Source organism: Muntiacus reevesi, chromosome X (genome assembly GCF_963930625.1).
Source record: "Muntiacus reevesi chromosome X, mMunRee1.1, whole genome shotgun sequence".
Lineage (NCBI taxonomy): Eukaryota > Metazoa > Chordata > Mammalia > Artiodactyla > Cervidae > Muntiacus > Muntiacus reevesi.
The window spans coordinates 62,743,044-62,814,161 of NC_089271.1; the positions used below are offsets into that span (position 1 = coordinate 62,743,044).

Genomic DNA, 71,118 nt, shown 5'->3' on the forward strand with positions numbered 1-71,118 from the left:
AAATAAAAGGCATCCACATCAGAAAGAAGTAAAGTTATCTCTGTTGAAGATAGCATCACTTTTTACATGCAAAACGCAAAAGATTACACACACCCATACACACACACACACACACACACACACACACACGCACGCACAAAACTGGTAGAACTGATAAACAAATTCAACAAAGTTGTAGGACAGAAAATCCAAAAACAATTCAGTTGTGTTACTATACACTAACAAAGAACAATTTGAAAAGGACATTAAGAATACAATTCAAGGGAGGCGGTCCTAAGAAGGCGGAGGAATAGGACGGGGAGACCACTTTCTCCCCCACAAATTCATCCAAAGAACATTTGAACGCCGAGCAAATTCCACAGAACAACTTCTGATTGCTGGCAGAGGACATCTGGCACCCAGAAAGGCAGCCCATTGTCTTCGAAAGGAGGAAGGACAAAATAGAAAAGATAAAAAGAGAGACAAAAGAGGTAGGGACGGAGATCCGTCCTGGGAAGGGAGTCTTAAAAAAGAGAGAAGTTTCCAAACACCAGGAAACACGCTCTCAGGCGGGTCTGTGGTGAGCCTTGGAATCTCAGAGGACAAAATAAGGGGGAGGAAAAATAAATAAATAATTAAAACCCACAGATTACGTGCCTAACAGCCACTTCCAGTGGAGCAGCAGCCCAGACACTCGCATCCCCCACTAGCAAGCAGGGGAGGGACAGGGAGGAGCGGGCTGCATTGCTTAGGGTAAGATCCAGGCCTGAGTGCCCTGAGGGCAATCTGAGGGGATTAGCTTGAGATAGCAACCCAGACTGTGGGGTAGCTATCCTGTGATCACCCGAAAAGCCCTAACCTAAGACATCGCCAGGCACGCTCACAGAACAAAGCACTGAGCAGAGCTAGCCGGCTGCAGACCGGCCCATCCCCCGCCGGAGACAGGCAGGCGAGGGCAGCCAGAGTCGGAAGCGGGCATTCGACCCCAGAGAGGCACCCTATACCAAATGCAAGCAGATTTCTCTGCTAACCAAGACTTCTTGGGACTCTGGAAGATCGACATCTGCTAGGAGGGTCGCAGCCAGAGACCAGCTCCCCAGAATAGACACACGGCACACCTAAGAAGGCGCACTTGTTGCACACCCAGAAAACCAAGCGGCTGGAACGGGAGAGGGGGTAAGCCGCAGCCTCCAACTGGGGGTGGATACGCGCGCCAAGCCCCTGGTCACCTGAGCTGCTCGGGCCTGGGTCGGGCGCAAAACCAGGTCCAACCAAGTCTGCGCCTTTGTGGAGTACCTGAGAACCTGAACCTGAGCAGCTTAGGCCTCAGAAGTGCATGTAAACCAGAGTCTGCATCAGACAGTTCCCGGCAGAGCAACCTAGAGTCTGGGCAGTGTAGACTGGGGAAGCACACACGGCGTGAGCGGGGGCAAACCCTGTGTGGCTGAATCACTGTGAGCACACGCCAGTGATATTTGTTCACAGTGTTCCTCCCTCCCCAAAGCACGACTAAACAAGCGAGCCTAAAAAAAAAAAAAAAAAAAAAAAGGAAATAAAAGGGAACACCACCGCGCCCCTTGGAGCAGGGCAGAAATTAGACACTGAAGAGACCAGCAAACAGAAGCTAAAATAAACAGAGGGAACCGCTTTGGAAGTCACAGGTGCAATAGATTAAAACCCTGGCGTTAGCACCGGCTACATAGGAAGGGGCCTATAGACCTTGGGAAATACAAGCCGGACCAAGGAGCTCTCTGAAGATGAACTGACCCCACACTGTCCGCAACAGCTCCAGAGAAAGTCTCAGATATATTTTTACTATTATCATTTTTTAAATTAGAAAAAAAATTAAAATAAAAAAATTTTATTTTTTACTTTGTTGTCTTTTTTATTTTATTTTATCTTTTTATTTTTAAGTTCCCATTATTCCTTTAATTTTCATTTTTATAACCTAACATTACCTTGCCAAAAAAAGACCCTATTTTTAAAACAAACTTCACATATACATATTTTATAATTTCTCTTACTTTGTCTTTTGTTTGTTTGTTCACTGGTTTGATTTTTTGCTTTTTTTCCTCTTTTTTTGCATTTTTCCTTTTTCTTTTTAAAAAAAAATACTGTAGTTTTGGTAATTTAACCTCTACTCAGGATTTTTAATCTTTGCTTTTTTGGTATTGGTTATCAGCTTTGTACCTTTAAGAACCCAATCTTCAGTACCCATTTTTACCTGGGAGCAGGATCACTGGCCTGATTGCTCTCTCCCCGTTTCTACTCTCCTTTTACTCCACCAGGTCGCCTCTATCTCCCCCACCCCCTTTTCTTGTCTACCCAACTTGGTGAATCTCTTTGTATGTTCCAGGCTGTGGAGAACACTTAGGGACCTGATTACTGACTGGATCTGTCTCTCTCCTTTTGATTCCCCCTTTGATCCTCCTGGCTGCCTCTGTCTCCTTCCTCCCTCTTCTCCTCTCTGTGTAACTCAGTGAAACTCTCCGAGGGGTCCAGACTGTGGAGAGCACATAGGGAAGCGATAACTGGCTAGCTTGCTCTCTCCCCTTTTGACACCCCTTCTGCTCCTCCTGGTCAGCTTTTTAACTCCCTCTTCTCTCTTCTCTTCTCCACGTAACTCTGTGTACCTCTCCGGGTGTCCCTCACTGTGGAGAAACTTTCCATCATTAACCTAGATGTTTTATCATTGGCGCTGTATAGATGAAGAAGTCTTGAGGCTACTGTACGAATAAGACTGAAAACCAGTGGCAGGAGACTTAAGTCCAAATCCTGAGACTACCGGAGAACTCCTAAATCCAGGGAACATTAAACGATAGGAGCTCATCAAACGCCTGCATACCTACACTGAATCCTAGCACCACCCAAGGGCCAACAAGCTCCAGAGCAAGACGTACCAGGCAAATTCTCCAGCAACACAGGAACATAATCCCGAGCCTCAATATACAGGTTGACCAAAGCTACGCCAAACCCAATGACATCTCCAAACTTATTACCGGACACTTCATTGCACTCCAGAGAGAAGAAATCCAGCTCCACCCACCAGAACACTGACACAAGCTTCCCTAGCCAGAAAACCTTGACAAGCCACCTGTCCAACGCCACCCACAGCAAGGAACCTCCACAATAAAGAGGAAACACCAATTGCCAGAATACAGAAAGGCCACCCCAAACACAGCAATATACACAAGACGAAAAGGCAGAGAAATACGCAGCAGGTAAAGGAACGGGATAAATGCCCACCAAACCAAACAACAGAGGAAGAGATAGGGAATCTACCCGATAAAGAATTCCAAATAATGATAGTGAAAATGATCCAAAATCTTGAAAGCAAATTGGAGTTAGAGATAAATAGCCTGGAGACAAGGATCGAGAAGATGCAAGAAAGGTTTAACAAAGACCTAGAAGAAATAAAAAAGAGTCAATATATACTGAATAATGCAGTAAATGAGATCAAAAACACTCTGCAGGGAATCAGCAGTAGAAGAACGGAGACAGAAGATAGGATAAGTGAGGTAGAAGATAGAATGGTAGAAATAAATGAAACAGAGAGGAGAAAAGAGAAGAATTAAAAGAAATGAGGAGAATCTCAGAGACCTCTGGGACAACGTGAAACGCCCCAACATTCGAATCATAGGAGTCCCAGAAGAAGAGGACAAAAAGGAAGACCATGAGAAAATACTTGAGGAGATAATAGTTGAAAACTTCCCTAAAGTGGGGAAGGAAATAATCACCCAAGTCCAAGAAACCCAGAGAGTCCCAAACAGGATAAACCCAAGACGAAACACCCCAAGACACATATTAAACAAATTAAAAAAGATCAAACACAAAGAACAAATATTAAAAGCAGCAAGGGAAAAACACAAATAGCTCACAAGAGGATTCCCATAAGGATAACAGCTGATCTTTCAACAGAAACTCTTCAGCCCAGAAGGGAATGGCAGGACATACTTAAAGTGATGAAAGAAAATAACCTACAGCCCAGATTACTGTGCCCAGCAAGGATCTCATTCAAATATGAAGGAGAAATCAAAAGCTTTACAGACAAGCAAAAGCTCAGAGAGTTCAGCACCACCATACCAGCTCTCCAACAAATGCTAAAGGATCTTCTCGAGACAGGAAACACAGAAAAGATGTATAAACTCGAACCCAAAACAATAAACGGGATCATACTTATCAATGATTACCTGAAATGTAAATGGGTTGAATGCCCCAACCAAGAGAGAAAGACTGACTGAATGGATACAAAAGCAAGACCCCTATATATGTTGTCTACAAGCGACCCACCTCAAAACAAGGGACACATACAGACTGAAAGTGAAGGGCTAGAAAAAGATATTCCATACAAATAGAGACCAAAAGAAAGCAGGAGTCGCAATACTCATATCAGATAAAATAGACTTTAAAACAAAGGCTGTACAAAGAGATAGAGATGGACACTACATAATGATCAAAGGATCAATCCAAGAAGAAGATACAACAATCATAAATATATAGGCGCCCAACACAGGAGCACCACAATATGTAAGACAAATGTTAACAAGTATGAGAGTGGAAATTAACAATAACACAATAATAGTGGGAGACTTGTTGTGGAGTAATTAGCCTCCAACTAATAAAAATAAAAAAAATATAGTGGGAGACTTTAACACCCCACTCACGCCTATGGATAGATCAACTAAACAGAAAATTAACAAGGAAACAGAAACTTTAAATGATACAATAGACCAGTTAGACTTAATTGATAGTTATAGGACATTTCACCCCAAAACAATGAATTTCACCTTTTTCTCAAGCGCACACGGAAACTTCTCCAGGATAGATCACATCCTGGGCCATAAATCTGGCCTTGGTAAATTCAAAAGAAAATGAAATCATTCCAAGCATCTTTTCTGACCTCAATGCGGTAAGATTAGATGTCCATTACAGGAGAAAAACTATTCAAAATTCCAACACATGGAGGCTGAACAACACGTTGCTGAACAACCAACAAATCACGGAAGAAATCAAAACAGAAATCAAAAGATGCATAGAAACAAATGAAAATGAAAACACAACAACCCAAAACCTATGGGACACTGTAAAAGCAGTGCTAAGGGGAAGGTTCACAGCAATACAGGCATACCTCAAGAAGCAAGAAAGAAGCCAAATAAATAACCTAACTCTACACCTAAAGCAGCTTGAAAAGGAAGAAATTATGAACCCCAGGGTTAGTAGAAGGAAAGAAATCTTAAAAATTAGGGCAGAAATGAATGCACAAGAAGCAAAAGAGACCATAGCAAAAATCAACAAAACCAAAAGCTAGTTCTTTGAGAAGGTATATAAAATTGACAAACCATTAGCCAGACTCATCAAGAAACAAAGGGAGAAAAATCAAATCAACAAAATTAGAAATGAAAATGGAGAGATCACAACAGACAGCACAAAAATTCAAAGAATCATAAGACACTATTATCAGGATCTATATGCCAATAAAATGGACAACTTGGAAGAAATGGACAAATTCTTAGAAAAGTATAACTTTCCAAAATCGAACCAGGAAGAAATACAAACTCTCAAGAGACACATCACAAGCACGGAAAATGAAACTATAATCAGAAATCTTCCAACAAACAAAAGCCCAGGACCAGACGGCTTCACAGCTGAATTCTACCAAAAATTTAGAGAAGAGCTAATACCTATCCTACTCAAACTCTTCCAGAAAATTGCAGAGGAAGGTAAACTTCCAAACTCATTCTATGAGGCCACCATCACCCTAATTCCAAAACCAGAGAAAGACGCCAGAAAAAAAAGAAAACTACAGGCCAATATCACTGATGAACATAGATGCAAAAATCCTTAACAAAATTCTAGCAAACAGAATCCAACAACATATTAAGAAGATCATACATCATGACCAAGTGGGCTTTACCCCAGGAATGCAAGGATTCTTTAATATCTGCAAATCAATCAATGTAATCCACCACATTAACAAATTGAAAAATAAAAACCATATGATTATCTCAATAGATGCAGAAAAATCCTTTGACAAAATTCAACATCCATTTATGATAAAAACTCTCCAGAAAGTAGGCATAGAAGGAACATACCTCAACATAATAAAAGCTATATATGACAAACCCTCAGCAAACAGTATCCTCAATGGTGAAAAATTGAAAGCATTTCCCCTAAAATCAGGAACAAGACAAGGGTGCCCACTCTCACCACTACTATTCAACATAGTTTTGGAAGTGTTGGCCACAGCAATCAGAGCAGAAAAAGAAATAAAAGGAATCCAGATAGGAAAAGAAGTGAAACTCTCACTGTTTGCAGATGACATGATCCTCTACATAGAAAACCCTAAAGACTCTACCAGAAAATTACTAGAGCTAATCAATGAATAGAGTAAAGGTAGAGGATGTAAAATTAACACACAGAAATCCCTTGCATTCCTATGCACTAACAAACAGAAACCAGGAGGAGATATTAAGGAAGCAATGCCATTCACCATTGCAACACAAAGAATAAAATACTTAGGAGTATATCTACTTAACGAAACAAAAGGCCTATACATAGAAAATTATAAAACACTGATGAAAGAAATCGAAGAGGACACAACTAGATGGAGAAAGTCCAGGGTATCTGAGGTGGTTAATTTTATGTGTCAGCTTGACTGGTACACAGAGTGCCTAGATATTTAGTCAAATATTATTCTGGATGTTTCCGTAGTGTGCTTTTCCATATTAACATTTAAATCAGTCAAATGGATAAGACAGATTTCCCCCTGATAAAGTGGGTGGGTTTTACCTAATCAGTTGATAGTCTGATTAAACAAAAAAGCAAACTTTCCTCATGCAAGAGAAGTCCTCCTGCGAGAAAGCCTTTGGACCTGGGACATCAGCTTCTTTTCCTGCCTTTAGACCCAAACCGAAATATCAACTCTATTGGTTTGGTTCTTAGGCCTTCTAACCTGGACTAGAGCTAAACCACTGGCTCTTCTGAGTCTCCAGCTAGCCAACTCACCCCCTAGATTTTGGGACTTACCAGCTGCTATAATTGAATGAGTCAATTCTTTTACACACACACACACACAGACACACACACTCCACTGAATCTGTTCTTCTAACACACTACCCAGAGTGATCTACAGATCCAATGCAAACTCTGTCATAATCCCAATAGCATGCTTTACAGAAATAGAAAAACTCATCCTAAAATTTAAGTAGAATCTAAAGAGATCCTTAATAGGGAAAACAACTTGGACAAAGAAAAAGTAGAGAACTCCAACTTCCTGATTTCAAAACATTACAAAGCTACACTAATGAAAACTGTGTGTTACTGCCATATTAACAAATAGATCAATGGAGTAAAATAGAGATCTTAGCAATAAACCCTCACTTTTAGAAGATATGCCAGGCAGTGGACTTCCTGATAGAGGGGAAAACATAGCTTTTTTAGATCTTTGAATCAAAGCAGGGACTCTGGAGTCAGATTGCTTGGCTTCAATTCTACCACTGATCCCCATGGGCCAAATGACCGTGGGTCAGTGGCTGAACCTTAGTCTGCTAATCATTAGTACTAGGGTCCTGGGAGCGTCACAAAGAACCACTACTACTTACATACAGCACTTAGAAGAGTGCCGGGCACGGGGTCTCTGCTGTATAAGTTGCTTTTCACAGATTCTGCGAAATTACCTCCCAAATGGATTTCTTGCACCACCGCCACAGAGGTTTGCCGCTAAACTCTCCCACTCTCGGAATCGTTAAGCACTTGGAGGAGGTGGGACGAGAGGCTTGACAGAGGTATACTCGCAGCGTCACATTCACCCGCCAACTCGCCAACTGCCCGGACGGCCCTTGGACTTGGCAGCAAGCCAGAGGAGGCCCTCGACCCCATTGGTTACACCTCGAGGGGACGGCCAAACAAGGCGCGTGCTGGTTGGCAGGAACCGGACCAATGAGGAGGCGGCAGGGCTGGCGCGCTGAAAACCTCGCGTCATTTGCGGCCATCTCCAGCATGCTTGACGGCGAGCTCCAGACGCCGCCCGCCACACCTGCCCTGACCGCCGCCACCGCGACCCGGTTGATAAATGGTCGCCGCCCCTGATCCGGCGGCCACCCAGATCGCGACATGAGCTCCCCAGATGATGAGGTGTCTGTTTCGGGAGCGGGTTTCGGCTCAGAGTGCGGGGAGCAGACCAGCGGCCTTGAGGCCGGCTCCATAGCCCCGCGGGGACCCGGCCCCAGCCCAGAGCCTGGGGCACCACGAAGCGGCGAAGGTGAGAGCGGGAATGGCTTCCCAGACCCTGAGGGCTTCGAGTCAGAGCGGGAGGTGCTGGAAGCCGGAGGGCCGGTGCTGCAGGGCCGCGAACGCCGGCCTGGCTCCCTGGCCGACGACCAGGGGGACGCCCTGCAGCTGGCTGACGAGTCAGTGGCGGCCATCCTGCAGCAGCTGGCCGACCTGAACGACGTGCTGGGCACCCGCAGATACCTGTCCCAGGAGAGCTCCGCGGTCGGCGAAGTGTCTGCCTTGCGGGACCTCGAGGCGCGACCCCGCAGTCGAGGCGGTGCCGCCCAGAGGTGTGGGGAGGCCGCACAGGCTGAGGCTGGCCCTCTCCGGGTCGGCGGGCCCAAGGCAGGCCGGGCCTGGGGGAACCCTAAGAAAGGCACTAAGAGTAGGTTGAACGTGGCTGTGAATTGCCAGTGGCCTCCGTCAGAAAGCACAGCCGGGCTGCTGTCCGACCCCGAGTCCTCCGATGAATTCAGTAAGATAGAGCGGATGAGGGTGAGCATTTATCCCAAAGACGGAGGCCAGGCCAAGCTCAACAGCCCCGAAGATCCTGGGAACACACCCAGACGCTTGCATGTCCAAGGCAGGGAGAATCTCCTTAATGTGCCAGACTCTTGCCTATCCTCGATTCCGCGAGGATTAATTTCGGTTGTGGAAAGGCAGGGCAGGCAGGGCGATGCAGAGCAGGAGGACACCTCTCCCCCTAGAAAAATGCAGAGCATGCTCTGGGGGAAGGGGGGCATCCTGTCCAGCTACCCGGGAGTGGCAGTAGCATCAGCTCCTGCAGCTGCCACTACAGGCAGCCTGCCGCGGCCCACTCCTAGAAGGAAGGGGGTCCAGGAGAAGAAGTCCCTTGGGGGCGTCTCCAAACCTGCCGTGGGGAGAATCTTCCCTTCCTGGGGGCAAAGAATCTCGGCCACTCCCCTGCAACCGGCCACCTTCTCCCCAATTTCTGGCATCCCGCTGCTCCGGAGGTCCAAGAAGGAGGCCTTGGTCCCTTGGGGAGCTGAAGAGTCCAAGCACACCCGTGCTGGGAAGAAACCCGTGGCTAGGCGGGCCCGGGAGTCGGTGGCAGCAATGGCGGTGTCGGGAGAAGACAACGATCCAAATAGAGACCCATTCCCAAAGGGCCAAGTGAGTAGGCCAGGCCCCTCCTCTCTCCTCACTCTTCCCCCTCCCACCCTCCCCACAACACAGGTCTTCACCCCTTGCTCCTTCTCTCCATCCCTCAGGGGTTGTCATTGGGTGACCCTCAGTCACTGGGTCATCAGGATGCCAGATTGGGGTCCTTTTACTAGGGACAAACGTTAAGGTAGCACTTTGGGTGTGCTGGGCTCGGTTTTCCACCCTTGGCCTGTTTCCAGCCTCCTCCACGAGGCTGGGGCTGGAGTGGACGGGAGAGCTGGTAGCTGAATTGATTTGCGGGGACCCCTTAAAAGCTTCACAGAGCTTCAGTGTTTAGTCGCATCACTTTCCTGAATCCTACTTGCTAGGTCTTCCCCAAACCTTCCTTGCAGGGACCCCAGGTTTCTCAGTGACACAATGCTGTCCCCAGCTCAGCTCTACCTGCTGACCTGGGGCTGACGGACAGAGAATGTGCTAAAGAGATCAGCCTTTCAATTCTCTTTCCAATTCCCTGCCTCAGCTCCGTCTTGAATCACATGAGCTCTCCCACACACAGGCATAGACATATAAATGCACTGGTACACACACGCGTGCACGTGCACACACACACTTAAGATCAGTGAGAAATCTGTCTTTCTAGCTGACCACTGACAGGCCATGGTCATCTTGTCCATGGGTGCATCATGGAGAACCCAGTAGCACCAATCTCATCATCAGAGGCACACAGTATTCAGGAAACTCAGAGCCCGTGGCCATGAACAAGGGAGAAGTCATGCCCAGAGGGCCTGGCCCCTCAGGTGAGTGTCCTGGGTTTTGATATGGGGGGAGGTGGCCAGGGGTGAGGGCAGAAACCTCTGTCTCTGACTCTCTCTCTCTCTCTCTTCTGGGGGCTCAGCCTTGCTCTCAGGACGCTTCACCCATGGGAAAAAGGGTGTCAACTCTGGGCGTAGGCTGTAGGCTATTAGCCTTTTCTGTGAAGTGCTGTTCGCCCACATTGCTCTCCCAGGTGCTGGCTGTGGCGGCCACTCTGGGAGGTTCGAACCCAGAACAACAGCCTTTGGCAACCATTGAGGTGAAATGGCTGTCCCTGAGGTGTAGGAGGGGCAGGTCCAGAGAGAAGGTTTGTGCTGCCTGCCGGGCGGAGCAGGGGACGCTTGCTGCTAGCAGAGGGTGGTACTGCCTCACCTCACGTTAGACCTGGCTTGGCACTTTGCACCTCACTGGGAACCTGGGAAGCTGGATTGTGTGTCCTTTCCCTCTCAGGTGACCGGGAACCAACTGACCATCCCCCAAGACGGAAAAGGCAGCAGCAGCCACCCGGAAGGCAGGGCTGTCCTCGGGTAATGCTTCTTCTGGCTCCTGGAAATGCACACCCAAACCCCATGGTGGGATCTGAGTCCAAGTGCAACTGATATTTGTGGGCCCCCCACCCCCATCCCATCCCTGTCCTACACCCCAGGGAGGGAGCCCACCTCCTTTCCCCTGAGGAAAGTCTTTCCCTTGCCAGTCTAGACACCTGGTTTGGGATGGAGGGCCCGGGGGAGAGGAGAGGAGGAGGAGAGGGGAGGCGGGTGTATACTAACCATTTCTCTTCCTCCTGTGTCTGCTGGCCTAGTGTCTGGTGCTACAGAGAGAAATAGACGACCTTAAGGATCAACTTGGTATGAGGAGCCAGGGACAGAGAGCAGCGGGTTCTTAGTGCAGAATCGGGGTGGTCCCTTGGGGTGGGGTGGGCTGCAGGTGCCGAGGGCCTCGTAGGGATCAGCGTTCCTGTGGGGAGGAGAACCTATCAAGCCTGTCGCTGGAGCGTGCGGTGCATATTCAGCTGCGGATGTGGACAAGTAGCAAAGTACTGCGTGGACTGTGTGCACACTCTGCCAGCCAGGAAGTCCTAGAGACCTCCTTCTGATAGGACTTTAGAGATGCCTTGTTGATCTGGTGTGGCCTCTAAGAGTCTTGCTGGATTGTTTACGAGACAGTTTTTGAATGGTTTGTGCGTGGCCCCAAGCTTGAGAGCTGCTGGCACATTTTGTTTCCTTTTAGGAAATGGCTCCACATTAAATTCCGTTGGCGGGGAGTGATCAGGCCCAGAGCTCTTTGCATTGGGGCTGGGGGTATGTGCGTTTCAGGTTGCAGGGCTAGGTGGTTCCCCACCGGGACAGGGGCACAGGCTTCTATGTCCGTCTGTCTGGAGCACCTGTTTATGCCTCTCCCTGTTGCAGCCTCCATGCGGTACCTGGCTGACAAGTTCCAGATCGTTTGAAGTGAGTGTTACACACTGCATACCCCTTCCCACAATGCTGGCTGTTGAGCAGGGCTGTGGGCTGCCCCGGCTTGAGGCTCTTCCCTGACTCTGCTGTCTTACAGGTTGAGTCCAGTATCTTCCTGCAAGAGGAGCAGCTGTTACCTCCGGGGCTGGCGAGCTGTGGCCAAGCTTGCTGCCTCTCATTCTGCCTCCACCAGGGCATCCTCTGCCCCTTGTTTTGTCCCCTCTCAGCCCAGTGTCACAGCAGTTTTTGATTAAAGGACTTCTCATGTTCTTTGTACTGCCCTTTCTCTGGGGGGTAGGGGTTGGGGGAGTGGTGGGGCAAGGCCTGGTGAGGAGCAACTCCGTATCATAGCCTGTTGCAGAGCAGTACCTCTGGCATCCTGTGGTGGGGTCTCTCGGTCAGCCTCTTCTACCATCCAGGCCATCAGGGCAACGGAGTGCCCCCAGTCTGGGTTTACTGAGGGCCTTGACTGGCCACATTGGCACATCCTCCCATCCCCCTAAAGGCCCTCTTCTAGTTCGCTAAACACCCTCCTGTGGAATTTGCCGGTTCCCATCCATTGCTGACATTCTGCCTCCCCGTTGGAAGGAACACATGACCCCCTTACAGAGCTCCAACCCATCCTCCTGCCTCACTGGACTCATGGTCCTACTTACCCTGACCACTCTCTTTTCCTGTTGGAGCACCCTCGATCCCTTCCCTGACTTGCCATTGGTGACTTTGCCTGCACGTGTAGTTCAGCAGGTGGAAACAGGCAGAGGTGCCCTCATCTCTCCCTTCCCAGGCTCTGCCCTCTCATTGGAGTCCCTACTGCGCGTACCATCCCCACCCCTGCCCCAGTCCCACCTTGCACGCTGGAACCTGCACACAGTCCTCCTCTCCTCTTTAGCCCTCACCCCTGAGACGCAAGCGCCAATAGTTTCACTTCTCCTTCTTTGGATTCAATAAGGGGCTTGGGCATGAAGCCTGGACCCAGTGACCTGGGGAGCAGGAGAGAAGGTATAGGCAACACAGGAGACAGGCTAGGCTCTGGACTAGAGGTCAGGAGATGCATCTGTTTGGTGCCAACCTGGGTCAGACTGCACCCTGGCGGCTAGAGATGGATGGTGGAGTCCTCAGTGTTTTCACATCCTCCCTGCCCTAGCCAGCTGACCACCCTCGCCGCCAGCCTGAGCCTCTCTATACCCTTGAGTGGAAATGGGCCCAATCACGCTCTATGGCAAGTGTGGTTAGTAAGTCTCTGTTCTTGCAGGGTCCCTATCAAATACCGTTTGACCAGACCCATGACACAGATCTTCCAACAAATGATATTTCCCAGAGTATCCCAGCTCAGTATCCTGGACTACATCTTTAGGGCACATGACAATGAGTCTGAACTCTGTGTTCAATTCCCCCCTCGCTGGAATTTGGGGAGCACTTTGTTTCCCTCAGCCAGCACTCCAGGACTGGGCCAGACTGAGACTCAGAGAGACAGATCTGTGTTTAAGTGAACTGAGGGTAGGGTCGGCCTGACAGCATTCCTGAAAGACCAGGGTTTTATTACACAAAAGTGGGTATGATGGTAGGTAGCACATTCAGAGTTGGTGCCTGGACATCTCTCTGTGTGAATAAAAGTCAGCTAGGATAAGGCCCTTGAGGCAGAAAATGTAGAGACTTGTCCAGCTTCTGTAAGGCACTGAGTGAGCTGAAGCAAGTGTTGGATCCCCGATATTCAAGGGGTATTGTTACATTCCCAAAATGTAGGAGGGGGATGATGCAGGGGTCACCAAACCTCAGGACAGGGTGTTGGGACTCTGACAGAGTTGGAGTGGCTGGAGGAGGCCCTGAATCCTACCTTGCCATTCTATGATATCTGCCAACTGCTGAGGGTGTGGATGACTGAAAATGGGAAGAGTGGCTCTGGAGAGTACCAGGGATATCGCTGCTCATCTTAGAAACAGGAGACCCCAACATGAGTTACTCGAGGCAGGGGCAAGAAGGGTGCCACGAGGAAGCGAATTTAGGAGTGACTGCACCTGGACAATGGGGAGCACTTCGCCCATATTCTCACGTTGATTCCCTTCCAGGCCTCTTGGCATGAGGCCAGGTGGACAGACTACGTGTGGGTGGAACAGTCAGAGACCTCATGATAAGAAAAGAACATGCGCGGGACTTACTCCTTCCACTCAGACCCCTCCCTGGAAGTTGGTCTCGATCACTTAGTTTAGAGCTGATCCAGTGGTGATTGCCTGGTAGTGTATCCCATCTCGCTGTTGTCTGCGTGAGTAAATTTGGCAGAGACCGTCCAGCTGAGGTCTCTGCCGACCGAGACATGTAGGTAAGTTGTGCCCAGGGAGAAGTCCAGCACCAGCATCAGCACCACCCTTGGGCAGAGCGGGACCTGGGACTTTGGTCACCAGGGTGAGGAAGTGGAGGAGCTCATGGAAGTGGAGGTGCGAGGGCGTGAACACAACCCCTCGTTCACTTTTAACCAGGCTCCCTTCCCTCCTCTGAGCACACAGTTCAGACCAAATACCTCACTATAATGTTGCTGGAAACCTAGATATCACAGGCCTTGGCTCAGCCCCAAGGCTTCCACTTCCAGTGGGAAATCTGTGGCAGGGCCTGAGGCACAGGTTAAAGAAATCCATCTGGGCCGCAGGGGGTACGAGGAATGAAGAAACCCGGCCTCATTCAGTGCACCCCTGTTGCCTTTCCCCCTCTTGCCCCTTCTCCAGCCTGGGAGACAATGACAGCTCCTTTGGAGAGCCCTAGCCTCCATCCTGCCTGGTTCTGCTGCCTGTCCATCACCTGGGAAGATGCTCCCTCCCCGTCACACCCCCACCCCACCAGCCCCAGTCCCAGGTCTACCTCCCTCTCTGGACTCTTGAAGGAGATTGGCACAAACCAAGAAAGTAAAGTAGGTGAGTCCTGAAGAGGGAGCCTGGGGTGGTGAGCACATTAATCTTGCCCAAAGATGTCCAAGTCCTAATCCCTGCAGTTGGCTTTTATTTTCCTTTGCGTGGTAACAGTGGGTTATGCTTGCAGATGTGATAAATGCTGCTACTCAGCTGAATTAATGTGAGGTAAGTCTCACCTGCATTGCCCAGATTCTCCCGGGCACACTGGGGCTGCCAGATTTTCCACCATGACTATCCCTGGGTAACTATCCCAGTTCCTGGGCCCTCCGAGTGTTTGAATGACTGTGTTGTTCTTGGTGCCCTTGTGCTTGTGCAATATTGAAGGTCTGGTAAGTACTGCTCAGATGCAGATAAAGAACAGACTTGTAGTTTTGAACCCCCCTTTTGTTCCAAGCCAATCACTTCTTCCTCCCTAGTCCTCTTGAGGTATCTGCCAGCCTGAGTTTTACAATGATGATTCACTTTTTAAAAAGGATTTACTATTGCTTTTTCATAAAATAGCCCTTCCAAACATAAAAGTTAATTACATTGAATTAAATATGAATTTAACAGACTATACATATACACGTTGTGGAGAGTGTAAGCCCTCAGTATCACAAATAATTATGAACCAATCAACCCATGTAACTATACTCAGGTGACATAAATGTACATTGCACATCCAGAAGTCACCTATATGTTCTTTTCTCTGAGGAATCCAAATGGATAAATCTCCATACTGCCCGATTCCATTTACTTCACAGTCTTGAGCAGGCCAAACTATAGACACAAGAAAACAGACTGGGGATTGCCAGGGTCTCGGGCTTGAGATGAGGGGTTAAACTAACAAAGAGCATGAAACAATTTTGTAGCTGATGAAAATATTTTTTATGTTGATTGTAGTGGTGGTTCCATAATAGCATGTTTGCAGGCACTTAGATTTTGTGTGTAAATTAATTTCAATAAACCCATATTATTTAATAAATTGTAGAAAGTACTTTATGAGATGGCAATCAGAGAAGAAAAAGAAACAAAGGGAATCCAAAATGGAAAAGGAAAATTAAAACTGTCACTGTTTGCAGATGACATGTTACTATACACTGGAAATCCTAAGGATGCCACCTGAAATCTACCAGAATTCATAAGTCAATTCAGTAAAGTTGCAGAGTACAAAAGCATTATATAGAAATCTGTTACATTTCTATCCTGCTCATGGGGTCCAATCCCAAAGAAGGGTAATGCCAAAGAACGTTCAAATTACAATACAATTGTGCTCATTTCACATGCTAATAAGTGAAAGTGAAAGTATTAGTTGCTCAGTCGTGTGTGACTCTTGGTAAACCCATGGACTGTAACCCACCAGGCTCCTCTGTTTATGGGTTTCTCCAGGCAAGAATACTGGAGTGAGAAGCCATTCCCCTTCTCCAGGGGATCTTCCTGACCCAGGGACCAGAACTCATGTTTCCTACATTGCAGTCAGATTCTCTATCATCTGAGATGGGAGTACCAGACCAATTTACCTGTCTCCTGAGAAACCTGTATGCGGGTCAAGAAGCAACAGTTAGAACCAAACATGGAACAATGGACTGGTTCAAAATTGGGAAAGGAGTACATCAAGGCTGTATTTTGTCACCCTGATTAAATAATCAGAATACATCATGCGAAATGCTGGGCTGGATGAGTCACAGGCCGAAATCAAGATTGCCAGGAGAAATAGCAATAACCTCAGATAGGCAGGGGATACCACTCTAGTGGCAGAAAACGGAGAGAAACTAAAGAGCCTCTTGATGAAGGTGAAAGAGGAGAGTGGAAAAGCTGGCTTAAAACTCAACATTCAATAAATGAAGATCATGGCATCCGGTCCCATCACTTCCTGGCAAATAGATGGGGAAACACTGGAAACAGTGACAGACTTTATTTTGGGGGGCCCCCAAATCACTGCAGATGGTGACTGCAGCCATGAAATTAAAAGACGTTTGCTCCTTGGAAGAAAAGCTATGACCAACCTAGACAGCATATTAAAAAGCAGAGACATTACTTTGCCGACAAATGTCTGTCTAGTTAAAGGTATGGTTTTTCCAGTAGTCATGCATGGATGTGAGTCTTGGATTATAAAAATGCTGAGTGCCGAAGAATGACACTTTTGAACTCTCCTGTTGGAGAAGACTCTTGCGAGTCCCTTGAACTGCAAGGAGATCCAACCAGTCCATCCGAAAGGAAATCAGTCCTGAATATTCATTGGAAGGACTGATGCTGAAGCTGAAACCCCAATACTTTGGCCACCTGATGCGAAGAACTGACTCATTGGAAAAGACCCTGATACTGGGAACGATTGAAGGTGGGAGAAAAAGGGGACGACAGAGGATGAGGTGTTTGGATGGCATCACCGGCTGGATGGACATGAGTTTGAGTAAGTTCCGGGAGTTGGTGATGGACAGGGAAGCCTGGCGTTCTGCAGTCCATGGGATCATAAAGAGTCAGACACGACTGCACGACTAAACTGAACTGAAATGAACTTGGATTGGAAGAATCAATATTGTAACATGGCCACGGTACCCACGGTAATCTACAGATTTCAGTGCAATCCCTATTCAGTTACCAATGGCATTTTTCACACAACTGGAACAAATAATTTTCAAAATGGCATGGAAAAACAAACAGCCCTGAATTGTGGAAACAATCTTGAGAAAGAAGAATGTAGTTGTAGAAATTATGCTCCCTGACCTTAGACTGTGCTACAAAGATACAGTAATCAAAACAGCATGGTACCAGCACAAAAACAGACACAAAGATCAATGTTGTAGAAAGCCCAGAAATAAACCCATGCACTTATGGTCAATTACTCTGTGACAAAGGAGGCAAGAATATACAATGGAGAAAAGAGAGTCTCTTCAGAAGGTGGTGTGGGAAAACTACTTCAAAATAGCCAAGACATGGAAGTAACCTAAATGTCCATCAACAGAGGAATGAATAAAGAAGATGTGATATAAATATACATATACATACACACACATAAATATGTCTATATATCTATATCTATACACACATAACATACACCCGTGGAATAGAATGGGCAAAGAAGATGTGTGTATATATATATGTATATATATATATATATATATATATATATATGCATACAATGGAATATTAGCCATAAAAAAGAAAGAAATAATGCCATCTGCATCAACATGGACGGACCTAGAGATGATCGTTCTTTATAGAGTTTTGTTTTCTGTCAAACATCAACATGAATCAGCCATAGGTATACATATGCCCCTCCCTCTTGAACCTCCCTCCCATCTCCTTCTCTACCCTGCCCCTCTATGTTGATACAGAGCCCCTGTTTGAGTTCCCTGAGACATACAGCAAATTCCCATTGGCCATCTATTTTACATATGGTAATGTAAGTTTCCATGTTACTCTCTCCACACATCTCAAACTCTCCTCCCCTCTCCCCATGTCCATAACTCTGTTCTCTATATCTGTTTCTCCATTGCGGCCCTGCAAATAAATTCATTGGTATCATCTTTCTAGATTCCATATATATGCATCAGTGTATACAATATTTATTTTTCTCTTTCTGACTTATTTCTCTCTGTATAATAGGCTCTAGGTTCTTCCACCACATTAGAACTGATTCAAATGCGTTCCTTTTTGTGGCTGAGTATTATTTCATTGTGTATATGTACTACAGCTTCGTTACCCATGCATCAGTCGATGGACATCTAGGTTGCTTCCGTGTCCTAGCTATTGTGAACAGTGCTGCAATGGACATTGGGGTACATGTGTCTTTTTCAATTTTGGTGTCCTCAGGGTATATGCCTAGGAGTGGGATTGCTGGGTCACATGGTGGTTTTACTCCTACTTCTTTAAGGAATCTCCATAACATCTTCCCTGGTGGCTGTGTCAATTTACATTCCTACCAACAGTGCAAGAGGTGTCCCTTTTCTCCACACCCTCTCCAGCATTTATTGTTTGTAGACTTTTTGATGATGGCCATTCTGACCGGTGTGAGGTGATATCTCATTGTAGTTTTGATTTGCATTTCTCTAATAATGAGTGATGCTGAGCATCTTTTCATGTGTTTGTTAGCCATCTGTATGTCTTCTTTGGAGAAATGCCCGTTTAGGTCTTTGCCCCACTTTTTGATTGGGTTGTTTGTTTCTCTGGTATTGACTTGTATGAGCTGGTTGTATATTTTGGAAATTAATCCTTTGTCAGTTGTTTCATTTGCTAATATGTTTTCCCATTCTGAGCATTGTCATTTCACCTTGTTGATAGTTTCCTTTGCTGTGCAAAAGCTTTTAAGTTTAATTAGGTCCCACTTGTTTATTTTTGTTTTTATTTCCATTAGTCTAGGAGGTGGTCATGGAGGATCTTGCTTTGATTTATGTCATTGAGTGTTCTGCCTATGTTTTCCTCTAAGAGTTTTATAGTTTCTGGCTTTACATTTAGGTCTTTAATCCATCTTGAATATATCTTTGTGTATGGTGTTTAGGAAGTGTTCTACTTTCATTCTTTTACATGTTGATCGCTACAACATCTTAAGCAGTTTTCAAACTTAGAAAATTTAACTTTGAAGCAATACAATTATCTACTGAAGTCACTCATTCAAAATCCACGTGTCCCCAAACTGTCCTTTGTCCCTATAATTTTAATTCTGCTTCCAATCAAAGAACATGCATTGCATTCAGTTTTCGTGTCTCTTTAGTGTCCTTTAAACTAGAACAATTTCCCAGACATTTTTTGGTCATGTGTGACATCACCTTTCACTGTTTAGTATGATATTGATGCTGAGCTTGTCATATTTGGCCTTTATTATGTTGAAGTATATTCCTTCTATACCCAACTTGTTCAGCATTTTTATCCTGAAGTGATGTATTTTGCCAAATGCTTTTTCTTCATATATCAAAGAGATCATATGATTCTAAGTTTTCACTTTTTAATGTGGTATATCACACTTACTGATTTAAATAGGTTGAACCACCCTCACCTCTCAGGGATAATTCTCACTTGGTCATGGTATATACTTCTTTTCATGTGCTGTTGAGTTTGGCCTGCTATTTTGTTAAGAATTTCAGTGACATCAGTGACATTAGTCTATAGTTTTCTTGTAGTGTCTTTCTCTGACCTTGGTATCAGATAACACTGGCCTTGTGAAATGAGTTCAGAAGTATTCCACCCTTCTTAGTTTTCTGGAAGAGTTTGAGAAAGACTGGCATTAATTCTTCCTTAAATGATTGGTAGAATTCACAATTGAAACCACCTGGTCTTGGCCTTTTCTTTGCTGAGAGGTGTTTTTCTTGCCTTCACTGATTTGATCTCCTTGCTCATAATTGGTCTGTTCATATTTTCTATTTCTACATGATTCAGTCTTGGTAAAGTGCATGTTTCTAGAAATTTATCCATTCCTAGATTTCTAGTTTGATGGTGTATGACTGTTCATAATTGTCTCTCACAATCTTTGTATTTCTGTGGTGTCATTGTAATGTCTCCTATTTCATCTCTGATTTTGTTTGAACTCTTTCTTCTGAGTTAATCTAGTAATAAGTTTGTCAATTTTGTTTATCATTTCAAAAAGCCAGCTCTTATTTACATTGATCTTTTCTATTCATTCTCTGGTCTCCATTTCAATTTTTTTTCTTCTCTGATCTTTGTTGTTTCCTTCTATCTCGAACTTTGCACTTAGCTTTTTCTTTTTTTCCCTTATTCCACAAGGTTGTTTATTTGGTAGCTTTCTTGTTTCTTTTTTTAAAAAAATATAATTTCATTCCCATGTATTTATTTTTGGCCAAGCTTGGTCTCCGTTGATGTGCAGGCTTTTCTCCAGTAGCAGCAAATGGGGGCTCCTCTCTAGTTGTGGTGTGCAGGCCCCCGGTTGCAGTGGCTTCTCTTGTCGTGGAGCACAGGCTCATAGTTGTAGTGCACAGGCTTGGTTGCTCTGCGGCTTGTGGGATTCTCCCAGATCAGGGCATGAACCTGTGTATCCTGCATTGGCAAGCAGATTCTTTTCCACTGAGCCAACGGAGAATCCCTCTTTCTTGTTTCTTAATGTATTCATTTATCATTATAAACTTCTTTCTTAGGCCTGCTTTTGTAGTACATTGTGGTTCCGTTTTCATTTGTTTCGAGATATTCTTAAATATACCATTTTATTTCTTCTTTGACCCATTAGTTGCTCAGGAGTGTGCTATTTAATATCCAGATATTTGTGAATTTTCCAGCTTTGTTCCTGTTACTGATTTCTCGTTTCATGCCATTGTACTCACAAAAGATATTTGGTGTGGTTTCAATCTTCTTAAATTTAATTAGAGATATTTCAGGAGCTATCATATGATCCATCCTGGAAGAGGTTCCATTTGCCCTTGAGAAGAATTTGTTCTGCTGCTGTGAGATGGAATGTTGTATAATTCTGTTAAGTCCATCTGGGCTACAGTATGGTTCAAGCCCATTTCCTCTTTCCTTTTGTTGATCTCATGTGGGTAATCTATCCATTGTGGAAGTGGAATATTCAAATCCCCTATTATTGTCGTGTTGTTACCTATTTAGCTGTTCAGATCTGTCAGTATTTGCTCAATATACACAGGTGTTCCAATGGTGGGTGGGTATATATTAATATTCACAATCCTTGTATCATCTCGATGAACTGACACCCTTTGTCATTATATAATGACTTTTTTTTGTCTCAAATTACCATTTTTGGCTTAAAGCCTATTTTGTCTGATATCGGTATGGCTACTCCTGCTCTCTTTTGTTTACCACTTTCATGGAATACCTTTCACCATGCCTTCGTTTTGAGCATATGTATGACCTTAAACCTGAAGTGAGTCTCTTGTAGGTAACAGTGCAGTTGAGCACTGTTTTTCGGTGTTTTTTCTAAATCCATCCATCCACTCTATTCCTTTTGCTGGAGAACTAAATCCAGTTACATTTAGAGTAATTATCGAAACATAACGTTTTAATACTTAATGCCCCTGTCCCTGTGGGGACCTAATTAAAATTAAAAGCTTCTGCACAACTCAGAAAACTATAAACAAGGTGAAAAGAATGAGAAAAAATAACAGAAAAAATAACAGCCTTCAGAATGAGAAAAAATAACAGCACATGAAGCAACGGACAAAGAATGAATCTCAAAAATATACAAGCAACTCCTGCAGCTCGATTCCAGAAAAATAAACGACCCAATCAAAAAGTGGGCCAAAGATTTAAACAGCCATTTCTCCAAAGAAGACATACAGATGGCTAACAAACACATGCAAAGATGCTCAACAGCACTCATTATCAGAGAAATGCAAATCAAAACCACAAGGAGGTACCATTTCACACCAATCAGAACGGCAGCTATCTAAAGTGTACAAGCTATAAATGCTGGAGAGGGTGTGGAGAAAGGGGAACCCTCTTACACTGTTGGTGGGAATGCAAACTAGTGCAACCACTATGGAGAACAGTGTGGAGATTCCTTAAAAAACAGGAAATAGAACTGCCATATGACACAGCAATCCCACTGCTGGGCATACACACTGAGGAAACCAGACCTGAAAGAGACACATGCACCCCAATGTTCATCACAGCACTGTTTATAGTGGCCAGGACATGGAAACAACCTAGATGTCCATCAGCAGACGAATGGATAAGAAAGCTGTGGTACATATACACCATGGAATAGTACTCAACTATTAGAAAGAATACATTTGAATCAGTTCTAATGAGGTGGATGAAACTGGAGCCCATTATACAGAGTGAAGAAAGCCAGAAAGAAAAACACCAATACAGTACACTAATGTATATATAGGGAATTTAGAAAGAAGAAACAGTAACCCTGTATGCGAGACAGCAAATGACACACAGATGCATTGAACAGTCTTTTGGACTCTATGGGAGAGGGCGAGGGTGGGATGCTATGGGAGAATGGCACTGAAACATGTAAATTATCAATGTGAAACGAATCGCCAGTCCAGGTTTGATGCATGATACAGGATGCTCGGGGCTGGTGTACTGGGATGGGGAGGGAGGTGGGAGGGGGGATCATGATGGGGAACACATGCACACCCGTGGCGGATTCAGTCAATGTATGGCAAACCAATACAATGTTGTAAAGGAAAATTGACTAATCAATTAATTTAAACAAAGGTGAATCATCATTGTAAAAGTCAAGCTGGCAGATAACTCAAGAGGACTAGGGAGGAAGAAGTGATTGGATTGGAACAAAAGGGGGGTTCAAAACTACAGGTCTGTTCTTCATCTGCATCTGAGCAGTACTTACCAGGCCTTCACTATTGCACAAGCACAAGGGCACCAAGAACAACACAGTCATTCAAACACTGGGACAGGCTAGGGACTGGGATAGTTACCCAGGGATAGTCAAGGTGGAAAATCTGGCAGCCCCAGTGTGCCCGGGCAAATCTGGCCAATGCAGGTGAGACTCACCTCACATTAAGTCAGCTGAGTAGCAGCCTTTACTGCATCTGCAAGCATAACCCACTGTTACCGCACAAAGGAAAATAAAAGCCAACTGCAAGGATTAGGACTTGGACATTTTGTGGCAAAATTACTGTGCTCACCACCCGAGATTCCCTCTTCAGGACTAACCTACTCTACCTTCTTTGTTTGTGCCAATCTCCTTCAAGAATCCAGAGAAAGAGGTAGACCTGGGACTGGTGCTGGTGGGGTGTGGATGTGATGGGGAGGGAGCATCTTCCCAGGTGTTGGACAGGTAGCAGAATCAGGCAGGATGGGGCCTAGGGCTCTCCAAAGCAGCTGTCACTGTCGCCCAGGATGGAGAAGGGGCATAAGGGGGAAAGGGAACAAGGTGCACTGAATGAGGCCGGGATTCTGCATTCCTCCTACCCCCTGGCGCCCAGATGGATTTCTTTAACCTATGCCTCAGGCCCTGCCACGGATTTCCCACTGGAAGTGGAAGGCTTGGGGCTGAGCCAAGGCCTGTGATATCTAGGTTTCCAGCAACATTATAGTGAGGTAGTTGGTCTGAGCTGTGTGCTCAGAGGAGGGAAGGGAGCCTGGTAAAAAGTGAACGAGGGATTGTGTTCACACCCTCGCACCTCCACTTCCATGAGCTCCTCCACTTCCTCACCCTGGTGACCAAAGTCCCAGGCCCCTCTCTGCCCAAGTGTGTTGCTGATGCTGGTGCTGGTCTTCTCCCTGAGCACAACTTACCTACATGTCTCGGTCGGCAGAGACCTCAGCTGGACGGTCTCTGCCAAATTTACTCACGCAGACAACAGCGAGATGGGCTACACTACCAGGCAATCACCACTGGATCAGCTCTAAACTAAGTGATCGAGACCAACTTCCAGGGAGGGGTCTGAGTGGAAGGAGTAAGTCCCGCGCATGTTCTTTTCTTATCATGAGGTCTCTGACTGTTCCACCCACACGTAGTCTGTCCACCTGGCCTCATGCCAAGAGGCCTGGAAGGGAATCAACGTGAGAATATGGGCGAAGTGCTCCCCATTGTCCAGGTGCAGTCACTCCTAAATTCGCTTCCTCGTGGCACCCTTCTTGCCCCTGCCTCGAGTAACTCATGTTGGGGTCTCCTGTTTCTAAGATGAGCAGCGATATCCCTGGTACTCTCCAGAGCCACTCTTCCCATTTTCAGTCATCCACACCCTCAGCAGTTGGCAGATATCATAGAATGGCAAGGTAGGATTCAGGGCCTCCTCCAGCCACTCCAACTCTGTCAGAGTCCCAACACCCTGTCCTGAGGTTTGGTGACCCCTGCATCATCCCCCTCCTACATTTTGGGAATGTAACAATACCCCTTGAATATCGGGGATCCAACACTTGCTTCAGCTCACTCAGTGCCTTACAGAAGCTGGACAAGTCTCTACATTTTCTGCCTCAAGGGCCTTATCCTAGCTGACTTTTATTCACACAGAGAGATGTCCAGGCACCAACTCTGAATGTGCTACCTACCATCATACCCACTTTTGTGTAATAAAACCCTGGTCTTTCAGGAATGCTGTCAGGCCGACCCTACCCTCAGTTCACTTAAACACAGATCTGTCTCTCTGAGTCTCAGTCTGGCCCAGTCCTGGAGTGCTGGCTGAGGGAAACAAAGTGCTCCCCAAATTCCAGCGAGGGGGGAATTGAACACAGAGTTCAGACTCATTGTCATGTGCCCTAAAGATGTAGTCCAGGATACTGAGCTGGGATACTCTGGGAAATATCATTTGTTGGAAGATCTGTGTCATGGGTCTGGTCAAACGGTATTTGATAGGGACCCTGCAAGAACAGAGACTTACTAACCACACTTGCCATAGAGCGTGATTGGGCCCATTTCCACTCAAGGGTATAGAGAGGCTCAGGCTGGCGGCGAGGGTGGTCAGCTGGCTAGGGCAGGGAGGATGTGAAAACACTGAGGACTCCACCATCCATCTCTAGCCGCCAGGGTGCAGTCTGACCCAGGTTGGCACCAAACAGATGCATCTCCTGACCTCTAGTCCAGAGCCTAGCCTGTCTCCTGTGTTGCCTATACCTTCTCTCCTGCTCCCCAGGTCACTGGGTCCAGGCTTCATGCCCAAGCCCCTTATTGAATCCAAAGAAGGAGAAGTGAAACTATTGGCGCTTGCGTCTCAGGGGTGAGGGCTAAAGAGGAGAGGAGGACTGTGTGCAGGTTCCAGCGTGCAAGGTGGGACTGGGGCAGGGGTGGGGATGGTACGCGCAGTAGGGACTCCAATGAGAGGGCAGAGCCTGGGAAGGGAGAGATGAGGGCACCTCTGCCTGTTTCCACCTGCTGAACTACACGTGCAGGCAAAGTCACCAATGGCAAGTCAGGGAAGGGATCGAGGGTGCTCCAACAGGAAAAGAGAGTGGTCAGGGTAAGTAGGACCATGAGTCCAGTGAGGCAGGAGGATGGGTTGGAGCTCTGTAAGGGGGTCATGTGTTCCTTCCAACGGGGAGGCAGAATGTCAGCAATGGATGGGAACCGGCAAATTCCACAGGAGGGTGTTTAGCGAACTAGAAGAGGGCCTTTAGGGGGATGGGAGGATGTGCCAATGTGGCCAGTCAAGGCCCTCAGTAAACCCAGACTGGGGGCACTCCGTTGCCCTGATGGCCTGGATGGTAGAAGAGGCTGACCGAGAGACCCCACCACAGGATGCCAGAGGTACTGCTCTGCAACAGGCTATGATACGGAGTTGCTCCTCACCAGGCCTTGCCCCACCACTCCCCCAACCCCTACCCCCCAGAGAAAGGGCAGTACAAAGAACATGAGAAGTCCTTTAATCAAAAACTGCTGTGACACTGGGCTGAGAGGGGACAAAACAAGGGGCAGAGGATGCCCTGGTGGAGGCAGAATGAGAGGCAGCAAGCTTGGCCACAGCTCGCCAGCCCCGGAGGTAACAGCTGCTCCTCTTGCAGGAAGATACTGGACTCAACCTGTAAGACAGCAGAGTCAGGGAAGAGCCTCAAGCCGGGGCAGCCCACAGCCCTGCTCAACAGCCAGCATTGTGGGAAGGGGTATGCAGTGTGTAACACTCACTTCAAACGATCTGGAACTTGTCAGCCAGGTACCGCATGGAGGCTGCAACAGGGAGAGGCATAAACAGGTGCTCCAGACAGACGGACATAGAAGCCTGTGCCCCTGTCCCGGTGGGGAACCACCTAGCCCTGCAACCTGAAACGCACATACCCCCAGCCCCAATGCAAAGAGCTCTGGGCCTGATCACTCCCCGCCAACGGAATTTAATGTGGAGCCATTTCCTAAAAGGAAACAAAATGTGCCAGCAGCTCTCAAGCTTGGGGCCACGCACAAACCATTCAAAAACTGTCTCGTAAACAATCCAGCAAGACTCTTAGAGGCCACACCAGATCAACAAGGCATCTCTAAAGTCCTATCAGAAGGAGGTCTCTAGGACTTCCTGGCTGGCAGAGTGTGCACACAGTCCACGCAGTACTTTGCTACTTGTCCACATCCGCAGCTGAATATGCACCGCACGCTCCAGCGACAGGCTTGATAGGTTCTCCTCCCCACAGGAACGCTGATCCCTACGAGGCCCTCGGCACCTGCAGCCCACCCCACCCCAAGGGACCACCCCGATTCTGCACTAAGAACCCGCTGCTCTCTGTCCCTGGCTCCTCATACCAAGTTGATCCTTAAGGTCGTCTATTTCTCTCTGTAGCACCAGACACTAGGCCAGCAGACACAGGAGGAAGAGAAATGGTTAGTATACACCCGCCTCCCCTCTCCTCCTCCTCTCCTCTCCCCCGGGCCCTCCATCCCAAACCAGGTGTCTAGACTGGCAAGGGAAAGACTTTCCTCAGGGGAAAGGAGGTGGGCTCCCTCCCTGGGGTGTAGGACAGGGATGGGATGGGGGTGGGGGGCCCACAAATATCAGTTGCACTTGGACTCAGATCCCACCATGGGGTTTGGGTGTGCATTTCCAGGAGCCAGAAGAAGCATTACCCGAGGACAGCCCTGCCTTCCGGGTGGCTGCTGCTGCCTTTTCCGTCTTGGGGGATGGTCAGTTGGTTCCCGGTCACCTGAGAGGGAAAGGACACACAATCCAGCTTCCCAGGTTCCCAGTGAGGTGCAAAGTGCCAAGCCAGGTCTAACGTGAGGTGAGGCAGTACCACCCTCTGCTAGCAGCAAGCGTCCCCTGCTCCGCCCGGCAGGCAGCACAAACCTTCTCTCTGGACCTGCCCCTCCTACACCTCAGGGACAGCCATTTCACCTCAATGGTTGCCAAAGGCTGTTGTTCTGGGTTCGAACCTCCCAGAGTGGCCGCCACAGCCAGCACCTGGGAGAGCAATGTGGGCGAACAGCACTTCACAGAAAAGGCTAATAGCCTACAGCCTACGCCCAGAGTTGACACCCTTTTTCCCATGGGTGAAGCGTCCTGAGAGCAAGGCTGAGCCCCCAGAAGAGAGAGAGAGAGAGAGTCAGAGACAGAGGTTTCTGCCCTCACCCCTGGCCACCTCCCCCCATATCAAAACCCAGGACACTCACCTGAGGGGCCAGGCCCTCTGGGCATGACTTCTCCCTTGTTCATGGCCACGGGCTCTGAGTTTCCTGAATACTGTGTGCCTCTGATGATGAGATTGGTGCTACTGGGTTCTCCATGATGCACCCATGGACAAGATGACCATGGCCTGTCAGTGGTCAGCTAGAAAGACAGATTTCTCACTGATCTTAAGTGTGTGTGTGCACGTGCACGCGTGTGTGTACCAGTGCATTTATATGTCTATGCCTGTGTGTGGGAGAGCTCATGTGATTCAAGACGGAGCTGAGGCAGGGAATTGGAAAGAGAATTGAAAGGCTGATCTCTTTAGCACATTCTCTGTCCGTCAGCCCCAGGTCAGCAGGTAGAGCTGAGCTGGGGACAGCATTGTGTCACTGAGAAACCTGGGGTCCCTGCAAGGAAGGTTTGGGGAAGACCTAGCAAGTAGGATTCAGGAAAGTGATGCGACTAAACACTGAAGCTCTGTGAAGCTTTTAAGGGGTCCCCGCAAATCAATTCAGCTACCAGCTCTCCCGTCCACTCCAGCCCCAGCCTCGTGGAGGAGGCTGGAAACAGGCCAAGGGTGGAAAACCGAGCCCAGCACACCCAAAGTGCTACCTTAACGTTTGTCCCTAGTAAAAGGACCCCAATCTGGCATCCTGATGACCCAGTGACTGAGGGTCACCCAATGACAACCCCTGAGGGATGGAGAGAAGGAGCAAGGGGTGAAGACCTGTGTTGTGGGGAGGGTGGGAGGGGGAAGAGTGAGGAGAGAGGAGGGGCCTGGCCTACTCACTTGGCCCTTTGGGAATGGGTCTCTATTTGGATCGTTGTCTTCTCCCGACACCGCCATTGCTGCCACCGACTCCCGGGCCCGCCTAGCCACGGGTTTCTTCCCAGCACGGGTGTGCTTGGACTCTTCAGCTCCCCAAGGGACCAAGGCCTCCTTCTTGGACCTCCGGAGCAGCGGGATGCCAGAAATTGGGGAGAAGGTGGCCGGTTGCAGGGGAGTGGCCGAGATTCTTTGCCCCCAGGAAGGGAAGATTCTCCCCACGGCAGGTTTGGAGACGCCCCCAAGGGACTTCTTCTCCTGGACCCCCTTCCTTCTAGGAGTGGGCCGCGGCAGGCTGCCTGTAGTGGCAGCTGCAGGAGCTGATGCTACTGCCACTCCCGGGTAGCTGGACAGGATGCCCCCCTTCCCCCAGAGCATGCTCTGCATTTTTCTAGGGGGAGAGGTGTCCTCCTGCTCTGCATCGCCCTGCCTGCCCTGCCTTTCCACAACCGAAATTAATCCTCGCGGAATCGAGGATAGGCAAGAGTCTGGCACATTAAGGAGATTCTCCCTGCCTTGGACATGCAAGCGTCTGGGTGTGTTCCCAGGATCTTCGGGGCTGTTGAGCTTGGCCTGGCCTCCGTCTTTGGGATAAATGCTCACCCTCATCCGCTCTATCTTACTGAATTCATCGGAGGACTCGGGGTCGGACAGCAGCCCGGCTGTGCTTTCTGACGGAGGCCACTGGCAATTCACAGCCACGTTCAACCTACTCTTAGTGCCTTTCTTAGGGTTCCCCCAGGCCCGGCCTGCCTTGGGCCCGCCGACCCGGAGAGGGCCAGCCTCAGCCTGTGCGGCCTCCCCACACCTCTGGGCGGCACCGCCTCGACTGCGGGGTCGCGCCTCGAGGTCCCGCAAGGCAGACACTTCGCCGACCGCGGAGCTCTCCTGGGACAGGTATCTGCGGGTGCCCAGCACGTCGTTCAGGTCGGCCAGCTGCTGCAGGATGGCCGCCACTGACTCGTCAGCCAGCTGCAGGGCGTCCCCCTGGTCGTCGGCCAGGGAGCCAGGCCGGCGTTCGCGGCCCTGCAGCACCGGCCCTCCGGCTTCCAGCACCTCCCGCTCTGACTCGAAGCCCTCAGGGTCTGGGAAGCCATTCCCGCCCTCACCTTCGCCGCTTCGTGGTGCCCCAGGCTCTGGGCTGGGGCCGGGTCCCCGCGGGGCTATGGAGCCGGCCTCAAGGCCGCTGGTCTGCTCCCCGCACTCTGAGCCGAAACCCGCTCCCGAAACAGACACCTCATCATCTGGGGAGCTCATGTCGCGATCTGGGTGGCCGCCGGATCAGGGGCGGCGACCATTTATCAACCGGGTCGCGGTGGCGGCGGTCAGGGCAGGTGTGGCGGGCGGCGTCTGGAGCTCGCCGTCAAGCATGCTGGAGATGGCCGCAAATGACGCGAGGTTTTCAGCGCGCCAGCCCTGCCGCCTCCTCATTGGTCCGGTTCCTGCCAACCAGCACGCGCCTTGTTTGGCCGTCCCCTCGAGGTGTAACCAATGGGGTCGAGGGCCTCCTCTGGCTTGCTGCCAAGTCCAAGGGCCGTCCGGGCAGTTGGCGAGTTGGCGGGTGAATGTGACGCTGCGAGTATACCTCTGTCAAGCCTCTCGTCCCACCTCCTCCAAGTGCTTAACGATTCCGAGAGTGGGAGAGTTTAGCGGCAAACCTCTGTGGCGGTGGTGCAAGAAATCCATTTGGGAGGTAATTTCGCAGAATCTGTGAAAAGCAACTTATACAGCAGAGACCCCGTGCCCGGCACTCTTCTAAGTGCTGTATGTAAGTAGTAGTGGTTCTTTGTGACGCTCCCAGGACCCTAGTACTAATGATTAGCAGACTAAGGTTCAGCCACTGACCCACGGTCATTTGGCCCATGGGGATCAGTGGTAGAATTGAAGCCAAGCAATCTGACTCCAGAGTCCCTGCTTTGATTCAAAGATCTAAAAAAGCTATGTTTTCCCCTCTATCAGGAAGTCCACTGCCTGGCATATCTTCTAAAAGTGAGGGTTTATTGCTAAGATCTCTATTTTACTCCATTGATCTATTTGTTAATATGGCAGTAACACACAGTTTTCATTAGTGTAGCTTTGTAATGTTTTGAAATCAGGAAGTTGGAGTTCTCTACTTTTTCTTTGTCCAAGTTGTTTTCCCTATTAAGGATCTCTTTAGATTCTACTTAAATTTTAGGATGAGTTTTTCTATTTCTGTAAAGCATGCTATTGGGATTATGACAGAGTTTGCATTGGATCTGTAGATCACTCTGGGTAGTGTGTTAGAAGAACAGATTCAGTGGAGTGTGTGTGTCTGTGTCTGTGTGTGTGTAAAAGAATTGACTCATTCAATTATAGCGGCTGGTAAGTCCCAAAATCTAGGGGGTGAGGTGGCTAGCTGGAGACTCAGAAGAGCCAGTGGTTTAGCTCTAGTCCAGGTTAGAAGGCCTAAGAACCAAACCAATAGAGTTGATATTTCGGTTTGGGTCTAAAGGCAGGAAAAGAAGCTGATGTCCCAGGTCCAAAGGCTTTCTCGCAGGAGGACTTCTCTTGCATGAGGAAAGTTTGCTTTTTTGTTTAATCAGACTATCAACTGATTAGGTAAAACCCACCCACTTTATCAGGGGGAAATCTGTCTTATCCATTTGACTGATTTAAATGTTAATATGGAAAAGCACACTACGGAAACATCCAGAATAATATTTGACTAAATATCTAGGCACTCTGTGTACCAGTCAAGCTGACACATAAAATTAACCACCTCAGATACCCTGGACTTTCTCCATCTAGTTGTGTCCTCTTCGATTTCTTTCATCAGTGTTTTATAATTTTCTATGTATAGGCCTTTTGTTTCGTTAAGTAGATATACTCCTAAGTATTTTATTCTTTGTGTTGCAATGGTGAATGGCATTGCTTCCTTAATATCTCCTCCTGGTTTCTGTTTGTTAGTGCATAGGAATGCAAGGGATTTCTGTGTGTTAATTTTACATCCTCTACCTTTACTCTATTCATTGATTAGCTCTAGTAATTTTCTGGTAGAGTCTTTAGGGTTTTCTATGTAGAGGATCATGTCATCTGCAAACAGTGAGAGTTTCACTTCTTTTCCTATCTGGATTCCTTTTATTTCTTTTTCTGCTCTGATTGCTGTGGCCAACACTTCCAAAACTATGTTGAATAGTAGTGGTGAGAGTGGGCACCCTTGTCTTGTTCCTGATTTTAGGGGAAATGCTTTCAATTTTTCACCATTGAGGATACTGTTTGCTGAGGGTTTGTCATATATAGCTTTTATTATGTTGAGGTATGTTCCTTCTATGCCTACTTTCTGGAGAGTTTTTATCATAAATGGATGTTGAATTTTGTCAAAGGATTTTTCTGCATCTATTGAGATAATCATATGGTTTTTATTTTTCAATTTGTTAATGTGGTGGATTACATTGATTGATTTGCAGATATTAAAGAATCCTTGCATTCCTGGGGTAAAGCCCACTTGGTCATGATGTATGATCTTCTTAATATGTTGTTGGATTCTGTTTGCTAGAATTTTGTTAAGGATTTTTGCATCTATGTTCATCAGTGATATTGGCCTGTAGTTTTCTTTTTTTTCTGGCGTCTTTCTCTGGTTTTGGAATTAGGGTGATGGTGGCCTCATAGAATGAGTTTGGAAGTTTACCTTCCTCTGCAATTTTCTGGAAGAGTTTGAGTAGGATAGGTATTAGCTCTTCTCTAAATTTTTGGTAGAATTCAGCTGTGAAGCCGTCTGGTCCTGGGCTTTTGTTTGTTGGAAGATTTCTGATTATAGTTTCATTTTCCGTGCTTGTGATGTGTCTCTTGAGAGTTTGTATTTCTTCCTGGTTCGATTTTGGAAAGTTATACTTTTCTAAGAATTTGTCCATTTCTTCCAAGTTGTCCATTTTATTGGCATATAGATCCTGATAATAGTGTCTTATGATTCTTTGAATTTTTGTGCTGTCTGTTGTGATCTCTCCATTTTCATTTCTAATTTTGTTGATTTGATTTTTCTCCCTTTGTTTCTTGATGAGTCTGGCTAATGGTTTGTCAATTTTATATACCTTCTCAAAGAACTAGCTTTTGGTTTTGTTGATTTTTGCTATGGTCTCTTTTGCTTCTTGTGCATTCATTTCTGCCCTAATTTTTAAGATTTCTTTCCTTCTACTAACCCTGGGGTTCATAATTTCTTCCTTTTCAAGCTGCTTTAGGTGTAGAGTTAGGTTATTTATTTGGCTTCTTTCTTGCTTCTTGAGGTATGCCTGTATTGCTGTGAACCTTCCCCTTAGCACTGCTTTTACAGTGTCCCATAGGTTTTGGGTTGTTGTGTTTTCATTTTCATTTGTTTCTATGCATCTTTTGATTTCTGTTTTGATTTCTTCCGTGATTTGTTGGTTGTTCAGCAACGTGTTGTTCAGCCTCCATGTGTTGGAATTTTGAATAGTTTTTCTCCTGTAATGGACATCTAATCTTACCGCATTGAGGTCAGAAAAGATGCTTGGAATGATTTCATTTTCTTTTGAATTTACCAAGGCCAGATTTATGGCCCAGGATGTGATCTATCCTGGAGAAGTTTCCGTGTGCGCTTGAGAAAAAGGTGAAATTCATTGTTTTGGGGTGAAATGTCCTATAACTATCAATTAAGTCTAACTGGTCTATTGTATCATTTAAAGTTTCTGTTTCCTTGTTAATTTTCTGTTTAGTTGATCTATCCATAGGCGTGAGTGGGGTGTTAAAGTCTCCCACTATATTTTTTTTATTTTTATTAGTTGGAGGCTAATTACTCCACAACAAGTCTCCCACTATTATTGTGTTATTGTTAATTTCCACTCTCATACTTGTTAACATTTGTCTTACATATTGTGGTGCTCCTGTGTTGGGCGCCTATATATTTATGATTGTTGTATCTTCTTCTTGGATTGATCCTTTGATCATTATGTAGTGTCCATCTCTATCTCTTTGTACAGCCTTTGTTTTAAAGTCTATTTTATCTGATATGAGTATTGCGACTCCTGCTTTCTTTTGGTCTCTATTTGTATGGAATATCTTTTTCTAGCCCTTCACTTTCAGTCTGTATGTGTCCCTTGTTTTGAGGTGGGTCGCTTGTAGACAACATATATAGGGGTCTTGCTTTTGTATCCATTCAGTCAGTCTTTCTCTCTTGGTTGGGGCATTCAACCCATTTACATTTCAGGTAATCATTGATAAGTATGATCCCGTTTATTGTTTTGGGTTCGAGTTTATACATCTTTTCTGTGTTTCCTGTCTCGAGAAGATCCTTTAGCATTTGTTGGAGAGCTGGTATGGTGGTGCTGAACTCTCTGAGCTTTTGCTTGTCTGTAAAGCTTTTGATTTCTCCTTCATATTTGAATGAGATCCTTGCTGGGCACAGTAATCTGGGCTGTAGGTTATTTTCTTTCATCACTTTAAGTATGTCCTGCCATTCCCTTCTGGGCTGAAGAGTTTCTGTTGAAAGATCAGCTGTTATCCTTATGGGAATCCTCTTGTGAGCTATTTGTGTTTTTCCCTTGCTGCTTTTAATATTTGTTCTTTGTGTTTGATCTTTTTTAATTTGTTTAATATGTGTCTTGGGGTGTTTCGTCTTGGGTTTATCCTGTTTGGGACTCTCTGGGTTTCTTGGACTTGGGTGATTATTTCCTTCCCCACTTTAGGGAAGTTTTCAACTATTATCTCCTCAAGTATTTTCTCATGGTCTTCCTTTTTGTCCTCTTCTTCTGGGACTCCTATGATTCGAATGTTGGGGCGTTTCACGTTGTCCCAGAGGTCTCTGAGATTCTCCTCATTTCTTTTAATTCTTCTCTTTTCTCCTCTCTGTTTCATTTATTTCTACCATTCTATCTTCTACCTCACTTATCCTATCTTCTGTCTCCGTTCTTCTACTGCTGATTCCCTGCAGAGTGTTTTTGATCTCATTTACTGCATTATTCAGTATATATTGACTCTTTTTTATTTCTTCTAGGTCTTTGTTAAACCTTTCTTGCATCTTCTCGATCCTTGTCTCCAGGCTATTTATCTCTAACTCCAATTTGCTTTCAAGATTTTGGATCATTTTCACTATCATTATTTGGAATTCTTTATCGGGTAGATTCCCTATCTCTTCCTCTGTTGTTTGGTTTGGTGGGCATTTATCCCGTTCCTTTACCTGCTGCGTATTTCTCTGCCTTTTCGTCTTGTGTATATTGCTGTGTTTGGGGTGGCCTTTCTGTATTCTGGCAATTGGTGTTTCCTCTTTATTGTGGAGGTTCCTTGCTGTGGGTGGCGTTGGACAGGTGGCTTGTCAAGGTTTTCTGGCTAGGGAAGCTTGTGTCAGTGTTCTGGTGGGTGGAGCTGGATTTCTTCTCTCTGGAGTGCAATGAAGTGTCCGGTAATAAGTTTGGAGATGTCATTGGGTTTGGCGTAGCTTTGGTCAACCTGTATATTGAGGCTCGGGATTATGTTCCTGTGTTGCTGGAGAATTTGCCTGGTACGTCTTGCTCTGGAGCTTGTTGGCCCTTGGGTGGTGCTAGGATTCAGTGTAGGTATGCAGGCGTTTGATGAGCTCCTATCGTTTAATGTTCCCTGGATTTAGGAGTTCTCCGGTAGTCTCAGGATTTGGACTTAAGTCTCCTGCCACTGGTTTTCAGTCTTATTCGTACAGTAGCCTCAAGACTTCTTCATCTATACAGCGCCAATGATAAAACATCTAGGTTAATGATGGAAAGTTTCTCCACAGTGAGGGACACCCGGAGAGGTACACAGAGTTACGTGGAGAAGAGAAGAGAGAAGAGGGAGTTAAAAAGCTGACCAGGAGGAGCAGAAGGGGTGTCAAAAGGGGAGAGAGCAAGCTAGCCAGTTATCGCTTCCCTATGTGCTCTCCACAGTCTGGACCCCTCGGAGAGTTTCACTGAGTTACACAGAGAGGAGAAGAGGGAGGAAGGAGACAGAGGCAGCCAGGAGGATCAAAGGGGGAATCAAAAGGAGAGAGACAGATCCAGTCAGTAATCAGGTCCCTAAGTGTTCTCCACAGCCTGGAACATACAAAGAGATTCACCAAGTTGGGTAGACAAGAAAAGGGGGTGGGGGAGATAGAGGCGACCTGGTGGAGTAAAAGGAGAGTAGAAACGGGGAGAGAGCAATCAGGCCAGTGATCCTGCTCCCAGGTAAAAATGGGTACTGAAGATTGGGTTCTTAAAGGTACAAAGCTGATAACCAATACCAAAAAAGCAAAGATTAAAAATCCTGAGTAGAGGTTAAATTACCAAAACTACAGTATTTTTTTTTAAAAAGAAAAAGGAAAAATGCAAAAAAAGAGGAAAAAAAGCAAAAAATCAAACCAGTGAACAAACAAACAAAAGACAAAGTAAGAGAAATTATAAAATATGTATATGTGAAGTTTGTTTTAAAAATAGGGTCTTTTTTTGGCAAGGTAATGTTAGGTTATAAAAATGAAAATTAAAGGAATAATGGGAACTTAAAAATAAAAAGATAAAATAAAATAAAAAAGACAACAAAGTAAAAAATAAAATTTTTTTATTTTAATTTTTTTTCTAATTTAAAAAATGATAATAGTAAAAATATATCTGAGACTTTCTCTGGAGCTGTTGCGGACAGTGTGGGGTCAGTTCATCTTCAGAGAGCTCCTTGGTCTGGCTTATATTTCTCAAGGTCTATAGGCCCCTTCCTATGTAGCCGGTGCTAACTCCAGGGTTTTAATCTATTGCACCTGTCACTTCCAAAGCGGTTCCCTCTGTTTATTTTAGCTTCTGTTTGCTGGTCTCTTCAGTGTCTAATTTCTGCCCTGCTCCAAGGGGCGCGGTGGTGTTCCCTTTTATTTCCTTTTTTTTTTTTTTTTTTTTTTTAGGCTCGCTTGTTTAGTCGTGCTTTGGGGAGGGAGGAACACTGTGAACAAATATCACTGGCGTGTGCTCACAGTGATTCAGCCACACAGGGTTTGCCCCCGCTCACCCCGTGTGTGCTTCCCCAGTCTACACTGCCCAGACTCTAGGTTGCTCTGCCGGGAACTGTCTGATGCAGACTCTGGTTTACATGCACTTCTGAGGCCTAAGCTGCTCAGGTTCAGGTTCTCAGGTACTGCACAAAGGCGCAGACTTGGTTGGACCTGGTTTTGCGCCCGACCCAGGCCCGAGCAGCTCAGGTGACCAGGGGCTTGGCGCGCGTATCCACCCCCAGTTGGAGGCTGCGGCTTACCCCCTCTCCCGTTCCAGCCGCTTGGTTTTCTGGGTGTGCAACAAGTGCGCCTTCTTAGGTGTGCCGTGTGTCTATTCTGGGGAGCTGGTCTCTGGCTGCGACCCTCCTAGCAGATGTCGATCTTCCAGAGTCCCAAGAAGTCTTGGTTAGCAGAGAAATCTGCTTGCATTTGGTATAGGGTGCCTCTCTGGGGTCGAATGCCCGCTTCCGACTCTGGCTGCCCTCGCCTGCCTGTCTCCGGCGGGGGATGGGCCGGTCTGCAGCCGGCTAGCTCTGCTCAGTGCTTTGTTCTGTGAGCGTGCCTGGCGATGTCTTAGGTTAGGGCTTTTCGCGTGATCACAGGATAGCTACCCCACAGTCTGGGTTGCTATCTCAAGCTAATCCCCTCAGATTGCCCTCAGGGCACTCAGGCCTGGATCTTACCCTAAGCAATGCAGCCCGCTCCTCCCTGTCCCTCCCCTGCTTGCTAGTGGGGGATGCGAGTGTCCGGGCTGCTGCTCCACTGGAAGTGGCTGTTAGGCACGTAATCTGTGGGTTTTAATTATTTATTTATTTTTCCTCCCCCTTATTTTGTCCTCTGAGATTCCAAGGCTCACCACAGACACGCCTGAGAGCGTGTTTCCTGGTGTTTGGAAACTTCTCTCTTTTTTAAGACTCCCTTCCCAGGACGGATCTCCGTCCCTACCTCTTTTGTCTCTCTTTTTATCTTTTCTATTTTGTCCTTCCTCCTTTCGAAGACAATGGGCTGCCTTTCTGGGTGCCAGATGTCCTCTGCCAGCAATCAGAAGTTGTTCTGTGGAATTTGCTCGGCGTTCAAATGTTCTTTGGATGAATTTGTGGGGGAGAAAGTGGTCTCCCCGTCCTATTCCTCCGCCTTCTTAGGACCGCCTCCCTTGAATTGTATTCTTAATGTCCTTTTCAAATTGTTCTTTGTTAGTGTATAGTAACACAACTGAATTGTTTTTGGATTTTCTGTCCTACAACTTTGTTGAATTTGTTTATCAGTTCTACCAGTTTTGTGCGTGCGTGTGTGTGTGTGTGTGTGTGTGTGTGTGTATGGGTGTGTGTAATCTTTTGCGTTTTGCATGTAAAAAGTGATGCTATCTTCAACAGAGATAACTTTACTTCTTTCTGATGTGGATGCCTTTTATTTCTTTTGCTTTCCTAACAGCTCTGGCTATTACTTCTAGTTGTTGAGTACTAACATAATAGTGAGAGCAGGCATCCTTGCCTTGTTCCTTACCTTAGAAGAAGAGATTTCAGTTTTTCACCACTGAGTATGATGTTAGTTGTGGCCTTTTTTATGTCGAGGTCACTTCTTTCCACTCCTAGTTCTTTGACTGTTTTTTCTCGTGAAGGAGTGTTGAATTTTTTATGCATCTATGGAGATGATCATGTGATTTTTGTCCTTCATTCTGTTAATGTGTTTTCTTACATTGATTGATTTTTGTATGTTAAACTATCCTTGCACCCAAGGGATAAATCCCTTTTGACCATGGCACATAGTCCGTCTAATATGCCATTGAATTGTTTTGCTAGTATTTTGTTGAGGAGTTTTGCATCTGCATTCATCCGGCAAAGCGGCCTGTAGTGTTCTTTGCTTTTGGTGCCTTTGATATCAGGATAGTGCTGGCCTCATAAAGTGAGTTTGGAAGTGTTCCCTCTTCTTCAGTTTTTTGGCAGCATTTGAGGAAGGTTGGTATGAATTCCTTGAATGTTTGGTGGAATTCTCCAGTGAAGCTATCAGTTCCTGATTTTGGCGGGGGGCGGCGCAGAGGGGAGGTTTCTCATTACCGATTCAATCTCATTACTGGTCTGTTGGGTTTTCTGTTTCTCCTTGATTCAGTTCTGGTAGATTGTGTGTTTCTAGGAACTTATTCATTTCTTCCAGGTTGTCCAATTTCTTGCCACAATTGTTCATAGTATTCTTTTTATTCCCATTTATTTTTATTAGTTGGAGGCTAATTACGTTACAATATTGTAGTGGATTTTGCCATACATTGACATGCATCAGCCATGGATTCACATGTGTTCCCCTTCCCGATCCCCCCTCCCGCCTCCCTCTCCATCCCATCCGTCTGGGTCTTCCCAGTTCACCAGCCCTGAGCACTTGTCTCATGCATCCAAGCTGCACTGGTGATCTGTTTCACCCTTGATAGTATACTTGTTTCAATGCTGTTCTCTCAGAACATCCCACCCTCTCTTTCTCCCACAGAGTCTAAAAGTCTCTTCTGTACATCTGTGTCTCTTTTTCTGTTTTGCATATAGGGTTATCGTTACCATCTCTCTAAATTCCATATATATGCGTTAGTAAGCTGTATTGGTCTTTATCTTTCTGGCTTACTTCACTCTGTATAATGGGCTCCAGTTTCATCCATCTCATTAGAACTGATTAAGATGAATTCTTTTTAATGGCTGAGTAATATTCCATGGTGTATATGTACCACAGCTTCCTTATCCATTCGTCTGCTGATGGGCATCTAGGTTGCTTCCATGTCCTGGCTATTATAAACAGTGCTGCGGTGAACATTGGGGTGCACGTGTCTCTTTCAGGTCTGGTTTCCTCAGTGTGTATGCCCAGAAGTGGGATTGCTGGGTCATATGGCAGTTCTGTTTCCAGTTTTTAAAGAAATCTCCACACTGTTCTCCATAGCGGCTGTACTAGTTTGCATTCCCTCCAGCAGTGTAAGAGGGTTCCCTCTTCTCCACACCCTCTCCAGCATTTATTGCTTTTACACTTTTGGATAGCAGCCATCCTGACTGGCGTGTAATGGTACCTCACTGTGGTTTTGATTGGCATTTCTCTGACAATGAGTGCTGTTGAGCATCTTTTCATGTGTTTGTTAGCCATCTGTATGTCTTCTTTGGAGAAATGTCTGTTTAAATCTTTGGCCCATTTTTTGATTGGGTCATTGATTTTTCTGGAATTGAGCTGCAGGAGTTGCTTGTATATTTTTGAGATTAATCCTTTGTCTGTTTCTTCATTTGCTATTATTTTCTCCCATTCTGAAGACTTTCTTTTCACCTTGCTTATAGTTTCCTTTGTTGTGCAAAAGCTTTTAAGTTTAACTAGGTCCCATTTGTTTATTTTTGCTTTTATTTCCAATATTCTGGGAGGTGGGTCATAGAGGATCTTGCTGTGATTTATGTTGGAGTGTGTTTTGCCTATGTTCTCCTCTAGGAGTTTTATAGTTTCTGGTCTTAAATTTAGATCTTTAATCCATTTTGAATTTATTTTTGTGTGTCATGTTAGGAAGTGTTCTAGTTTCATTCTTTTACAAGTGATTGACCAGTTTTCCACAATTGTTCATAATATTCTTGTATGATCCTGTTTGTTATTGTCACATTGGTTGTAATATCCCCTCTTTTTTTAATGATTTTAGTTATTTTGCTCTTTTTCTCTTAGTTAATCTAGGTAAGTATTTTTAAAATAAAATTCTCTGTGTATAACGAAGTTCGCTCACAACAGTGCTGTTTATAAGGGCAAAAAGCCCTGACTGCTACTTATATTTTCATCGCAAAAGCTACTAATATCTGTTGAAACTTTACTATGTGCTAGGCCCTCATACATGCATTATGTCATTTAATTCTCACAACAGCCATGTGAGGTAGACACGAATCTTACCCCTAGTTTATATACGAGGCACAAACATGTGATAACTTGTCCAAAGTCAAACATCTAGTAGGTGGTGGAATCAGGATTTAAACTCTGGTCTTTGGGTTTATATAGATACAAATCCGTGTTATGCAACTATTAGCAAAGGAAGTACGTTGCAATAAAAGATATACTGCACTCTTCCAAGGAAGAACTCAAGAAATCTGCAAGTACCTAAAAACGTTGTATTGAAACATGTATGTCCAGGATGGGTTTCTGGCAACCAGTGGGTCCAATGGCTCTGAACCTTTTTTTGGTTGTGGGCCCTGTGTTAGTCTATTCCAGTCACGAAACCAAATACCACAGGCTGGATGGCTTAAACAAAAGGCGTTTAGTTTCTCATAGTTTGGGATACTAGAAGTCCAAGATCAAGGTGCCAGCAAGTTCAGTTCCTGGTGTAGGCACTCCTGCTATATTGCAGTTGGGAACCTTCTCTCTGTTTCCTCACATGACATTTCCTCTGTGTGTGTATGGAGACAGAGAGAGAGCGAGCGAGAGACCTGGTAACTCCTCCTTTTATAAGGATGCCAGGTCCTTTGGGATTAGGGCCCCACTCTTACAACCTCTGTGTGTGTTGTGCTTGGTCGCTCAGTTGTGTCCGACTCTTGGTGACCCCATGAACTGCGGCACACCAGGGTCCTCTGTCCATGGGAATTCTCCAGGCAAGAACACTGGAGTGGGTTGCCATGCCCTCCTCCAGGGGAGCTTCCCAGCACAGGGATGGAACTCAGGTGTGCCACACTGCAGGTGAGTTCGTTACTGTCTAGCCACCAGGGAAGCCCAAGAATACTAGAGTGGGTAGCATATCCCTTCTCCAGGGGTACTTCCCGACACAGGAATTAAAACCTGTATTGCGGGCAGATTCTTTACCAGCTCCCTCAATGAACCCTGATTACCTCTCTAAAGGCTCCATCTCCAAATTCAGTCACATTGAGGGTTAGGGCTTTAAGAAAGGAAATTGGGGGCAACACAATTCAGCCCATAATAGGACTCCTTTGAGAATCTATTGGAAGCTCTACACACCCTCCTAAGAAGACTGTATACATGCCTCCCACAACTTTGCACACAATTTCAGGAACTTCTTGGAACCCAGGTTGAGAGCCACTGTTCTAGGTCACCTTCCTCTTTTCCCAGATGGGGAAACAAGAGGTTCAGAAAGGGGAAGGGCTTTTCAGCAGGTTAGGAGAGAGGTAGGTCTCCTGATTCCTCATCAAGTGCTTGCCCTACCTTACTCTGCCTTGTGTTAGGCCTGTTAAGTCAGCAATCCACAGTGACCCCAAAACACTAGGGATTCTGTGGATGCAGTGAAGGGGATTGCTTCACCTGGGGTGCTCAAGTGAGGGAACAAGGCTCTAGCAACAACTGACAGCAAATGGGGCAGATTACATTGTTTCAAATCAGTTAGGAGGTTGGGGAGAAGCTGCACCAAGTTCAACATACACACACAAGAGTTCTGAGTGTGAGGCGATGGAGGTGCTTCTGTCCTACCAAACAGCAAAGTGGGGACTGAAGAGGTATAGTTGAACTGTCTGCTGGCCTTGCCATGGGGCTGTCCCTCTACTCTCAGATTCCTCATTTGTACACCCCTGAGGAGTAGACCTGTTAGATTTCTACATGAGATTATCTAGCTCTAATATTCTGTACATCTGTGATTCTGGGGCAGGAACCATGCGGGAAAAATCAGTTGAGGCATCTGGGTCCTCAAATCATGGGCAAAACAAATTTTTGTTTTTTTCAAAATGTCTTCTGATGGCGTCAAAGAATTAGCAATAAAGCACATGTAGTTTAAAGAGATGAAAAATCCCTGATAAGCACGAGAAGACCCTTTACATACTCAGTCATTTAAGGTAAAGTCCCAAGAGAAATGTTACCTCAATTTCGGTTTCAAGTCCATCCTTTAAAAGGGAGGTGAATTATAATAGCTGGAATTCCGAACAACCAGGTTAGAAGATGGAACAGAATTTATAATGGGAAAAGTTATGTTATCTTTAGGCAGAGGGGTGGCCCCAGAAAATGACTCTTGTTTCATTTCATCAATCAATGAGATTTTAAAAGAACATGACATTCTTCCTGTTGACCCTATCAATGCCACAAACCAGTGTGGAGCCTTCACTTGGGCCACAAGACTAGAAACAAAAGCAGGGGCACTCACTGCGGGGTGGCGGCTAACACTTAAGGAAAATTCTTTCAGCTTTGCCCCCTACAAAGAACCAAGGAAGGGCTTGAAGGGTTGTGCACACCCACCTACTGCTTCTGTGCCAGTGGAAGGTGGGAGCTCACCCAGTCTAGCACATCAGAGGTCTCAGTTTCTGTCTGAGGAGAAAGGGGGAGAAAAGAGCTGCTGCTGCGGGGAGCAGGGGTGAAGGCTGGTGTTAAGATAGAAGTGCCAAACGGGCAAGGGAGATGCCGCCCATCCAACCACCAGCACCAGCACCATCACCACCATGTTGGCTCAAATAAGCTCTTCAGTCTCAGGGCTTCATAGACTAATCACAAAGAACAGGAGGGACTCCAAAGGCATGGCATCTGGCCCTTCCCACAAACAGCCTTAAACCATACTGCCCTCGGCTGGTCAAATCGGTGTATTACAATGCAGACACAGCGCTCTGGGTTTTTTGCCTTCATTTCTTTTTCTCAGGTTCTTGGTGCTCCACCTCTGAGAGGAAGTGGATGGGGAGGGGAGAAGTCTCTGAGAAATTGTATCCAAGTACATCACTTCTGTGAGTTTCAGCACAAGTTCACAATTAAATTCTGAATGATAATGTACTACCCAAATATGAACTATTTATTAAAAAGTGAGATTGATATTATAATTATGTAAGCATCACTTTATTATTAAAAAAGGTATGAGTTCTCAAAATTATAGCTATTAATGTAGATGAAATAAGATTACTAAGCTCAGTTAGAGATGTTATAAAGAAAGAAAGTAACTTTGGTTCTACTTCTGCTTAGAACATAGTTACAATATGCTTACACTGGGATGTTATTTCCTTAGGCATTATATTTTTCTCCAATTATAGTGAAACGTAAGATAGATAGAGAAAAAGTCACAATATATGCGTTGAGTTTAATAATTGATTATGAAGTGTATATCCCCAAGTCACAGAAAGGGATAGTGTCGGCTACCCCCAACACTCCTAGAGTTGCCCTGTCTTATCTTAGCCCCATTCCTTCTTCAAGGAGAATAGGTACACTCTTCCTTTTGTGTCATCCTTTCTTCCCTTTTCCTCAAAGATTTTACAATATATACATACAAATACACACACACACACACACACACACACACACACACACACACATATATAATGTTGTGAGTTAGTGCTGACAGCTACTTACAGTTATATGAATGGAAGTGTTAAATATATCTATGTTCCTTCTTGGGTTTTCAATCAATGTTAAATTTGTGAGATTCATGCCTATTCTGTGTAGTAGTACTTTGTATATTTTTCCTAATGAAATTGTATTTATTCACTTGAAGAGGATCTCCCAGAGCTTTTGGATTTCAAGCCGGCAGGACTTAATTTTGGGAGAGCCAGTGAGCCGTGGGTAATAGACTTCACTCTTAAAGGGGGCACACAAAATCTCACATGTTCCAGGACCCAGGGCTGAAGCAATAATTTGAAGGGAGCCTGGATCAGAGGCAGCTGCTGATCTTGGCGAGCCTCCCAGAGAGGCAAGAGGCAGCTGGACTCACCCTGGGGGCATCGACCCTGGAAGCAGCCATTCTGTGGAGCTCCTTCCACCACGTGGACACTGGCACTAGCCACTGCCGTTTGGAATCCTCCCTCTACTTACTAGCACCAGTGCCCAGACCTACCCATCAGCCTGTAGGCAATAATACTGGGGCAGGACAAGCTACTAGCCAGGCAGAGGTGCAGCCCCACCCACAAGCAAGCCTGCTGTCTTAAGAGTCCCTGGAGCTGGACCTGTCAATCAGAGGCCCTGACATACCACACTGGCCCTATACACCAGGAAGAAGGCATTAAGCCAGGACTCCAGGGTCCTGCAGTCAGAGACCCTGGGACCTAGTTCCTGCCCACAGCAGGTCATCACTAGCCCCAGGACCAGTTATACCCATCAGTGGGTAGGCAACAGCCCTAGGATGCCCTGGACCCAGCCCCAGCCACCAATGGCCCAAAACACCAACTCCTGGACTCCTCCAGAGCCCTGAAGCCAGAGAACCCAAGAACCAGCTCCACACACCAGCAGGCAGACAACAGCAAGCGGAGTAACTCCAGCCCTGCAGCCTGCACTACAGGAAATAGGTCACCCACCAGCAGGCCCACCCCAGCCCCGAGAGCCACTGAGTCCCAGCACAGTGTACCAGCAAGTCGACACCAGGTCTGGGACACTTTGGAGCTCTCAGCCAGCAGCTCTGCAATCTGTCCCCACACTGCAGTGTGTGGAAGCCCCCTTTGGGACATCTAGGATCCCACAGGCAGCCATGTGGGGAACTGGCCCCACCCAACAGTGAACTGAGACCAGCCCTGCAGCTAGAGACCCAGGAACAGAAACAGAGCTCCACCCACCAGTGAGCTGGCACTAGCCCCAGGACACCCTGGGCCCCAAACCCAGTCAACGGCAGGACAAACCAGCCTCAAGTCACCCTGGCATGTCAGCCAGCTGCCCCCAGAAACAGCCACACTCACCAGCAGGACAAGGCGAACTTTGGGACACCTAGGACCCCCTAGCCAGCAATGTAGGAGCGAGCGCTAGTTACGTCAGCAGGAGGCTATGGTTATTCATTTGATTTTGATTCATAGTGGGGAGACAAGAATGTTTTAGGCTTGCAGGATTATATGCAATAGAATTTATTGTTGTTTAGTAGCTCAGTCGTGTCCCACTCTTTGCCACCCATGGACATCAGCACGCCAGGCTTCCCTGTCCTTCACCGTCTCCCAGAGTGTGCTCAGACTCATGTCCATTGAGTCAGTGATGCCATCCAAACACCTGATCCTCTGTCATCCCCTTCTCCTCCTGCCTTCAATCTTTCCCAGCATCAGGGTCTTTTCCAATGAGTCGGCTGTTCCCATCAGCTGGCCAGAGTATTGGAGCTTCAGCTTCAGCATCAGTCCTTCCAGTGAATGTGCAGGGTTGATTTCCCTTTGGCTTGACTGGATTGATCTCCTTGCTGTCCAAGGGACTCTCAAGAGTCTTCTCCAGCACCACACTTCAAAGGCATCAATTCTTCGGCACTCAGCCTTTTTTCTTGTCCAGCTCTCACGTCCCTACATGACTGCTGGAGAAACCATAGCTTTGATTACAAGGACTTTTGTAGGCAAAGTAATGTCTCTGCTTTTTAATATGCTCTGCTGTCTAGGTTTGTTTTTGCTTTTCTTCCAAGGAGCAAGTATCTTTTTTGGCTGCAGTCACCGTTCACAGTGAGTTTGGAGCCCAAGAAAATAAAGTCTGTCACTGTTTCCGTTGTTTCCTCATCTATTTGCCATGAAGTGATGGGACCAGATGCCATGATCTTCATTTCTCGAATGTTGAGTTTTAAACCAGTTATTTCACTCTTCTCTTTCACCTTCATCAAGAGGCTCTTTAGTTCCTCTTCACTGTGTGCCATAAGGGTGGTGTCGTCTGGGTACCTGAGGTTATTGCTGTTTCTCCCCGCACTCATTATTAGAAAATGTAAATCAAAACTATGACGAGGTATCACCTCACACCGGTCAGAGTGGCCGTCATCAGGATATCTACAAACAATACACGCTAGAAATGATGTGGAGAAAATCGAACCCTCTTGCACTGTTGGTGGGTATGTAAATGATACAGCCACTGGAGAACAGTATGGAGAGTCCTTGAAAAAACTAGGAATAAACAACCCTAAGGGCCGACAATCCCACTAGTGGGCACGTACCCTGATGATTCCATAATGGAAAAGGACACATGTATGCCAGTGTTCACTGCAGCACTATTCATAACAGCGAGGAAATGCAAGCAACTCAGATGACCATCTACAGATGAATAGATAAAGAAGTTGTGGTACATATATACAGTGGAACTACACTCAGCCATAAAAAGAAACACATTTGGGTCAGTTCTATTGAGGTGGATGAACCTAGAGCCTATTATGCAGAGTGAAGTAACTCAGAAAGAGAGAAACAATTATCGTATATTAACACATATGTATGGAATCTAGAAAGGTGGTACTGACGAACCTATTGGCAGGGCTGCAGTGGAGACACAGACATAGAGAACAGACTTGTGAATGCAGTGGGGGAAGGAGTGGGTGGGACAAATGGAGAGAGTAGCATCGAAACACATACATTACCATATGAAAAACCAGTAGCCATTGGGAATTTGCTGTATGATGCAGGGAACTCAAACCTGGTGCTCTGTGACCACCTAGATGGATGGGGTGGGGTGGAGTGGGAGCTGGGAAGGAGGTTCAACGGGGAGGGGATATATGTATACCTATGCCTGATTCATGTTGATGTATGTCAGAAGCCAACATAATATTTTAAAGCAATTATCCTACAATTAAAAAAAGTTTGAAAAGAACCAAGAACAGAGAATCTAAAGGAGAACCGAACGGAGATGAAGAGTACAATAAGTGAAATAAAAATATACTTCAATGGTAGGTGAGAAGACACAGAGGAACGGATCATGAAGCTGGAAGACAGAATAGTGGAAATCACTGAAGCGGAACAGATAAAAAGGAAGAATAAACAGAGATGAGGACAGTTTCAGAGACCTCTGGGACCAGGTCAAGCATAGAAACATTTGAATTCTAGGGGTCCCAGCAGGAGGAGAAAGAGAGAAAGGGGCAGCGAGCATATGTGGAGACACACTAGCCGAACACTTTGCTAACCTGGCAAAAGACGTGGGTATCCAGGTACTGGAACACAGAGAGCCCTACACAGAAAGAAAACCACACCAAAACACATTGTAATCAGAATGGCAAAAAGTAAAGCTACAGAGGGGTATTAAAAGCAGCAAGGGAAAAGCAACACGTTACAAACAAGGGATTTTTCAGCAGAAACACTGCAGGCCAGAAGGGAGTGTCATGATATATGTGAAACGGTAAAGAGAAAAGCCTACAACCAAGAAGACACTACTGGGAAGACTGTCACTCAGATTTGAAGGAGAGGCCAGAGTTTTACAGACAGGAGAAAGCTACAAGAGTCCAGCATCACCAAACCAGCTTTACAGGAAATGTCAAGAGGACCTCTCCCAGCAAAAAAGAAAAGACGCAACTAGAAACATGAAAATGATGAGAGGAGAAAGCTCACTGGTAAAGGCAAATATGCAGTAAAGGTAGCACATCACTCACTTACAAAGCTAATGGGAAGGTTAAAAGACAAAAGTGGTAAAATCATCTGTATCCGCAGTGAGTAGTTAAGGGAGCATTGCTATAGTTTAGTTGCTAAGTCATGTCCGAGTCTTTGAAAACCCCATGGACGTAGCCCGCCAGGCTCCTCTGTGCATGGGATTCTCCAGGCAAGTATATTGGATTTGGTTGCCATTTCTTTCTCCAGGGGACCTCCCCGACCCAGGGGTTGAACCCATGTCTCCTGCATTGGCAGGCAAATTCTTGGCCACTGAGCCACCAGGGAAGCCCCTTAGTTAAGGGATACACAGAAGAAAAAGGTGAACAATATGATGTCAGATACAGTAAACGCGAGGAGAGGAGTAAAAATGGGGGGTGGTTAACATGCATTTAACCTTAAGAGGTCAGCAGATTAAAGCAATCAGATAGAAAAAGAGACAGGCATAGTGTAGGGAACAGAGTCAATAACTATGCCCTATCCTTGTTTGGTGGCATATCATAACCGGAATTACAGTGTTGAACATTTTGAAATGGATAGAATCACGGTATTGTATACCAGGAGCTAACATAGTGTTGTAGGTCAATTACGCTTCAAAACAGACAAGCAAGCAAACAAACAAGGATGCGGAGGAAAAGAGATAAGCTTTGCACTTACCAAAGGGTAGGTGTGGGGGAGGGGAATTGGACAAAGGTGGGCCAAACAGACACACGTCCAGTTATTAGACAAATAAGTACGAGGGCTGTAACGTACAACATGATAACTACAGTTGACACTGGTGTATGTTATATATGAAAGATGTTAACAGGGCAAGTCCTAAGAGTTCTCCCATCCTAAGGGTTGTCTTTTCATCTTGTCTATAGTCTCCCCCAGCCCCTCGCCCCACCGCCTTTGCTGTACAAAAGCTTTTAAGTTTAATTAGGCCCCACTTGTTTATTTTGGTTTTTATTTTCATTACTCTAGGAGGTGGATGCAGAATCATATTGCTGTAATTTATGTCAAAGTGTGTTCTGCATGTGTTTTCCTCTAAGAGTTTCATAGTGTCTTGTGTTAGATTTAGGTTTTAATCCATTTTTAATTTATTTTTGTGTATGATGTTAGAGAATGTTCTAATTTCATTCTTTTCTGTGCAGCTGTTTTCCCAGCACCACTTACTGCAGTGACTGTCTTTTCTCATTGGTATGTTCTTGCCTCCTTTGTCAGAGATTAATTGACCATAGGTGCATGGGTTTATTTCTGGGCTTTCTATCCTGTCCCTTTGATCAGCATTTCTGTTTTTGTGCCAGTAGCATACTGTTTTGATGACTGTACCTTTGTAGTATTGTCTGAAGTCCAGGAGCCTGATTCCTCCAGCTCCATTTTTCTCGCTCAGGATTGCTCTGGCGATTCATGGTCTTTTGTGTCTGCATACAATCTTTGGGAATTTTTGATCTAGTTCTGTGAAAAATACCATTGGTAATTTGATAGGGATTCAATAGCATCAGTAGGTTGCATTGGGTTGTATAGTCATTCTGCCAATATTGATTCTTCCAATCCAAGTGATGTCAGAGAGGCAGCAGTGAGCTGTGGCTTTAAGTTTGCCCCTTTGAAAAATGCATTTCTCAAGGAGGCAAAATCTGTTAAAAAAAAAAAAAGAGGTACAGAGTTTATTGTTAGAGACACAGCACAACAAGTAGGAGAGCACATAGAGAAACAGTTTGTTTAGTTAAGACAGAGAAGGCAATGATACACACTTGAAGAGAAAAATGTGTGGGTATCTGTCCTACTGAGGAGAAGTGCAGTAAGAGGCAGTTAAGTCATTTTTATAGGACAGTCCTTTTGGGTCTTTGTTTCGGTTTGGCCAGTTATCTTGTTTCTTTTCTCACACCTGACCTGTCCTAGGACCCTCCCCAACATGCATGAGCATCTCTATTCCCAGATGCATGCCAGCCCGGAGACCTATGGGGGAGACGTGGCATCACACATTATGGGTTGGGGCCCCTTTGTTTTTGACCCCCAAGGAGCCTTTCTTCCCATGTGCAGTGTCTCTCCTGCCCTGAGAACGGGACATATGTGACCTCTTGATGTTTTACTCAAACAGAGAGTAGCCCCTCTGTCTCTGCCAGAGCTGTTGTCCTAAATTGTCCTCAGGAGACAAAGCCTGACTATTTACCCAGTTACTCTTATTCGTTCTATTTCAGAGTGCAAGCTGGAGACTGACTGTAAATACCTGGACTCAAGCCCACTTGCCTCCTTCCTTAGGAAGTGTAAATGCTAGTTGTAAATGCTTGCCCTCACAAGCATATAATATTTCTTTCTGTCTGTTTACATCATCTTGAACATCTCTCATTAGGATGTTATAGATTAGGATCTTTATCCCTTTCCTACCTCTGCCTTTCCCTTTTGGTAATCATGTTTTCAAAGTCTGTTTCCATTTTGTTAATAAGTTCATTTGTACAATTTTTTAGGTTCCACATGTAAGGGACATTTGTCTTTCTCTTTCTGACTTTCTGCACTCAGTATGGCAATCACTACGTCCATCCATGTTGCCCCAAGTGGCATTATTTCATTCTTTTTATGGTTAAGTACTATTCCACTGCATATGTGTACCACATATTCTTTATCCATTCCTCTGTCGATGGATATTTAGGTAGCTACCGTGTCTTGGCAGTTGTAAATAGTGCTGCCATCAACATTGGGGTGCATGCATCTTATAGATTTGTGAGTACAGCTCTTTGGTCTCCTTAGGTTTATTCCTTGGCATTTTATTCTTTTTGATGGGATGGTAAGGGGGATTGTTTATTTAATTTCTCCTTCTGAAATTTCATTGTTAGCATGTAAAACTGCAAGAGATTTCTGTGCATTCATTTTGTATCCTGCAGCTTTACTGAATTCATCGATGAGCTCTAATAGTTTTCTGGCAGCATCTTTAAGATTTTCTATGCACAGTATCATGCAAACTGCAAGCAGTGACAGCTTTATTTCCTTTCCAACTTGGATTCTTTTATTTCTTTCTCTCTGATTGCTGTGGTTAGATCTTCCTTACTATATTGAATAAAAGTGGTGAGAGTGGCCATCCTTCTCTTCTTCCTGATCTTAGAAGAAATGCTTTCTTCTTTTTACTATTGAGTATGATGTTATTGGTAGGTTTGTGAAATGTGGCCTTTTTAATGTTCAGATAGGGCCCCTCTATGCCCACTTTCTGGAGAGTTATCACAAATGGATGTTGGACATTTTTCTAAAGCTTTCTCTGCATCTATTGAGATCTATGGATTTGTGGATATTGAAAAATTCTTGCATCACTTGGATGAATCCCACTTGATCATGCTATGTGGTCCTTTTAATGTCTTGCTGGATTTGGTTTGCTACTGTTTGGTTGAGAATTTTGTGCCTATGCTCATCTTTGATATTGCCCTGTAACTTTATTTTTTGGTGGTATATTTGTCTGCTTGTGGTACCAGGGTGATGGTGGCCTCATAGGATGAGTTTGAGGAGTGTTCTCTCCTCTGCAAGTTTTTGGAATAGTTTCTGAAGGATAGGTATTGACTCTTCACCAAATGCCTGACGGAATTTGCCTCTGAAGTCATCTGGTCCTGGCCTTCTGTTTTATGGAAAATTTTAAATCAGAGTTTCAATTTCAGTACATATGATGTCTTTCCTTATAGTTTCTATTTCTCTCTGGTTCATACTTGGAAAATTGTACCACTCTATATGCAGATCAAGAAGCAACAGTTAGAACTGGACATGGAATAACAGACTGGTTCTAAATAGAAAAAGGAGTACGTCAAGGCTGTATATTGTCACCCTGCTTATTTAACTTACAGGCAGAATACATCATGTGAAATGCTGGGCTGGAAGAAGCACAAGCTGGAATCAAGATTGCCGGGAGAAATATCAATAACCTCAGATATGCAGATGACACCACCCTTATGGCAGAAAGTGAAGAGCAACTAAAAAGCCTCTTTTTTTTTTTTTTTTTTAAATATTATTTTATTAGTTGGAGGCCAATCACTTTACAACATTTCAGTGGGTTTTGTCATACATTGACATGAATCAGCCATATAGTTACACGTATTCCCCATCCCGATCCCCCCTCCCACCTCCCTCCCCACCCGACTCCTCAGGGTCCTCCCAGTGCACCAGGCCCGAGCACCTGACTCATGTATCCCACCTGGGCTGGTGGTCCGTTTCACCATAGATAATATACATGCTGTTCTTTCAAAACATCCCACCCTCACGTTCTCCCCCAGAGTTCAAAAGTCTGTTCTGTACTTCTGTGTCTCTTTTTCTGTTTTGCATATAGGGTTATCGCCACCATCTATCTAAATTCCGTATATATGTGTTAGTATACTGTAATGATCTTTATCTTTCTGGCTTACTTCACTCTGTATAATGGGCTCCAGTTTCATCCATCTCATTAGAACTGATTCAAATGAATTCTTTTTAACGGCTGAGTAATATTCCATGGTGTATATGTACCACAGCTTCCTTATCCATTCATCTGCTGATGGGCATCTGGGTTGCTTCCATGTCCTGGCTATTATAAACAGTGCTGCAATGAACATTGGGGTGCACGTGTCTCTTTCAGATCTGGATTCCTCAGTGTGTATGCCTAGAAGTGGTATTGCTGGGTCATATGGCAGTTCTATTTCCAGTTTTTTAAGAAATCTCCACACTGTTTTCCATAGTGGCTGTACTAGTTTGCATTCCCACCAACAGTGCAAGAGGGTTCCCTTTTCTCCACACCCTCTCCAGCATTTATTGCTTGTAGACTTTTGGATAGCAGCCATCCTGACTGGCGTGTAATGGTACCTCATTGTGGTTTTGATTTGCATTTCTCTGATGATGAGTGATGTTGAGCATCTTTTCATGTGTTTGTTAGCCATCTGTATGTCTTCTTTGGAGAAATGTCTGTTTAGTTCTTTGGCCCATTTTTTGATTGGGTCGTTTATTTTTCTGGAATTGAGCTTCAGGAGTTGCTTGTATATTTTTGAGATTAATCCTTTGTCTGTTTCCTCATTTGTTATTATTTTCTCCCAATCTGAGGGCTGTCTTTTCACCTTACTTATAGTTTCCTTTGTTGTGCAAAAGCTTTTAATTTTCATTAGGTCCCATTTGTTTATTTTTGCTTTTATTTCCAATACTCTGGGAGGTGGGTCATAGAAGATCTTGAAAAAGCCTCTTGATGAACGTGAAAGTGGAGAGTGAGAAAGTTGGCTTAAAGCTCAACATTCAGAAAACTAAGATCATGCCATCTGGTCCCATCACTTCTTGGGAGATAGATGGGGAAACAGTGACAGACTATTTTTGGGGGCTCCAAAATCACTGCAGATGGTGACTGCAGCCATGAAATTAAAAGACACTTACTCCTTGGAAGGAAAGTTATGACCAACCTCGATAGCATATTGAAAAGCAGAGACATCACTTTGCCAAGAAAGGTCCATCTAGTCAAGGCTATGGTTTTTCCAGTGGTCATGTATGGATGTGAGAGTTGGACTGTGAAGAAAGCTGAGCGCCGAAAAATTGATGCTTTTGAACTGTAGTGTTGGAGGAGACTCTTGAGAGTCCCTTCGACTGCAAGGAGATCCAACCAGGCCATCCTAAAGGAGATCAGTCCTGGGTGTTCATGGAAGGACTGATGCTGAAGCTGAGGCTCCAGTACTTTGGTCACCTCATGCGAAGAGTTGACTTACTGGAAAAGACCCTGATGCTGGGAGGGATTGGGGGCAGGAGGAGAAGGGGACGACAGAAAATGAGATGGCATCACCGACTCGATGGACATGAGTTTGAGTCAACTCTGGGAGTTGGTGATGGACAGGGAGGACTGGCGTGCTGTGATTCATGGGGTTGCAAAGAGTCAGACACGACTGGGCGACTGAACTGAACTGAAATGAATTGAATAATTGGTCCATTACTTCTAAGTTGTCCATTTCATTGGCAAATATTTGCTTCCTGTATTCTCTTAGAATCCTGTATATCACTTGCAACTTACATCTCAATGTCTAATTTTATTGAATTTAACCCTCTCCCTTTTATTCTTTTTTTTTTTTTTTTCTTTTGGCTTTCACTGGCTCTGCTTTTAAATCATCATGGCTTTCTGTTCCATTCGGGAGGGGAGGGGTTCAGAGGGTCCAGTCGGCGGGACGACTTTGGTTCAGTCCCTGGTTTCTTGCTGCATAGAAGAGGCTGGGGTGCAAGGAGGGGACGTGGTCGCGTGTTCTGAGGTCCCTGGCTGGCGGGACCCGAGCCCTGGACAGTGTGCTACCTCATTCCACCACCAGGAGGCGATTGTTCCCTCTGGGATTTCTTCCTGTGGGGACGCTGACAGCGTGCGTGGGGGGGGGGTTGGGGGGGAGGCAGGAGTGTAGTGTAGGGTCACAGAAGGTAAAGCAAGACCTAGGCCTGAGACTGGCGTCGGTGGAGAGCACCACCTCTCCGCGGGGAGTCTGGGGCTGAAGGGGCGGGGGGAGGAATTTCAGGACCTGGGTCCCCCTGACAGAAGTCTAGGGGAAGGAAATCATGCGGCCCAAGGCAACAGTTAATGCAACACAGTGGGAGATGTTCCTTCTCTACCCTGCCAGGCAACCTCTTCCCCCCAGTTGGGAAGGGGCAAGATTTTTGGAAAACACTGCTGCCTGCTTGGGTCTGCGCACCACCCTGGTGGGGCCAAACTCTAGAATTCGCTTGCAGTGGAACTGCGGGAGACAGCCAAGCTGGGTTAACTGCATAGACGGGGACAGCTCCGAACTCTCTCCTCCAGCCCCCAAATGGACGAGCTCCGGATGCCCGAAATTCCCGGAGGGACCCACCAAAACGAAAGGGAAAGGGACTAATAAAACTAGGTTTGTCTTTCCCTGTCCCCAGCCCCCTGGCCCCCTTCCCGCTGGGCGCCCCCTGCAGGCCGCGTCCTCAGCACGTCTTCAGCACCTGTTGCAGATGGAGGCGCACTTCGGTGGCATTTTCCCAGGGTACCACGCTGGCGCGGAAGGAGCTGGGCTCAGCCTTCTGTGCCTCCTGGATAAGGCGGTGCATAGGGTAGCCGCGGCGCGGGAAGGCCACATCGCCACCGGCCAGCAGCCCCATGGGACAGAAGTCGTTGGCGCCGTCGCCCCCGTAGGAAAGGCGCTCGAAGTGCACGCGGTCGTGGGCCCGCTCGCGCAGGTAGTCGCTGAGCACCTTGTGCTTGCACGTGTTGGCGGGGCAGCGCGCGCAGCTGTGTGAGTGGAAGGGCTGCAGCGCCAGCAGCCCCCGAGCGTCGGGCCCTGAAGTGTTGCTGAAGATGCGGCGGAACAGGCCTTGGTGGACGGCGGCGCACAGCGCGCTCTCCACGCCAAAGGTGTTGGCATCTGAGATGAGAATAACCTCAAAGCAGGAACCCTGCTTGGCCACAAACTGCAGCATTTCTCCCATGCCGGGCGACAGCGGGATGGACTCGTAGACCACGCGCAGGTCTCGCGGCCGCACGCCCTGGTCACCCAGGTACTGGAAGACGCGCTGCTTGTACTCGTTGTAGAAGCCCTCGCGGTAGGTGGCACGCAGGCTCTCTGGGAGCTGTTTTCGTCCACGATAGTCTCATCAAAGTCGAAGGTCAGGAGGAAGCGCGGCGAGCCCTGCGCAGCCATCCCGCTGTCCCTAGACAGGCATCGGAGGCCAGCAACTGGAAAACACCCGCTCACTGTCAGTACATCACCCTGAGCACCACCTGTAGGGATTGTTGGCCTCCAGCTGTCGGTCCAGAGCTCCTGACCACCATACAAGGTCCATGTGAGGGTGCCCAGCCAGGTGGCTTTGTTTCCACCACTAACATCCACCTGATCCTATCCCCTCTCCTGAGCCCCAGGAACCGCTCAGTAAAAACAGCCCATCAAATAAGCTAAGGACCACAAGGCCCTTGCTAGGCATCCTCTTAACTATCCCTCATGATGCTGGAAAGGTTACAGATATTATTGAAGACCTAGAAAGGGTAATCAACTTGTGCAAACATCACCCACTATATATGGCAGAGACAGACCTCAAAACCAGATCTCAGAGTCTGAGACCAGTGTTTTTTTCTCTATATGTTCATTGCCCCTTTCTTGTGTATGGTACATCATGGCTTACAAATCAGCTTCACTCATATTCTGTCCTTGCTCAACACAATTCCATGGATCCAGCAGATGAAAAGGACTCGAGAGATTAAATAACTTGCCCAAGGCTACCATGTTTCTATTGGGCAAAGCCTGGTTCATGAACACTTGGTCACAGCCTTGCCTGCCCTCTGTCCTCAAAAGGGAAGAGGCAGATGCCCAGGGCTGGGCATCCACTGCAGCTGAAGGGCTAGGACCCCTGGGTACCACAGGTGATCTAGGACTGTCTCACTCAGTGGTGCTTCTAGAGACTGGCAGTCCGCCAAGAGTCAGGTTGATATTTCTGCCAGATTTTGCTATGTGACTTTGGGGACAGGATTTGGCTTCCTGGGGCCTTCACCAATGCTGCTTCAAACCTACAACTCCCAGTTGCTCCCCTCCACCCTGGGTTTAAATGAGAAACTAGATGCAGCTGGGACACATCTGGACCACTACTGCGAGCCAGACTAGACAGGGGCAGGAGCAAACGTCTGGCTGGCTGCTGCCCTCTGGTGGTGAGAGTGGGTTGACACTGGGTACCCCTCTGACTTTGTCAAGGTGACTCTCCCCAGACCATCCCAGGACAGCAAGGAAAATCAACAGCTTCTCAAGAAAGAGACTGGGACTTTGCAGGAGCAGGGCACCAGTCAGAGGAAGGGCTCCCTCCATCTTGAGGTACCCCATCTGTCCCCACTCCCTGGCTACACATGGAATGTGGGTTTCAGCCTTTTCCCTAAGCATTTGTAGTCTAGGAATCTAGTTGTGGCCAAAGCTCTGGAAGCTTTCTCCTGAGTGACTGAATCCTCTTGTGGTCAGCAAATAGTGTCTCTCAGAGGAAAGGGGGACAGGACCTCTGAGCTTTTCCAGCCGGGTGGGAAGCGGCGGCGGCAGAGGTCTGTCCCGGCTGAGTTTGGAGTGTGAAGAGTAGGGGTACACGGGCTAGCTGAGGTGTTTGGGCTCAGGATGGAGCAAGGGGTGCTTACGGGAATTGGAGGGGATGCGGTGTCTTATCCACCCCCGGATTTCTGGGCTTCGGCTCTCACGAGTCCCTCCAGTCCAGAGGGGCCGTGGATGACGTGCGTCTGGGCCGTCCCCTCCACTTGCCCCCCATCCCCCCTCCCTTTTATTCTTGATGGGTCTGGCAAAAGGTCTATCAATTTTGCTTATCCTTTCAAAGAACCAGCTTTTAGTTTTATTCACTTCAGTTCAGTCACTCAGTTGTGTCTGACTATTTGCAACCCCATGGACTGCAGCACGCCAGGCTTCCCTGTCCGTCACCAACTCCTGGAGCTTACTCAAGCTCCTGTCCATCGAGTCAGGGATGTTCTCCATTCATCTCATCCTCTGTTGTCCCCTTCTCCTCTCACCTTCAATCTTTCCCAGCATCATGGTCTTTTGCAATGAGTCAGTTCTTCACATCAGGTGGTCAAAGTAGTTTCATTGATCTCATCTGTTGCTTTCTTAATCTCTATTGCTTATATCTCTGCTCTGATCTTTGATTTCTACCCTTCTGCTAACTTTCCATTTTCTTTGTTCCTTTTTCTCTCATTGCTTTAGGTGTAAGGTTAGGTTGTTTATTTGAGGTTTTTCTTGTTTCCTGAGGTAAGATTGTATTGCTACAAAATTCCCTCTTAGAACTGCTTTTGCTGCCTTCCCTAGGGTTTGTGTTTTCCCTTTCATTTCCCTATAGGTATATTATCATTTACTCTTTGATTTCTTCACTGACTTCGCCTCCACATGTTTGCTTTTTTCTACAGTTTTGTTTTTTGCTGCAGATGCTTTCTACTTTTTATCACTGTTCAAGAATATGGGTTTGTTGTTGATGTTCAGCCGCACAGTCGTGTCTGACTCTTGGCGACCCCATGGGCTGCAGCTTGCCAGGCCTCCGTGTCCCTCACCATCTCCCGAAGTTTGCCTAAGTTCATGTCCATTGCATCGGTGATGCCATCCAGTCATCCCATGCTCTGATGCCCTCTTCTCCTTCTGCCCTCAGTCCTTCCCACCATCAGGGACTTTTCCAATGAGTCAGCTGTACATATCAAATGACCAAAATAATGGAGTTTCAGCTCAGCATCATTCCTTCCCAATGAGGATTGTTGATTCCGCTTAAGATTGACTGGTTTGAATTCCTTGCTGTCCAAGGGACTCGCGGTAGTCTTCTCCAGCACCACACTTTGAAGGCATCGATTCTTTGGTGCTCCGCCTTCTTTATGCTCCATCTCTCAAACCGTACATGCCCACTGGGAAGACCATAGCCTTGACTATATGGATGTTTGTCAGCAGAGTAATGTGTCTGATTGTCAACACACTGTCTAGGTTTGTCATAGCTTTCCTGCCAAGAAGCACATGTCCTCTGATTTCATGGCTGCAGTCACCATCCACAGTGATTTTAGAGCCCAAGAAGAGGAAAGCTGTCACCATTTCCAACTTCCCCCCCTCTAATTGCCATGATGGAATGGGGTGGGATGCCATGATCTTTTTCTTTTCAATATTTAGTTTTAAGCTGGCTTTTTCCACTCTCCTTCTTCACCCTCATCAAGAGGCTCTTTAGTTCCTCTTCCTTTTCTTCCATTAGAGTGGTATCATCCCCATATCTGAGGTTGTTGAGGTTTCTCCTGCCTATCTTGATTCCAGCTTGTAAATCATCCAGCCCGGCACTTCTCATGATGTGCTCAACATATAGATTAAACAAACAGGGTGACAGCAGACAGCCCTGTCATACTCCTTTCTCAATCCTGACCAATCAGTTGTTCCATACAGTGTGTGTTTCTTCTGGACCCACATACAGGTTTCTCAGGAGACAGGTAAGATGGTCTGGTATTCCCATCTCTCTAAGAGCTTTCCACAGCTTATCATGATCCACACAAAGGTTTTGGCGTAGCTGATGAAACAGAGGTAGATGTTTTCCTGGAATTCCCTTGGTTTCTCTATGATCCAGCGAATGTTGGCAACTTGATCTCTGGTTTCTCTTCCTTTTCTAAACCCAACTTGGACATCTGGATATTCTTGGTTCGCATAATGCTGAAGCCTAGCATGCAAGATTTTAAGCATTTCCTTACTAGCATGGCAGACGAGTGCAATTGCCTGATGGTTAGCATATTCTTTGGTACTACTCTTTTTGGGAATTGGGATGTGGATTGACTTTTTCCAGTCCTGTGGCCACTGCTAGGTCTTCCACGTTTGCTGGCATATTGAATGCAACACTTTGATGGCATCATCCTTTAGGGTTTTGAGAAGTTCTACTGGAATTCTGTCACATCCACTAGCTTTATTAAGAGCAGTGCCCTTTAAGGCCCACTCGACTTCACTCTCCAGAATAGGTTGCTCTGGGTGGTGACCACACCATCACAGTAATCCAGTACATTAAGATCTTTCTTGTACAGTTCTTCTGTATATTCTTTCCATACCTTCTTGATCTTTTCAGCATCTACTAGGTCTCTTCTGCTTCTGTCCTTTATTATGCGCATCTTTGGGAAAAATATTCCCTTAATATCTCCAATTTTCCTGAAGAGATCTCTAGTAGTTCCTCTTCTGTTTTTTCTTCTAATTTTATACACTGTTCATTGAAGAAGGCCTTCTTGTCTCTCCATGCTTTTCTTTGGAAATCTGCATTTAGTTTGATACCTGTCCCTTTCTCCCTTGATCTTTGCTTCTCTTCTTTCTTTAGCTATTTGTAAGGCCTCCTACCACTTTGCTTTCTTGCTTTTCTTTTTCATTTGGATGGTTTTGTTCACAGCCTCCTGTACAGTATTACAGACCTCAGTCCATCTTCTTCAGACACACTGTTTACAAGTTCTAATCCCTTGAATCCATTTGTCGCTTCTGCTGCATCTTCATAGTGGATTTGCCTTAGGTCGTACCTGACTGGTCTAGAAGTTTTCACCACATTTTTAGGTTAAGCCTGAATTTTGCTATGTGAATCTGATGATCCGAGCCACAGTTAACTCCAGGTCTTGTTTTTTCTGACTATATACAGATTCTCCATCTTCAGCTACAAAGACTGTAATCAATTTCATGTTGGCATTGACCATGAGGTGATGACCATGCATAAAGCTGTCTCTTGTGCTGTTGAGAAAGGGTATTAGTATCTCAATAATATGGAATTACTTACAAGGTCTCTGGCCACTATAAGCACATCCTCTTATGGTACCACCACCACAATCGAAACAAAACCGTTTTCATCACCTGCAAAATTGCTTCTGGGTTTTTGTCAGTTAAGCCCTTATGTCAATCCCCAGAGGCAGGCAACACCCCATCTGTCTTCTCTATATATAGTTTGACCCCCTCAAGAATGTCGAGTAAATGGAATAGGCAGTAGGTTGACTTACCCACGAGGATTCTGTGAGGGAAAAGGATATACAGGTGACTCCTGGATGTGCAATGTACATGTCACCTGAGTATAGTGAAATGGGTTGATTGTTACCTACCTATTTGTCAGACTGAAGGCTTACCCTGTCTATAATGTGTATATGTGTTGTCTGTTTAACTCATATTTAATTCAATGCAATTTCTCTTCTATGTTTGGAAGGGTTGTTTTATGAATTAGAAATGGTAAATCTTTTGAAAGAAAGTGAATCTTCTTTGTAAAAGTCCTCCATCTGCATCTGAGCAGTATTACCAGGATGTCAACATTGATTGCACAAGCACAGGTACAACAAGCACACTGTAGTCACTCAAACGCTGCTCCCTGGGTCACACAGGGACAGTCCACCTGGCAACCCTGGCAGGCCCAGAGTACCTGGCCGGACCTGCCCATTGGAGGTGAGAGTGTCCCCACCTTAAGTCAGCTGAGTAGCAGCCTTTATTGCATCTGCAAGCTTAACCAACTGCTATCATGCAAAGGAACATATAAGCCAACTGCAGGGATTAGGACTTGGACATTTTGGGGCATGATTACTGTGCCCACTGCAGCTAGCGCTCTCTTCAGGGCTCACCTACTGTAAATTCTTTGTTTGTGCCAGTGTCCCTCAATAGTCCAGAGAAAGCGGTAGACCTGGGGCTGGTGCTGGTGGGCTGGGGTGTGATAGGGAGGGAGCGTCTTCCCTGGAGTTGGACAGGCAGCAGAACCAGGCAGGATGGGGCCTAGGGCTCTCCAAGGCTGAAGGGGAAAGGCAACAGGGATGCCCTGAATGAGGCCGGGCTACTGCATTCCTCCTACCCCCTGGGGCCCAGATGGATTTCTTTAACCTGTGCCTCAGGCCCTGCCACAGATTTCCCACTGGAAGTGGAAGGCTTGGGGCTGAGCCAAGGCCTGTGATGTCTATGTTTCCAGCAACATTATAGTGAGGTAGTTGGTCTGAACTGTGTGCTCAGAGGAGGAAAGGGGGCCTGGTAAAAAGTGAACGAGGGGTTGTGTTCACACCCTCACACCTCCACTTCCATGAGCTTCTCCACTTCCTCACCCTGGTGACCACACTCCCGGGCCCCTCTCTGCCCAAGGGTGGGACTGATGCTGGTGCTGGACTCCCCGGGCACAACTTACCTACATGTCTCAGTGGCCAGAGACCTCAGCTGGACGGTCTCTGCCAAATTTACTCACTCGGACAATAGCTAGAAGTGCTACACCATCAGGCAATAACCACTGGGTCAGCTCTGAACTAAGTGATCAAGCCCACCTGCTCCAGGGAGGAGTCTGAGAGTGGACGGAGTAAGTCCCACCCATGTTCTTTTCTGACCCTGAGGTGTCTACTATTCCAACCCACACGTAGACTGTCCACCTCACCTCATTCCAAGAGGCCTGGAAGGGAATCAACGTGAGAATATGGGCGCAGTGTTCCCCATTGTCCAGGTGCAGTCACTCCTAAATTCGCTTCCTCATGGCACCCTTCTTGTGCCTGCCTCGGTTAATTCATCTTGGGCGGTCTCCTATTTCTAAGATGAGCAGCAGTATCCCTGGTGCTCTCCAGAGCCACCCTTCCCATTTTCATTCATCCACACCCTCAGCAGTTGGCAGATATCATAGAATGGCAAGGTAGGATCCAGGGCCTCCTCCAGCGACTCCAACTCTGTGAGAGTCCCAACACCCTGTCCTGAGGTGTGCTGACTCCTGCATCATCCCTGTCCTACATTTTGGGAACATGACATCACCCCTTGAATATTGGGGGTCTGACCCTGGCTTCTGCTCACACAATGCCTTACAGAATCTGGACCAGTCTCTACTTTCTTTTCTCCCCGAATCACATCCTTATGCCTCAAGGGCATTATCCTTGCTGACGTTTATTCACACAGAGAGATATCCAGGCACCAACTCTGAATGTGCTACCTTCCATCATACCCCCTTTTGTGTAATAAAACCCTGGTCTTTCAGGAATGGTGTCAGGCAGAACCTACCCTCAGTTCACTCAAACACAGATCTGTTCTTTCAAAACATCCCACCCTCGCCTTCTCCCACATATTATCAAGCGTGAAGCAGATCACCAGCCCAGGTTGGAGGCATGAGACAAGTGCTTGGGGCTGGTGCACTGGGAACACCCAGAGGGATCAGATGGAGAGAGAAGAGGGAGGAGGCATCAGGATGGGGAATACATGTAAATCCATGGCTGATTCATGTCAATGTATGGCAAAAACCACTACAATATTGTAAAATTATTAGCCTCCAACTAATAAAAATAAATGGAAAAAAAACACAGATCTGTCTCTCTGAGTCTCAGGCTGGCACAGTCCTGGAGTGCTGGCTGAGAGAAAGGAAGTGCTCCCCAAATTCCAGCAGTGAGGAAATTGAACACAGAGTTCAGACTCATTGTCATGTGCCCTAAACAAGTAGTCTGGCATTTCTCCAAAGAAGACATACAGTTGGCTAACAAACACATGAAAAGATGCTCAGCATCACTCGTTATCAGAGAAAGGCAAATCAAAACCTCAATGAGGCACCATTACACACCAGTCAGAATGGCTGTTATCCAAGAGTCTACAAGAAATAAATGCTGGAGTGGGTGTGGAGAAAAGGGAACCCTCTTAACACTATTGGTGGGAATGCAAACTAGTACAGCCACTATGGAGAACAGTGTGGACATTCCTTAAAAAAATGGAAATAGAACTGCCATGTGACTCAGCAACCCCACTCCTGGGCATACACACCGAGGAAACCAGATCTGAAAGAGACACGTGTACCCCAATGTTCATCGCATCACTGTTTATAATAGCCAGGACATGGAAGCAACCTAGATGCCCATCAGCAGATGAATGGATAAGAAAGCTGTGGTACATATACACAATGGAATATTACTCAGCCATTAAAAAGAATACATTTGCATCAGTTCTAATGAGGTGGGTGAAACTGGAGCCCATTATACAGAGTGAAGTAAGCCTGAAAGAAAAACACCAGTACAGTATACTAACGCATATATATGGAATTTAGAAAGATGGTAACGATAACCCTCTATGCAAGACAGAAAAAGGGACACAGATGTATAGAACAGACTTTTGGACTCTATGGGAGAAGGCGAGGGTGGGATGATCTGAGAGAACAGCATCAAAACATGTATATTATCAAGTGTGAAACAGATCGCCAGTCCAGGTTGGATGCACGAGACAAGTGCTCGGGGATGGTGCCCTGGGATGACCCAGAGGGAAAGGATGAGGAGGGAGGTGGGAGGGGGGTTCAGGATGGGGAACACATGTAAATCCATAGCTGATTCATGTCAATGTATGGCAAAAACCACTATAATATTGTAAAATTATTAGCCTCCAACTAATAAAAATAACTGGGGAAAAAAGAAGTAGTCTGGGATACTGAGCTGGGATACTCTGGGAAATATCATTTGTTGGAAGATCTGTGTCATGGGTCTGGTGAAACAGTATTTGACAGGGACCCTGCAAGAACAGAGACCTACTAACCATACTCACCATAGAGCATGATGGGCCCATTTCCACTCAAGGGTATAGAGAGGCTCAGGCTGGAGGCGAGGGTGGTCAGCTGGCTAGGGCAGGGAGGATGTGAAAAGACTGAGGACACCACCATCCATCTCTGGCTGCCAGGGTGCAGTCTGACCTGGTTGGCACCAAACAGATGCGTCTCCTGACCTCCAGCCCAGAGACTAGCCTGTCTCCTGTGTTCCCTGTACCTTCCCTCCTGCTCCCCAGCTCACTGGGTCCAAGCTTCATGCCCAAGCCCTTTATTGAATCCAAAGAAGGAAAAGGGAAACTATTGGTGCCTGAGTCTCAGGGGTGAAGGCTAAAGAGGAGATGAGGACTGTGTGCAGGTTCCAGCGTGCAAGGTGGGACTGGGGCGGGAGTGGGGATGGTATGGGCAGTAGGGACTCCAATGAGAGGGCAGAGCCTGGGAAGGGCGAGATGAGGGCAACTGTGCCTGTTTCCACCTGCTGAACTACACATTCAGGCAAGGTCACCAATGGCAAGTCATGGGAGGGATCGAGGGTGCTCCAACAGGAAAAGAGAGTGGTCACGGTAAATAGGACAATGAGTCCAGTGTGGCAAGGAGGATGGCTTGGAACTCTGTTAAGGGGGTCATGAGTTCCTTCCGATGGGGAGGAAGAATGTCAGCGATGGATGGGAACTGGCAAATCCTTGAGGAAGGTGTTTAGAGAACTAGAAGAGGGCCTTTAGGGAAATGGGAGGATGTGCCAATGTGGCCAGACAAGGCCCTCAGTGAACCCAGACCAGGGGTATCCGTTGCCCTGCTGGCCTGGATGGTAGCAGAGGCTGACCCAGAGTCCCCAACACAGGATGCCAAAGGTACTGTTCTGCAGCAGGATCTGATATGGAGTGGCTCCCCACCAGGCTTTGCCCCACTCCCCCAACCCCTACCCCACAGAGAGAGGGCAGAACACAGAATATGAGAAGTCCTTTAATCAAAAACTGCTGTGAGACTGGGGTGGAGAGGGGGCAAAACAAGGGGCAGAGGATGCCCTGGTGGAGGCAAAACAGGAGGCAACAAGGTTGGCCACAGCTCACCAGCCCCAGAGGTAACACCTGCTCCTCTTGCAGAAAGATGTTGGTCTCAACCTATGAAACAGCAGAGTCAGGGAACAACCTCAAGACAGGGCCAGCCCACAACCCTGCTCAACAGCCAGGACTGTGGGAAGGGGTATGGTGTGTGTAACACTCACTTCAAAGGATCTGGAACTTGTCAGCCAGGTGCTGCATGGCGGCTGCAATAGGGAAAGGCATAAGAAGGTGCTCCAGACAGAGGGATATAGAAGCATGTCCCCTTGTCCCTGTGTGGAACAACCTAGCCCTACAACCTGAAACCCACCCCACTAGCCCCAATTCAAAGAGCTCTGGGCCTGATCACTCCCCACCACCTGAGTTCAATGTGGAGCTATTTCCTAAAATGAACCAAAATGTGCCAGCAGCTCTCAAGTTCAAAAATTGTTCACAAACAAACAATCTAAGAGGAACCTTAGAGGCCACACCAAGCAGCAGTTAAAGGGAAAAATCAACATGGGGTCTCCACAAGTCCTGTCAGAAGGAGCTCTCTAGGACTCATCTGGCGGACAGAGTGTGCACGCAGTCCACACAGTACTTTGCTACTTGTCTGCACGCCCAGCTAAACATGCACCGCATGCTCCAGGGACAGGCTTGATAAGTTCTCCTCCCCACAGGAATGCTGATCCCTGCGAGGTCCCCTGACCTGCAGCCCACCCCACCCCAAGTGCACATCCCGCTTCTGCACTAAGAACCCGCTGCTCTCTGTCCCTGGTTCCTGATACTGTATTGCTCTTTAAGGTCATCCATTTCTCTCTGTAGCACCAGACACTAGGCCAGTAGACATGGGAGGAAGAGAAAAGGTTAGTATAGACTGCCCTCCCATCGCCTCCTTTTTCTCCTCTCCCCAGGGCCATCCATCCAAACACCAGATGTCTAGAATGGCAAGGGAAAGACTTTTCTCAGTGGACAGGAGGTGGGCTCCTTCTGAGGGGTGTGGGATGGGGACGAGGCGGGGAGGCCCACACATTTCAGTTGCACTTGGATCCAGATTCCACCATGAGGATTGGGTGTGCATTTCAGGAGCCAGAGGAAGCCTTACCTGAGGACAGTCCAGCATTCCCGGTGGCTGCTGCTTCCTTTCCCGTCTTGGGGAATGGTTGGTTGGTTTCTGGTCACCTGAGAGGGAAAGGACACACAATCCAGCTTCCCAGGCTCCTAGTGAGGTGGAAAGGGTCAACCAGACTCTAACGTGAGGTGAGGCAGCACCTCGATCTGCTGGCAACAAGCCTCCCCTGCTCTGCCTGGCAGGCTACACTTTCTCTATGGGCCTGCCTCCCCTGTTCCCCAAGGGCTGCATTTTAACCACTGCGGTCCCCAAAGACTGTGGTTCTGGGTTCGGGCCTCTCAGAGCTGCAGCCACAGCCAGCATCTGGGAGAGCAATGTGGGTGAAGAGCACTTGACAGGAAAGGCTATTAGCCTGCAGGTCTACGCCCAGAGCAGCTGTTGGGGCACTGCCACCGATGACCTCTGCCAAACAAATCCCACACAGAAGGTGATGGGGCCAGGGCCAGGCCTGTTGGTACCCTGTTTCCCATGGGAGAAGCTGCCTGAGAGCAAGGCTGAGCCCCTGAGAGAGAGAGAGAGAGAGAAGTTTCTGCCCTCACCCCCTGTTCCCTCCCCCCATATCAAAACCCAAGACACTCATCTGAGGGTTCAGGTCCTCTGGGCACGACTTCTCCCGGGTTCAGGGTCAAGGGCTCTGAGTTTCCTGGATTTTGGGGGTCTCTGATGTTGAGGTCATCACTGCTGGGTTCTCCATGATGTGCCCACAGAGAAGATGGCCATGCCCAGTGAGTGGGAAGCTAAAACAAAGATTTTTCACCAATCTGGTCTAACGGTGTGTGTGTGTGTGTGTGTGTGTGTGTGTATCTATGTATGTGTGTACCAGTGCATTTATATGTCTGTGTCTGTGTGTGTGTGAGCAGGCGTGAGTTGGGACTGGGCTGAGGCAGGGGAATGGGAAGAGAATTGAAAGGCTGACCCCTTGAGCACTTTCTCCATCAGTCGGCCCCAGGCCAGCAGGCAGAGCTGAGTGGGGGACAACAGGGCAGCACTGAGAAAGCCCGGGCCCCTTGAAAGAAGGTTTGGGGAACAGCTAGGAAGTAAGATTCAGGAAAGTCATTCATCTAAACACTGACGCTGTGTGAAGCTTTTAAGGGGTCCCCTTAACACAGTTAAGCTCCCAGCCCTCCCTTCCTCTCTAGTCCCAGCCTCGCGGAGACTGGAAACAGTCCAAGGGTGGAGAACCGAGCCCAGCACACCCAAAGTGCTACTTTAACGTTTGTCCCTAGTAAAAGGACCCCAATCTGACATCCTAATGACCCAGTGACCGAGGGGCCACCCAATGACGACCCCTGAGGGATGGACAGAGGGAGCACGGGTGAAGACGTGTGTCCTGGGGAGGGTGGGAGGCAGAAGAGTGGGGAGAGAGGAGGGGCCTGGCCTAGTCGCTTGGTCCTTTGTGACTGGGTCTCTATTTGGGTCGTTGTCTTCTCCCACCACCGCCATCGGTGACATGGCCTCCCGGGCCCTCCTGGCCACAGATTTCACCCCAGCGCCCGTGTGCTTGGACTCTTTGGCTCCCCAAGGGACCAAGGCATACTTCTTGGACCTCCCGAGCAGCGGAATGCCAGAGACTGGGGGCAAAGGGGACGGTTCCAGGGGAGTGGACGAGGTTCGCTGCTCCCAGGAAGGGAAGGTTCTCCCCAGGGCAGGTTTGGAGACGCCCCCGAGGGATTTCTTCTCCTGCTCTCTCTTCCTCCTAGGAGTGACGCATGGCAGGCTGCCTGTAGTGGCAGCTGCAGTAGCTGCCAACTACTGGTACTCCCTGGTAGCTCTGCTGGCAGCCACCCTTCCCCCAGAGCTTGCTCTGCATTTCTTAGGTGGGAAGATGTTCAGCTCTTCGTTGCCCTGCCTGTCCTGCCTTTCCACAACCGAAGTGAACCCTCGCAGAACAGAGGACAGGAACGGGTCTGGCAGGCTAAGAAGGAGCTTCTCCCTGCCTTAGACAGTCGAGTGTCTGGGCGTGTTCCTAGGACCCTTGAGGCTGTTGAGCTTAGCTTGGCCTCCTTTGGGATAAATGCTCACCCTCATCAGCTCTATCTCACTGAAGTCATCAGAGGACTCGGAGCCAGACAGCAGCCCAAACGAGCCTTCTGAGGGGGGCTGCTGGTGATCTGCAGCCACGTTCAACCTACTCTTAGTGCCTCTCTTAGGGCTCGCCCAGGCCCGGCCCGCCTCAGCCCCACCGACCTGGAGAGAGCCGGCAGCAGCCAGCACCGCTGCCCCACAACTCTGGGGGACCGTGCCTCGACTGCTGGGACCCGCCTTGAGGTCGGCCCACAAGGAGGACACATCGGTGATCGCATAGCTCTCCAGGGACAGGTATCTACAGACGCCCAGTATGTCCAGGTCACTCACTTGCCACAGGATGGCCGCCACTGACTCGTCAGCCAGCTGCAGGGCCTCCCCTTTGTCATCGGCCAGGGAACAAGCCGGTCTTCGCGGCCCCACAGCACCGCCCTCCCCTGCCCCCCGCTTCCAGCACCTCCCACTCTGAGTTGAATCCCTCAGGGTTTGGGTACCCATCTCCACCCTCACCCTCACCTTCACAGTGTCCTCACCTTGGAGCCCAGTCCAGGTGCCTGCAGGGCTGTGGAGTTGGCTTGAGGGACGCGGGTCTGTTTCCTGCCCCCTGGGCTGAAACCCGCTCCCCAAACTGACACCTCATCATCCGGGGAGCTCATGTAGCCATCTGGGTGGCCCCCGCACCTGGGGCCGTGATGATTTATCAACCGAGTTGTGGTGGCAGTGGTGGTGGCGGTCACAGAAGGTGAGGCCAGCGGCATCTGGAGCGAGCTGTCAAGCACCACAGGCACCGCATGCACAAGATTGTGGCAAACTGCCCCAGGCTTCAGGAAGCCTGGGACGCCCCAGCCATGGCCTCCTTATTGAGCTGGTTCCTACCAACCAGCGTGCGCCTTGTTTGCCCGGCCCCTCAAGGAGTAACCAATGGGGCCAAAGGCCCCCTCCTGTTTGCTGCCAAGCCCAAGGGTCATCAGGGCAGTTGATGAGTTGGCGGATGAAGGTGATGGTATGAGTACCGCTGTCAAGCCTCTCGTCCCACCTCCTCCTGTCCTGCCTTCCCTTTCTGGTTAGAGTCACAGCCCTGAGCCCTGACTCTGTACAGACTGGGTGGAGCGGGAGGCAGGAGGGTCCTGAGGGCCCTGGTCTCCTGGGAGGTGAGGATGAAACGTCAGAATGGAGACGCTGGGCACTTAGAACGTGCTGAAAGCATTTGCCAGCCTCCCTTCCACCACAAGCCTTACGACCCAATGAAAGACTGGGCAGAGGAATCCCACAGTCAGTGATCAGTGGTCGGCGTACTTCTCCATACGTGGCCAGAGGGCCAAGGGATCCTTTTTTTGTTCTGCAAGCAATCTGCCTCATCTGCTTCCATCAAACGTTCTTGGCAGTCAGATTTGGGGGACAGACTGGGGTTGACCTCACTCCCTCAGCTCTTTCCCCACTCTGAGGCAATTCAAAGAATACAGAGTCTCAATGTCCAGTTACACCCGCAAAGATGCTCACCACCGCTGGTCCTGGAGATGTAAACTAAAACCATGAATCGGGTTTCACACTCTAGGACGACAAGTTTCCAAGAGCTTAACCATTCCGAGAGTGGGAGAGGTTAGAAGCAAACCCCTGTGACAGTGTGCACCACTGTCTTGCACAGAGATCTTTTTGGGAGGTAACTTGGCAAAATCTATGAAAAGCAACTTATACAGTAGGGCCCCTGTGCCTGGTACTCTTCTAAGTGCTGTACATAAATAGTAATGCTTCCTTGTGACGCTCCTAGGACTATAGTACCAATGATTGCCAGCCTCTTACAGGTGAGGAAACGGGTTCCGAGAGGCTCAGCCACTGGCCCAAGGGCATTTGGCCCGTGCAGATCAGTGGCAGAATTGAAACCAAGCTATATGACTCCAGAGTCCTTGCTTTGAGCCGAAAGTCTTAAATCTTGGAAAAAAAACAAAAACAAAATACTATTTTTTCTCTGTTCCAGGAAGTGTGCTACCTGGTACATCTTCTGGAGACACGCTGGTACTTGTAGTGGTCAAAAACACATGCACAAAAAAAAAAAAAAAACCACACATGCACAGTGGTGTTGGTGATGGGAAAAACTGAGAACACTCCCAATTCTCATCAGTAAGCAAAGGGATCAATGCAACATGGTGTAGCATCCAGTTGATACAAGTGTGGCAGTCCAAAAGAATGGATCAGGCCATTATCATCGATTTCAAAAGCATCCCCCTGACTTCATACTGCAAGTTGCAGGATGATGGTGTTGGATACATGTTTGTAAATCTATTAAAACCCCAAATGAATCCTATCTAGTGTTTGATAGCCTTTGAATGTATGTATGTTTCAGGTTCTGAAGTGTGTTTTTCACCGGCTGGGAAATACGTTGGATAGCTCCTAACTGGATCCAGTAGGTGTATGGAACAAAGTTTTGACCTTGGATCTCCCCTGGTTGGTTAGGAAGGTGTACAGTACGTTTCCTTTAGGCTCAATGTTGCCTACATGTACCCTGAAAGCAGCTGTTCTCAGTCTACCTTCAATGTGGGCATGCTGGGTTCAATCAGTTCTCCAATGGTATGATTATTTGGCCACGATATTTGTTCCTTCAGCTGGAATAGAAGATATCACTACTCATATAGAAGCTTTAACAAAATTCACCCAGGAAGCCTTTAATGATAGTAACCAAGCCATTACTTTGCTCAATTCAGAAATTTCCATGATGAGAAAAGCAGTCCTGCAGAATGCATGGTCCTCAATATTCTAACAGCTTCCCAAGGGGGCCTTATACTATAATACATAGTGAATGCTGTATTTTTATACCTGATGAGTCTTCTAATGCAACCCCCTTTATGATGTATATGAAAAGTCACATTTCCACTCTGAATGATCCTCTTCCCAGTTTAAGGGAAATGCTAGGAAAATGGTTTGGTTGAAGTGGGTACTGGTTTCAATCTTTACTAATGATATCCTCCTGTTTATTGGCAACTTTGATTACAGTTTGTGTATCTTATAAAGTGATAGTGTCTTGATTTTTGCACCATGTATCACCTGTTCCTAGTAAAATAATGATATCTAAAGAACTTGAAACTATTGATCACATATATAGTTCTCTTTAAAGTAATGCATGCATATAATGCACATGTATGTTAAAATTAGGGTAGTCCTACTGGACAACGTGGAGTTGACTTTATTTCTTGCTAGACATCCTAACTATTACCACCCTCTAAAAGGAAACAGAGAGCTGGGCCTAGGACCCAACAGAGAGGGACATGGTGGACCCAGGGCAAGTGAAGAGCCAATTGAGAGATGAAATACTTGATCACCTAATGCTTTCTATTGAAAGATTAATGATCAAAAGGAGACTTAATGAAATAAAATTAAAGTACACACACACACACACACACACACACACACACACACACACACACACCAGTCAGCCCCACTACATGTTTGAGAATCATATAATCTCTGTACAAGTATGTTTTCTTTTCATTCCAGTCCCCCAAAAAGGCAATGCCTAGCATGTTTAAACTACTGCACAATTGCACTCAATTCACACATTCGCAAAATAA

At 46.9% G+C, this 71,118-nt stretch overlaps 2 protein-coding genes and 1 pseudogene across 2 annotated transcripts; 1 reads left to right on the forward strand and 2 right to left on the reverse strand.

The window, feature by feature from the left end:
* Window positions 1-8,091: 8,091 nt before the first annotated feature.
* Window positions 8,092-11,638, forward strand: LOC136153920 (uncharacterized protein CXorf49 homolog). The gene is made up of 5 exons (XM_065916060.1): window positions 8,092-9,384; window positions 10,016-10,172; window positions 10,639-10,715; window positions 10,991-11,036; window positions 11,598-11,638. The coding sequence occupies exons 1-5, from the start codon at window positions 8,092-8,094 to the stop codon at window positions 11,636-11,638; spliced, it is 1,614 nt and encodes a 537-aa protein (XP_065772132.1).
* Window positions 11,639-26,022: 14,384 nt separating this feature from the next.
* On the reverse strand, window positions 26,023-29,569 carry LOC136153918 (uncharacterized protein CXorf49 homolog). Its single transcript, XM_065916059.1, has 5 exons — window positions 28,277-29,569; window positions 27,489-27,645; window positions 26,946-27,022; window positions 26,625-26,670; window positions 26,023-26,063 (listed from the first exon to the last, which is right to left on the reverse strand). The coding sequence occupies exons 1-5, from the start codon at window positions 29,567-29,569 to the stop codon at window positions 26,023-26,025; spliced, it is 1,614 nt and encodes a 537-aa protein (XP_065772131.1).
* A 24,750-nt stretch (window positions 29,570-54,319) lies between these two features.
* On the reverse strand, window positions 54,320-55,032 carry LOC136154331 (phosphoethanolamine/phosphocholine phosphatase-like; annotated as a pseudogene).
* Window positions 55,033-71,118: the final 16,086 nt, after the last annotated feature.

What these genes read in the sequence shown, in the direction of transcription:
- LOC136153920 (XM_065916060.1), top strand. Translation starts at nt 8,092, where the DNA reads ATGAGCTCCCCAGATGATGAGGTGTCTGTTTCGGGAGCGGGTTTCGGC. An exon ending in GAAGGCAGGGCTGTCCTCGG is followed by an intron (nt 10,716 to 10,990) that starts GTAATGCTTCTT and finishes CTGCTGGCCTAG; the next exon opens with TGTCTGGTGCTACAGAGAGA. An exon ending in CGACCTTAAGGATCAACTTG is followed by an intron (nt 11,037 to 11,597) that starts GTATGAGGAGCC and finishes TCCCTGTTGCAG; the next exon opens with CCTCCATGCGGTACCTGGCT.
- LOC136153918 (XM_065916059.1), bottom strand. Translation starts at nt 29,569, where the DNA reads ATGAGCTCCCCAGATGATGAGGTGTCTGTTTCGGGAGCGGGTTTCGGC. An exon ending in ACCCATTCCCAAAGGGCCAA is followed by an intron (nt 27,646 to 28,276) that starts GTGAGTAGGCCA and finishes CTGTCTTTCTAG; the next exon opens with CTGACCACTGACAGGCCATG. An exon ending in CGACCTTAAGGATCAACTTG is followed by an intron (nt 26,064 to 26,624) that starts GTATGAGGAGCC and finishes TCCCTGTTGCAG; the next exon opens with CCTCCATGCGGTACCTGGCT.